Consider the following 71,806-nt stretch of genomic DNA (forward strand, 5'->3'; position numbering starts at 1 on the left):
GGGGCAGGTCAGCCTCCCCGGGGTGACGCGGGAACCGTGCCAGGCTCTGTGTGTAGGGGCTGCGGCTGCTGCGGTAGACGCGGCTGGGGAGGTGGAGAGGGAGGGAGGAAATAGCCCCGCCTCCCCCTTGCTCCACCCTCCCAACCCTTTCAGTCCCTCTCATTGGCTGAACTCAGTCAGCCGCTCCCTGACGTAGTGGGAGCCGGGAAACTGCCTCTAGACCGCAGAGCAGGGGAAAGACGAGGAACTGATTGAGGACAAAGCTGCCCAGGACCTGGATCCTGTCATGGAGATGCGCTTCAAGAAAAATGCTCTAGCGGATGGGACGGCATTCTACTTACATCCTAGAAGATCTGGAATCATCCCTCTCTTCTTTTCCTCTCTGTGGCAGATGGGATAATGGTTCCCCAAAGACGTCCACATTTGGCGAAACATCCTAATCCCTGGAACCTGTCAATAAGGTACCTTATTTGACACAAGGGACTTTCTCGACGTGATTAAATTAAGGGTTTTGAGATGAGGGGGTTTTTCTGGATCATCCGGATGGGCCCAGTGTAATCACAAGGGGCCTTATAAGAGGGAGATGGGAGAGTCAGAGACTAAAACAAGAGATGCGATGTTGGAAGCAGAGGTTGGAGTGATGTGCTTTGAAGATGGAGGCAGAGGCCACCAGCCAAGGAATGCAGGCAGCCTCTAGAGGCTGGAAAAGGCAAGGGACTCCCCTCTGAATCCTCCAGAAAGAAACGGAGCCCTGCCAGCACCTCCTTCAGCCTAGTGAAACAGCTTCTGAACTCCAGAACTGTCAGATATTAAATTTATGTCTTTTTAAGCCACTAGATTATGATCATTTCTTACAGAAGCAAAAAAAAAAATTAATTCTTTAACTTCCTATTTCAAACGGTAAGATGAAACCGTCCAATGTATTCTGTCTTCAGCTGACACAGCAGGTCGAACTGACCCACTGTATTTTTTCACTCATTTCTCAAAGTACCTCTCCACCGTGAAAGCTCAGTGCAAAGTCAAAAGGCCAAGAAAATAATTGCAGTGATTTCATGCAATCCAAAGGAGTACAAGTCATAGTTTTTGTCGTAAATGATGTTACAATTATTTTGTGTCAAAGTTGGCTTTCCATCTATAGGGTGGTATTTAATCCAATACCTGTACTCAACAGGTAATCATGCTGCATTCTGACAAATGCCCTTTAGAATACTTAGAAGCAATCTCTTTGCTTTGGGGGTTGGTTAGCATCACTTGGTGATCTTTATTAGAGAAATAAAATATCGAATGCTATGACTTTAGTGTCTTCATTAAATTAAGCAGGCTTGATTCAGATCAGTTAAGTGGGAAAGGAGATTCTCTAAAATGAGAGCTCATGCATTTACAAGAGTTTTTACAACCTAATTAACGGCAGAGCCTTCTTTCTGCATGCTAGGGACGGGTAGGGGGAAGAGAAAGAAAAAGGGAAAAGATAAGGAGGAAGATTCTTTTCAGACCAAGCGATACACTAATAATAACAGTGGCAACAGCAATACTGATATAATTTAACCATATAGAATCTAGGAGGGAGTGATCAGCTCTCTCAACCTAATGAAAGCAGTACAATTAGCCACATTTCACAGCTGAAGCAGGTGAGTCTCGGTGGATCAAGGTCGTCCAGGTGGTTATGCATCCAAACTGGAACTCCTGAGTCAAAATTTTTAAGTGCTGTATTCAGGTTTTTAATTCCCCACTCCCACCCCCCGGCTTAGCTTTCTGTTATTTGGGAAGGGGAGAAGGCCTCAACTCAACAGTAATTTATACATGACATGCATTTGTTAAATATTTATCACATTCGTGTTCGAATAAATGAATGAAAATTGTCCACCCAGCCACTGCACACCTCCAGGCAAGTTACGTGCTAATTCTGTGCCTGAGCAATGTATTTAAAAAGAGGCAAGCCTGCCTCTGGTTTGGAACAGAATGAATGGCTTGATTTTGTGCATTCATTCATTCATTCTTTCCCCCATTGAACAGAGAGCACTGACGACTTCCCAGGAGCCAGGCTGTGTGTTGGCCGGTGGGATATACAGGTAAAGAAGACAGTTCCTTCTCTTAGGGATGTTCAGTGACCTCTGTATTGGGCCAAGAACCCCTGCCGACTCTGATAACGTGGACAACACCACTGACTCACGAAGCCTAGACCAGAAAGGGTCCTGGGAGGGACCCTTCATGTGGGAGAGGAATCAGCTGGCCAGCTGGACTGTAGCTGAGGATCAGATAGGCCTGGGTTCAAACCCTGGGTCTGTCACGTACCAGCTGTCACTTACCAGCTCGTTAGCTGCACTTGCTCACTTGGGGATACTGGTGCAGTCGTCCCTTGGTATCTTCAGGGGAATTGGTTCCAGGGCTTCATGGGGTTACCGAAATGCCATGATGCTCAAACCCCTCGTATAAAAAGGCACAGTATTTGTATATAACTGATGCACATCCTCCCGTATCCTTCAAATCATCTCTTTCTTACTTATAATACCTAATACAATGTAAATGCTAAACAGTTGCCAGCACACAGCCAATCCAAATTTTACTTTTTGGAACTTTTGGGAATTCAAGAAATACACATGGTTGAATCTGTGGATGCAGAACCCACAGGTACAGAGGGCCAACCGCACATACCCCGGAGGCAGGAGGTGAAGCATATGAAATGCTTAGCTCAGGAGAGGAAGCACTCAATACCTGTTTAAACTCTTATGGCATTGTCTCCACCATGCTTTGGGTCTGACCGCACTCCCTACTGCCATTAAGAAATGTTTAATGTTCATGTGTCATATCCACTGATCTATATTGTAAGTGCCTTCAAGATTGGTTAAACAACAGGTGAATATAAAATGCTGAGACTGAGTACTTTGGTAACTATTTAAAATAGAGATTCCAGACCACAAACCTAGTACTGTGACTTGTCCAAGTCCCCATCACGTCCTATAGGGACCCTTCTACAGCCTGCTCCCCTTCTCACTTGCTATGTGTACTCTCTGCTTTACGGGCCAGATCTGGTCGCTCTCCTGCCTTCCAGGGACTTCCCATGGCACTGAAATGAACCCATCTTCCTACCGTGGGCTGGGAGGCCCCTGCTGACTTGTCTGCTGTCAAGCCAGCCCACTCCGATCTCTCTGTGCTGGCCACCTGACCTTTCTGTTCCTTGAACATACTAAGCCATTTTCTGTGCCAAGCCCTTTGCCTTCTGATCTCTCTGCTTAGAATGACCTTCCCAACCATCCCTCAAATGACCCCGCCTTATTAAACGCCTCTCCTAAAAGGCAGCACTCCCTTCTTGACTCTCTAGCCCTTGCCTGGTTGTATTTCCTTCCTGCTGCTCATCCCCACGCATTTACTTACATATCATCTGTCTCCCACACCAGAGCAGGGAAGCTCCAAGAATGTGCACTGCCTCGTTCACTGCCGAATCCCCCCCGGCCTAGGATGCAGCCTGGCATTTAGCAGATGTTCAGTAAATATCTGTTGGAATGAATGAATAGACCCCTGTCAAGAGTGTTTTTTCCAATTTGGGAAAACAAACTTCTGTAATTCACAAATTATGGTATTTTGTAATTAACAAATTGTCACTACCTAAATCTTGTTGTGCGTGCTTGGCTTGTGGCTGCTGAACAACAACAACAACAAAAGTAAGAGATACTTCTTGTTCCCCCCTCCCACAGCCCTGTGGACTGCACTGGACAGAGTAGCAAGAAGATATGTGTTTATACATAATATTCTCAATATACCAGAGAGGAGAGTGTGTCCTTAAGGCCTGTGATTGCCTGTGAAAAGTCCGGGCGGTTAGACCAAACCAGCAAGACTGCCAGTGCTGAGGAGATTGCACTGCAAGCCAGAGAGGACAGATTTTTTTAACTTTAAAAAGAGGTGTGGTTTGTGTCACATTCAACATGCAAAAGGACGTAGCTCAGTGATCTTCCAGTCTGCTCCCATGTTTCCTGGACCCTTGAAGAACGTGACTTGGGAAACAAGTGATCTGTTCGTCAGGTTCTCAGGACTGATGATTTTCTTTGGAAATAGATGCCACTGAAACTTTGATTCAATGGCTGGTACAGAAAGATGATATAAGATGCTACAGATCACAGATTTGCAGTGTGAAAGCTGGTTCTTGGGTGATAAAATTTGTTTTTTTAATGTATAAAGCACAGATATAAATACACATTACATGATGGGGGCATGATTAGGGGGAAAACTAAGTGTTAAGTATAATTCACCTGACAACCCCTATGGGGTTGGGACTATTGTTTGACCACTTTAGAGGTGAGGACACTGATTCTCTGATAGAGAGAATGGTGAGCTCAGGTTCACCCAGCCATAAATGGGAGAGCAGCTACAGCAAGCCCCAAAGTGCCATGTTGTTCTGGGAAAAAAACAGTTCTCCTAAAAACCCTGGAAGGTGCTTAGGTTGACATAGTGTGCTGGAATACTCAGTTAACAGAGCAGTAAACAAAACTGGGAGCTGGGTGTCCTTCCAACTTCCCGTCATGAAGCTTTCTGACGTCTCCAGGGCTCCAGAGTCCTCCATCGGGGACTGGGTTGTAAACACATTTGAGACTTGTTAGTGTTCACAGGTCTTTCAATGAGAACACAAGGTGGTGAGGCCTGGAGAAGTTAGAATGACAAAACGAAGCACTGAGGGAAGAGAGAAAGGAAAGCAAGAAAGAAATTCAAAAAGAAACACCAATAGGCTTCGCAGATTTCTGAGCTTATGAAGGACAGTGAAGACCAGCTCTGCCCCACTGTGTGCTGTGTGACCTGGGCAAGTTACTTAACCTCCCTGAGCCTCGCTTTCCCCATCCAGGAGAAGGGTGTGAGGACTAGTGAGATCTTCTGTGAGAACAGCCTCTAAGTCTCTGCTAGAGAGGAGGCTACGTCTCCTGGCCTGGCCTGCCACCCTCCAGGATGAACAGTTTCCTTCCCTCAGAGTCCCTCCACTTCACTCCGATGCTCCCAAATGATTTACCGAGCTGGAGGACGAACCCCACTGAACCCCACTGTAAGTTTTCTAATGGATCCATCTCCTGTGGGCTTCACAAAGGGCCACTGGCAACTGCAAAACTGCTAGTCGGGTAAAGAGCAAATCCAGGGAGAAAGCTAAAATCATGTAAAACCTTAAATTGTCTTTTCTACTCTCCAGTACTTTCAGGGCCCTGTGTACATGCACTTGACACAATAATTTCTAATTATTCCTCCCAACTCATGAAAGCACATTAAAAAAATTTGGGGGGTAGTTAATTAGATTTATTTATTTATTTATTTAATTTTTTTTTTTAATGGAGGGAGTGGGGATTGAACCCAGGACCTCATGCATGCTAAGCATGTGCTCTAGCACTGAGCTATACCCTCCCCCAATGAAAACACATTGTTTAAAGAGTCTTTACTTAGCCTCCCCTTTTTAGTTCTCACCTCCGCTTATGTACATGAATGCAATTAATTTCCAATTTCCGATGCACAGGAAATAAGAAGCTCCCTGTTACACTTTGTGCTTTGGCGTTGTCATTCTGCACCTTGATTCACCGTTCTCTTGCCTTTCCTGCTTCGTCTGGTTCTCATGTGTCCTGCGCTTAGGAGGTGATGTGGACTGTGAGAAATGTCACCTGCATTTGGAGTCAGAAAGGAGTGGAGGTGAACCTAGTGTTGCCACTTCCTGGCTGGGCGAACTTGGGAATGTTACTTAAGTTCTTTCAACCTCAGACTCCTGTGGAATGGAAACGGTAATTCCTGACATGAGAATGTAATGAGATCTTGTTTGCTGGATAGTCTGCATTCTTAGTAGCAAGTGACAGAAAACTCAGCTCAAATTGGCAAAAAAAAAAAAAAAGGATTGGCTCATGGAACAAAAAAACCCAAGGGTGTATAATGTCACAAACAGGACTGATAATGGCAGCAAGGGACGCTCCCCACACACAGCAGGACAGAAAGGAGGGGCCGTGACCGATCTGAATTATTAGAACCTTCACCGCTCATTACAGATTCCTTCAGGATCAAAGACCCGCTGGGTGCCTACCCTCTGCAAATATCAAAGGAAAATGAGTCTTCTGGTATTCATTCCAGCTATTAGAAAACTTTAAAGTGTGTTTTGAAAAATCTGGATATGTGAATCTGCTTTTTCAACTGGAAATTTTATGAACTCTAAGTACAGATGAAGTATTTTGAGTGAAAATTCAGTTCTACCCGTATAAACTATACCACTGTATGCTATATTCATCACTAAATGTCAAAGTCTCAATATGAGGAAAAGTAAAAATATCTCAATAAATTTTATGTCGATTACATGACGAAATGGTATTTTAAATATTTTGATGTTATAGGTTGAATTGTGTCCCCCAAGAGGCCCATGTTGAAGTCCTAGTCCTCAGTACCTCAGAATGCGACTTTATATGGAAATAGAGTCATTGCCGATGTAATTAGTTAAGACGAAGTCAAACTGAAGCAGGGGGTGTCCCTAATCCATGACGACTTAAGTCCTTATCAAAAGAACACCACGCAAAGATAAAGAAACACGTAAAGCAGGAAGACAACGTGAAGACTCGAGGGGAATGTCGTCTATAAGCCAAGGAATGCCAGAGATTTCCAGCAAACCGCCAGGAGCTAGGAGACAGGCATGGAACAGACATTTCCCTCATGTTACCCGGAAGGAACCTACCTGGCTGACACCTTGATTTCAGACATCCAGCCTTCAGAAGTATGAGAAAATGTCCCCCAGTTTGTGCTGCTTTGTTATGGCAGCCCTAGGAAACTGGTACACTCGGGTTGAGTAAAATACATTATTAGTGTTAATTTCACCTTGTTTGCTTTTTTACTTTTAAAAAATGTGGTTCTTAGAAAGTTAAACATTACACAGGTAGCTTGCATAGCCTTTCTATTGGACAGAACTTCTCTAGAAGAAAAGCACAGGTGTTATGAGCATATAAGACAGGGAGTCCTGACCTACTGAGGGAGTTCAGGAAAATCTTCCGTGAAGAAGCCATGTTTGGACTGAGAGCTAGTGGGTCATTAGGACTTAATGAAATGAGAGAGTGGGCAAGTGGGAGGTGGAAGGGCAGAGAGCTCCAGGCAGAGGCAATGGGTTTTGCAAACACTCAGGCAAAAAAAAAAAAAAAAAAAAAAAAAAAAAGCACAGCTCTTGCGTGAAACCTCCCCAGTAACAATACGCCAAAAGTCACCCAAAGGAAACATTCCCTTGGCACACAATCATTCAACGCCTATGGGGTAGGCTACTCCCTGCAATCCCACGCCTGGCCGCTGAAGGGAGCTGCACAACAAAACCGTGAACATGGAATAAAGAAGACGAATCAAAAGAAAGTTAGCAGTTTATGGGGGAACAGTGCGTATAAATGAAAGCATAGCATAAATAATTCGTCTAATAAACACGGATGTAAACAATTCAGGCACACTTGGAAGATGAGATGAGCCTGTTACCTGATTTAGTGGTTTCAGGTTACTAAAACATTCCCTAGTCACCATCAAATGAAACGGCACCGTTGTCCCCTTTGACACCCCTTTCATGGCAGGCAATGGGGCAGGTTTTAGTGGGTTATCAGAGATGACAATCCCAACACCTCCACGAGGATTACATTGAGTAGAAGCCGAGCAAGACCCACGAGATTCCAACCTCTGTGCTCAGAAGAGGCACCTGCCCTCCATTCAGACACAGGATATGAACCCAACACCCTGAGCTGAGAACGTGGATGAGCTGAGAACTTGACTCAAGAAAATGACAGAATGAAAGGAAAGGGGGAGAGAAGCAGATTCGGATATGATTTCCAAGCTCAGCCCTGCTGCTTTTAAATATACCTGATTTCTTAACTTGTCGGGAAGTTTGCTCTATACTTTTGAAAAATAGGAATGTTGATGGTGAACTCTCAAAGAACATCTTTGAGATGATCTAATTTGCCATGTGATCTAATTCTCCTCTACCTCCATGCTCCACTGAAAGTTCCCACAGCATAATGTTATCATTCATTCATTCATCCAAGTAACAATTTATGAAGCCCAGAATTGTTAGGCAGTTAAGGTCACAGAGCCAGTTACTGACAGAGTCTGTCATTTGGGGCTGAAGCATCACTCTATGATGAAAATAAAACTTGAGAAGCCAACCTTCACACTCTATGTCAGGAACCTCCTCCTCCCAGACCAAACATCCAAGTGACTCCAGGGGTTTAGAGCATATTTGGTGCCTGACTTCTCCTGGTACAGTTGTTCCTATTCACTGGTACCCATTCCAGGTGCTCCAAATCCCAGTGCCGTTCAGGACACTTCCTCAGTCACACTACAGGGCTGCTGGAATGGACATTGGTCCTTCCTTCCTTCTTTTATTTATTCACCCAACAAATATTTCAAAGTATATGATGTACCAGGGACCGCACTGGGCAATGGGACTGGCACGGAAAACCAAACAAGATGCTCTCTGCCCTAGGGCTCCCCCAGAAACGTCCTGCCTCAATGCCATCCATGCATCCACCCATTCTCCAGTATTTATCCAGAAACTATTCACTGCCAAGAGCTCTTCTAGGCCTCCCAGAGGTAGCAGAGAACAGGACAGGCGAGGTCTCTGCCTTTATGGAGGCCACATTCTGATGAGAAAAACAATATTAAACAAATAAACTAGCCAATGAAGATATACTACGCCAAGCAATGGGAACTGCTTACAAAGAAAAAGCTGTGTGAACTGATGGAGGGTGATGGAGGGTCTATTTTCGATGGGGTGGGGGCAGGGAAGGCCTTGCTGAAGACGACACATCTGAGAAAATATCTGAATGAAGGGACGGGTGAGCCTCTGCTGAGGGAACAGAAGTAATGGGTCACTGGTCTCCCCAAGGGCAGAATTGACAGTGAAGGGAGCCCACGCTGGCTCAGTGTCGGTAGCATCTGAGTGGGGGAGGGGCTTACCAGCGCAGAGGGGGGCCTTCCCTTGGTCTGCCCCTCTGGGCTCATGAATTTGTGTCTGAAGGTGCCCAGTGTCCTCTTTGGCTGGAGACAGTGCGGCCAGGGGACTGTGGGGAGCCCGCTGGGATGGTCAAAGTCAGAGGGACAGAAAGGAGACTCAGCACGAAGTTGCAGCCCTCCTGCCTCCTGGGATGCTTTCATCCGTTTCGGAGGGGAAGCGTCACTCCCCGGAGCTGCTTGATCAGAACCTAATTATCCCTGAAGCCATGAGTTTGAACAGTGGGGGTTTTGTCACCTGGCGCCGGGAAATGGGTCAGCGGCCAGGACAGAATGTGCCTCCCTCGCCAAGTGGGCAGCCTTGCCAAGCACGCACGTCAGGGACAGAGGCATTTACCCAGCTGAGCACACCTATGCTCGGCACTTTTTTAAAAAAAGGAGTCAAAGACACTTAACCTCCTAGACAGGAGAAGGGCGATCTGGCCCTACCACTTACCCTCCCAGAGGCCCGGCCCCTCAGCACACCCATGGGTGACTCTAAGTCCATGGCCTTCTCAGTCTCCGCGCCCGACAGCACTGGAAACTGCCCCCCTGGAACCCCCACCTTTGCATACGGGACACACAGCTCTTCCTGGTGTACCTACCTTCCTGCCCAGCCTCCCCAAGCATCAGCCCTTGAGACGCTCTGGGGGCCATGGGGTCTGGGGCTCCCATATGGGGACAAGAGATCCAGGGGTGCTCAGCTGATTTCTACAACACCCAACAATCGGTTTGGGGCAGCGCCAAGCCCCTCGTCCTGTCTGCTCAACGTTGCTCCCGCCTCCCTCTGTTCTGCCCTTTGCTTCCCCTTCACTGGATTTGATCTCCAATGCAGTTTCTTCAGTGGTGGCTGAAGTTCCCTCCCTACCCTGTTTTCTCTCAGCCATGGTCCCCTTGCTCCGTGGAGAACCTGACAGATTTGACTTGAATCTCCAGCCCGTGAAAGGCCGGAGCTCCACCCATGATTTCTGCAAACTCCTGGCGTTTGGCTTTTCCAGGTGCCGCCTCCTTGGGCCTCTGCTCTAAGCACACAGGCTCTGTTGGACTCAGTGTGGGCCTGACACGAAAGGCTCTCTCTCTCTCTGTCTCTCACACACACACACACCACTCATCCTGAGCATGTGTGCTTTTGGTATTTCTCCCAAAGACTGGGGAGTCATGAGGAGGGGCTCAAAGCTAGCAGAGACTCCTTCATCTCTCTGTGTCTGTCCCTCCTTCTCTCTCCCTGTTTTTCTAGCCCACTCGCACCCCCAGCAAAATATACCCTGCTCCTCTTCTCACAAGGTACTTAGACACATTTTGGAGTCTCCTACTGACACATTTTCCAAGCAGACCCCCTGCTCCCCTAGGTGAATAAACAGGTTTCCACTTCCTAACACAGCAATGACCTCTCCCAATGTCTCTCCCAAACACTTTTCCAACTCTAGTCTCTTGTCTGCATTTCAGGTGCAAATCTCCACCTGGCTCCTGGGCACATCCACCCAGATGTTCCACAGACAACGCAGGGCTGGACCCACTGTTCTTCCCCAGAACCCAGCCTCCTTCTCGTCCTCATTCTGCTAGGAACCCTCCCTGACCAATGGTGTTATCAGTCTCAAATTCACCCACGTTAGGGGACAGCGTGGGGTTGGGAACGGACTTGCTGGTCAGATGACTCAACTTGGACTCGTGCATCAGCTACTGCCTTTGCAGCCTAGGGCAAATTACTTAACCTCTCTGAGCTTCAGACTCTTCTTCTGTATGTTGGGGATATAAACACCTTGGCTGAGATAGTTCTAGTTTTATGTAAGATAAACTTATACAAAGGGCCTAACCCAAACAGGCATTAGAGATGTGTTAGCTACTATTCTTGCTGTCCTTAGTAACTGGGGGCTCTTCTCCTCTTCCCTCCATGCAGTCTCCCTCTCCTTGTATCTGTCTGTTCAGATTCCACCCATCCACCACGGCCCAGCTCCAGTGAGAGCAGGCCTGGCACGCCGTACAAGCCAGAAGAAATCACTTCGTCTTCTGTGCATTCATGGTCCTCTGTGTTATTAACTCCTGTTAAACAGTGAATTTATAAGAAGAAATTGCTGCTAATAGTCTCTTGGGTCGAGAAAGACCTGAAGATCTTCTATGATGCCTTCTACTAATTTCCTCTCAGTTTTTGTCAACTAACCAAGCCCCAAATGCCTTTCTTTTCAATAGCAATTATAGGATTTCTTGCATTTCTTTCAGTTATTTATCTGCTGCTTAAGTGCCAGCTCTTTGGGGGCAGGGCTTAAGCTTCAGGAATCTGAAGCCTCATTGAGGATGCCACCTTCAGGGACCGCAATAGATAAATTTTTAAAGTGCTCAATAGATGTTTATTGGATCAACCCATGAGCTATGAATGAATGGAATTCAATAAGCAGCAGTTATCAGCTCCTGTCAAACAGTAAATTTCTCAGAAGAAATCACTGCTAATATTCTCTTGGGTTCAGGAAGGCCTGGAGACCTTCTCTAACAGCTTTTACCAAGTTTCTCTCAGGCCATGTCAACTGGCAAAGCCCAGATGTCTTTTGCACCTTTACAGCAGACCTGGAGAATCACGGCTCAGATGTCTCTTCGTGAAAGGTGGCTCCCCAGCGGCCAGGAGTGCGCTTAGCTGACAGTCTCCAGCCGCCAGCTCCTTCCAGGTCCTCTCCAAATTGCAGCCGAGGTCACTCTTCTCCCAGGGAAACCCGGCCTGGGTCTGAGCAAGGCAGTGGTATAAGGGCTGGCCACTTCCGAAGGTTTTTGGGCCCCAGGCAACAGGGCTGGCCGACCCTGGTGGGGTCTGCATTGCAACCTGATGGCTCCCCTGCCCGATCTGCTTCTCCCTGTTTTCTTTTACAGGTGTTCCTCTCTAAAAAAGCTTTGTTTCTTTTGGGGGGAGAGGTGGTTGGGAGGGAGGTAATTAAGTTTATTAATTTTTTTAAGTTACTTTTTTTCTACTTGAGGTACTGAGGATTGAACCCAGGACTTCATGCACGCTAGGCATGCACCCTACCATTGACTTACACCCTCTCCCCGCTCCCTAAGAAGGCCTTTTGCAATTTCAACTCCAATTCAGCCTCTGTTTTCCCCAAATCCCAAATAGCTCACCATTGTGGACCAGTGTCCCAACAGAGCCTAGAAAGAGCCAGAAGAAAGACTGACCTCATTTTCCAGGAGTGACACACATTTATGGCAGGTGGGGAAATCCAGAACATTGAGTTGATCAGACAGCACCAATTTTGGCCAGACTCTGGCCACGAGAAGCCTTTTCCAAGGGTCTGTCCATATACCACAAAGGACACCGATGGTCCTTTGGCTTCCATGGGGAAATCCAACTATAATTACATTGCCCAAAATATTGTAGTGAAATTGATCAGAGAGAATGCTGTTCTCATGGCAAATTTTCTGATTTCCCAAATGAGTCTAAAAACAAGACATTATTGATGAATTCTATTATTCCTCTCAGAGGATAAAAGATAAAAATAAATAGCGCTGTCTGCGCTGTATACCCCACAGAACTGCCTCAGCTTGTCCTGGGATGGAGACGGGTGTGGAGCGTGGCTGGGGGCCGTTTTTTCCAGCCGGCTCTTTTTTTGGTCTGGAGGCTCCAGGATTATTTGTGATCTACAAGGGTGACTATGCCTTCTCCTCTTTCTGCCCTTGTCACCCTTCAGCAACTCTCTCCTAGCTCCTGGGGATTCTTGCCTCAAGTCAGGCTTCGTGTGCAGCAAGGGGAAATTTGTAGACGGCCTTCATTCTGCCACTCACTCTTTCACATTCAGCTAGCGCCTCCTGAGATACTTGGACACGTTCATCTTGAAGGTCACGTAAGCCTGAAAATTGTCTCGATCATCCCCTGATAACTTGAGGAATGGTCATACCTAACATTGCTTTTGGACAATAGTCCAACACAGAGATATGACACTTAGGTGGTTTCCAAGTCTTGGCTATTATGAATAATGCTGCAGTGAATATGGGATGGCATGTATCTCTTCAAAGTCCTGATTTATTTCTCCCTTCCTTCCTTCCTTCCCATCCTTCCTTCCCATCCTTCCTTCCCTTCCTTCCTTCCTTCCTTCCTTCCTTCCTTCTTTTCCTTTCTTTCCCTTTCTTTCTCTTTCTTTCTTTCTTTCTTTCTTTCTTTCTTTCTTTCTTTCTTTCTTTCTTTCTTTCTTTCTTTCTTTCTTTCTTTCTTTCTTTCTTCCTTCCTTCCTTCCTTCCTTCCTTCCTTCCTTTCTTCCTTTCTTCCTTTCTTTCTTTCTTCTATATACCCAATAATGGGATCATATGGTAGTTCTATTTTAAGTTTTTGAAGAACCTCCATATCGTTTTCCATAACGGCTGCACCAATTTATATTCCCATCAACAATGCAGAAGGGGGTAAAAACCAATATATTTTCAAATAACTTGGAGCAAGATAAAGGAAGGAATGTCAGGGCTTCTGCTTTCTAGAATCTTGTGAAAAGCATTGACATTTTTGCCCCCCACCTTCCAGTACCCTCCAGCAGGATTATGATGGAATAGGACAGCTCGGCCCACTGCACTCTTGGACACTCTGACATTGGCTGCCTTACCTTGGTCAGGACATGTAACCTATCCACACCTCAGTTTCTTCCTCTGAAAACGCCTTCTGTTCCAAGGTTACTGTGAGGCTGCAATTGAGATAATGGGGGTTAAGGGGCTTTGTAAGCTGCAAAACTGCTGTATGGCTGTCAGATCCTATCATCGCACCCTTAAGAGGTACTCGACTTTTCCTGCTGTGGAAGGTAAGTATCCCTGCACAGGGATGCCTGAGATAGAAACACTTCTGGAACTTTTTTTCAACAAAGGATAAGCCTTTATCTGACACGAGCTAAGACGGCCTGCCGAGGACAAACTCAGGATTTATAACTGCCCTCTTCCTGAAATGACTGCTCCTGTGGGTTAGCATTTGGGCCAGTGGACACACCTCCTTGCCTTTCCTTAAATGATGGCTCAATCACTCTCCTACCAAATTAGCAGTCTTCAGGAGCCACATAAATTCCAAGACCCAATGTCATCCTAATGATTGAGAACGAAGAGTCATGAGCTTTGTTTAAGGAATGAAAATTTATCTCAGTGCAGTGGCGGGTCTAGTCTTGCTGTGGTCTTACCCCAACGTAAGAAGAGTGTGTGTGTGAGTGTGTATGTGTGGGGGGGGGCCTGTGTGCTGAACCCACCACCATCTCGCCCTCTGGCCAGGCTCCTGAGATGCCGCCCAGTTACCTGGTGGCTGCTAACCCAAGCACACAGGATGTCCTCCTGAATTTACTGCATGCACAGGGCCAGCTGAGGGCAGGGAATCCACAGCTGGATCACATCCGCTTGTCCACCACGGTATTCCCAGAGTCTAGCACAGTCTATGGCCTAGAAGAGTTGCTCAATAAATATTTGTTGGTTAATTAAGCTAATCTTCCTGGCTTTCGGATAATGCAGAGATTTTGTCTTTTGGGCTGTGGATAGAAATCGATGGGAAAGAATGAAAACACTTTTAAGTACCAGCAGGCTATTTTGACAAAGAGAAGTCTTATTTCCTTGGGTACATTCTAAGCTCCCCAAAGAGAATATATTTGTATCTTAATCTATATCTATCCATACCTCTATCTTTATTCAATCCATATCCATATCTATTTCTACAGTGATTTGTGGCTCTCAATGAACAGCTAAAGACCAACTAGCTAACCATGTAATTAACTAGCTTGTACTGCTTGTAAAGAATCTTCGTATTCTTCAATGGATTCCATCCTTCAAGCAACCTAGGGTGACGGGCACTGTCCTCTCCCCATCTACTGAAGAGGAGATTAAGGCCCTTTGAAGATGAGACCTGCTAAAGTTTCTCTGGTAATAAATGGTGAATCTGGGATTCCTATCAGGCCCTCTGACAACACCATTCCATGAAGCTCCCAGTGCCCCTGTGTTCCTTGATATCCGTCTCTAAAGAGTTCAGAAAGGGAAGCATGAGGGAAGACTCTGAAGACAAATTCCAGATCCTTGTCTTCAGAGCAACTCTTCCTATAAGATAAGGGGGGGTTGAAGAGGGGAGACCCATAGCCAGGTCTGTAGGTAGAAGTAGCAGTCTTAGTCTGTCTTCTGGTTTCAGGGGGTCTGTCTGAGATTCTTCCCTTGGTGTCAAGTTTACTCCTGAGAGCTATGTTCAAACACAAACAACCCTGGGAAGGGCTAGCCAGTGAATTGACAGCCACTGGGATTAATACAAATGTATTTCAGATACTTTCCTCATAATATATTTTGATGTGGGTTGGGATGGGTTGAACAGAAGGCATAAGATCACAGAATAACTCAGATGTCATAGAATGAAAAAAATTAAAAGCTCCAAAAGTCTTTAATTTAGTCTTGTTTAAAAGTAAGTTGAGACCAGAGGCCACAGGCTTCAATAGCAAGGAACCTGCGATTGGGAGAGGTCTTATGACCTTTGAAAATGCAAAGGACTGAAGAGCCATGGTTTATGGATTAGAGAAGAGCTTAGAGGACATTTAAAGATCCAATAGTATAAATTTAAGTTAAACCTGTACTCATTTGGTAACTTGCTTTCCTAAAGTAGAATTTCTAAGTCTGTTTTTTAAGAAGAGTGAAGAGATTTCCCATAAAATTATTATATTGACTTATAAATTTGAGACCGTGAAAGTCAAGTGCCCTTGTCTTAGAAGACTGACTTCACTCATAGACCCACTGTCTGGGACTCACAGATGTACTTCTAGCCAACTCAACCCAACCAAAAGAGCAGACACATTCTCCAAGACCTAGGAAAATAGCTAAAGGCATTCTGATATCAGTATAAACAAAGTGATGTATTTGTCAGGGTTCCCCAGAAAAACAGAGCCAATGAGATACACATATGAGAAGATTTATTATAGGGATTGGCTGGAGCAGTGATGGAGACCAAGAAGTCCCATGATCTGCTGTTTGTGAACTGGAGACCCAGGAAAACTGATAGCGTACTTCAGTCCAAAGGCCTGAGAACTGGGGTGGGGGTGGGTGGCTAGGGCACCAGGGCAATGGTGTTAAGTCCTGGTTTGAATCCAAAACCCTGAAAAACAGAAGGACCAGTGTCTGACAGCAGGAGAAGACAGATGCCTTAGCTCAAGCAGAGATGGCAAATTCACCCTTGATCTACATTTTTGTTTTGTCAGGCCCTCAACAGATTGGATGATGCCCACCCACATGCACTGGTGAGGCTGGTGAGGGTAATCTTCTTCCCCTGGTCTACCAATTCAAAAGCTAACCTTTTCCTGAAACACCCTCGCAGACACACCCAGAAATCACATTTTACCAGCTCTCTGGGCATCCCGTGGCCCAGTCAGGTTGACACAGAAAATTACCCATCACAGGTGACTCTTAAAGTGTAAATTAACATCCCTCTGATTAACATTTTTTTAAGTGCAAAATTTCAGAATAATTAGTAGAAAATAGATAATAAAGATGAACATACAGTAGTGAAATAAGAAACAAAGATCAAACAGAAAAAAATCAACAAAGGCATAACTTGGTTTCTTGAGAAAATTAATAAAAATAGATAAAATTCTGGCAGTATTAATCAAGAGAAGAAAAATGACCCAAAAAAGTATAGAATTTCAAAATTTCCCTGACAAAGGGGAGGGAAAAGACATCACAAAATTGGGGAAAGAGGGAAACTGGCATTGAGAGGCAAAGTTGGGGACACTAACTGAGTTTTAGCTGATTCTCAGTTTCATCTTGAAGTTGCTGGGTATGACCGCTGATGTCTGAATGGATTAGTTAGGATTCCTTTGGTTACAATAAACCAAAACTCATATTCTGGCTAGTTAGGCAAAAAAGGGAATTTATTGTCTCACAAAACTGAAGAGTTTAATGGGTGACTTTATCTGAGGTCCAAACAATGCCATCAAGATCCTCTCTTGTGGGGGAGGAGTTAAACTTCTCAGGGCCCTAGATGGGTTCTCAGGCTCACATCACCACAACTCCTTGGCCAGTGGAAAAGTGAGACTGCTTCCCCAAATTTAAAGCGTAAGTCCTGTCAAGCAGTTCTGTTAGCCCTGATTGTTCCACTTGGATGATATATTCATCATGAAACCAGTCACTGTGGCTGGGAGAATGGGATGTTCTGAGATGCTCTAGTCTAGATGCCACATGCACTAAGAAATGGAAGGGGCCCCACATAGATTTAACACTAAGAACAAATCATTCCCTCCAAAGCAAAATTATGTCTCAATGTCATCAGAAGGGGTGGCTGATGCTGAGTAACAAATATCCCACAGCTGTCCATTACACTGGTGGTGGGGAGGAGGTGGCAAAGATCACCAGATACCATGGCCAGCGTCTTGAGGGCCTTTAAGCTGATTTAGGAAACCACATGAAATATCCACAGGCAGCTCTTCAAGAACACAAATCAAATTCAAGAGGCCAATATTGGGCAGATTCAGAATGAATTCCAGACTTGTGACACCCACTGAGTTTATGCAGAAAGGAAATGATGAGAAGCCATAATGGCATCTACATTTGACCAGCAGCCAACCACAAGAGTGGCATATTAGGGTGATGTGGTCAAAGAGGATAAGAAAACTCGATTAGGAAGAAAAAAAAAAAAGACTGTTTTGGTTTCACTCCCCACCCTGCAGAGAATCCAATTTGTAGCCATTCAAACCAAGTGCCTTTGAGGTTTGGATGAATAATTTTTCTTTGGTTGTTACAGTAAGCATCAGAGCCAGGGTCAGATGTTAGTCAAGGCTTTCCAAAGCTTATAGTTCTGGCGAGAACACTGCTGGCAAGATGTGGGTAGGGGCAGTGTCATGGTGGAGGTTAGCTGGAAAACGGGGGAGGGGGTTAGAAGCATGATGAGGTCCTTGAGAGTCTTACAAGATTTACAGTTTGCTTTAGAACTTGACGATTATGTTTGGTTTAAAAATAGAACACCAAACTGCAGTATTCTTAGATCCACACTCTTCTCTAAGATTTCTGTTTTCCTGTTTTCTGATTGCACCTGATAGCTATTTTCTCTTTAATGTCTGTATGTACAAAATATCATTCATTCATTCCCTCATTCATTCAATCAACCAACATTATATTGAAGGCTTACTCAGGGAGAATCAAGGTTTCATGTAGGGTCTGAAGTTTTCCCATCCAACGTCCCACAGTTCCTCCTTCCCATCCCCACTGGTCATCTAGCTGCCAACCTGGCATCAGCACATGGGTGGCTCATGGACATTTCAGAGTCAACATCTCCAATATCAAACCCTTGATATCTCTCTCCCAGCCAAACCCTCTCCTCTTCTAGGCTTTCTCATCTCAAGACACGGTGCCTCCATCTACCCACTGGCTCCAGCTAAAACCTGGGAGGAAGCATCTTGACATTTCCTCCACTTGATGCTGACATCTGTCCAACTTAGCACCTAGTAGGCTCTCAATCAATATTGACTGAATCACAGGTGATTGAATGAGAGGTGAATGAATGAGCAATGCTTTGAGTTGCCTCCACACGCCACTCCAGCCTGTGCCATTTCATCCCCATAGGAATGTGTGCCCTGACACGGGGATGCAGCTTGAGTAAGTGGACAGCTGAACAAGGATTTTTACATTTCAAAAAACTCTTGCTATTTCCTGGAAACAGATTGTGTCTCTCCGATTGTCTATGAAGTTTTTTTTTAAACTACTGAAGATCTTGGAATCAAACCAAAGTCATCTGCATTTCCATTTTTATATCTTTATTTATAAACTGCACCTTATAATTTACAAGCATTCACTTAGTGTCTCTAACAGAGCCGAAACAAATACCAACCCTGCCAGCTATGCTACCCAAGTCTTCTCTCTGCACCCTTCCTATCAGGAACTTTCTAGTTTTTCAGGTTGGAGGGAATGGGCTGGAGTTAGACCTAGCTTGGGGAGGGTAAGGATAGGAATAATGACTATATGTCTCCTTTATTTAGGGGAGAAAGAGGAAGGTCTCATTGTGCCCATTTTCTAGATGAGAAAATAGAGGCTGGAGATGAGAGTGACATGATCAAGAAGGTTTGCTTATGAGCGGTGAAGCCAGGCCTCGAATCTGCATCTCTGGAATTCCTCACACCAAGGGTCTTTCTAGGGTACTGGATGGGGATCTCTCCACCTCAGCACCAGTGGTATTTTGGGCTGGATCATGCTTTGTTGTGCATTGTAGGATGTTTAACAGCATCCCTGGCCTCTACCCATTACATGCCAGTAACACCCACCCCACTGTGATAAGCCAAACTACATTGCCAAGTGTCACCCCTGATTGAGAACCATCGTGCTAGACTGCCCTTGTCCCTGAATAAAAGGTAGGAACAAAGGTTAGGAAGATTCTTCTCCTTTCAGAGCCTCTCATCCCCAACCCCCTCCCTATTTCCTCCTATCCCAGGGTTTACCTGAGAATTGCCCCGCCCACAATATCACACAAACCTCTGAACAAATACCTAGTACCTCCTGGGTGGCATTGGGGACTTTACAGACTTAACAACATTCAATCCCGAAGGTGCACACAACTATCTCCCATTTTACAGGGGAGGAAACTGAGGCATTGAGAGGTCATAACTTGCCCACAATTACAGTTAGTAAGTGGCTGGCTGGGCTGCAAACCCACACCTGTCTAGCTCTGAGGACAGAGGGTTTACCTTCCTCCTCGCTCCACTACCACACAGCTGAGAACGAGAAGGCACTCAATCAGAGGAGCCTCACCCTCTCCTCTCTATAAAGCAGTAGCCAATCTCTCTGAAGGCAGACATCTCTCAGGCGCGCAGGACACATACTCATGATTGTGGGTCCACGTGCCTGTCGCCCTCTCCAGACCATGGTCTTTGCCCTCTTCCCCAGCATGGGGCCTTGCTGAGTAAGGCATTTGGGGAATGTGTGTTAGCACAGCAGTGAGGGCTATGCATAGAATCCTATTCCTCTTGAGTAGGATTCTCCTGGCTGTGTCCTGTGTGACCTTGGGTAAGAGAAAAACATCTCTGAGCCCAATTTTCCCATGTACAAAATTGGAAGACCTATTTCTCAGGGCAGATGGGAATTAAGTGATGATAAATGTAGACTGTTTCCCAATGATGCTAAGTGCTGGCTGAATGGTGACCTGTAATGAAAGACAGCTCCCTCCATGAAGTTACTTGCAACAAACTGACTTTCAATTCCTGAGCCCCTTTTGGTCCACCTGTGACCCCCACATAGCCATGTGGAGTTACTTCTTCAGTGCTATCTGCCCAGCTAGATTTCAAGCTCCCTGAGGATACAGCCTGTCCCTTTGTCCACCTCCCACAGTGGCTAGCCAGGTGTGCACAAAATAATTGCTGAAGAAGCCGCAGTATTGGTAATTCCTATAGTAAAAACCTTTTGCGGTGGGTACTGCTTTTCTGGGTCTATCTTAATATGGAAATGGTCTTCCTTGGTTAGTAGCCTGATGATGGTGTCTTTGAGTCCCCAGTCTGAGCGGTCCTGGCTTTTAGCCATTTTGATTCTGTTCTGGCCGTTTTCTTTGATTTCTCCAGTTCACATTACCTTGTGGTAAGATTCAAGCTGTGTCTCAAATGTGGGGAGAGAAGAGGGGCTCAGTAGCGCCTGGTTACCAATCCCCACCCCAAGCTCCAGTCCCCATCTCTGCTCAGCCATCTACTCCTTGACCACCAGCCAGTCACTGATTCTTTCTGTGCCTCCGGAGGACCTGCCTCGAAGGGCTAGAAGATTAAACATACAGAGCCTAGAATACATCACACCCTCAATCTCTATTAACAATTGTCCCCTGTCCTTTAGTCCTTTAATTGGTGTGGGTGGGGTGCAAGTGAACTGCTGGGTGACAGAGAAATTTCATAGGCTTTTTAGCTCTGTAGCAAGCAGCAGGCAGGCCCCAGAGCAGCAGGGGTGCGCACTGCTGTAGCAGCTTTTCCTGCCTACCTGCCTTCAGGAGGGAAAGGTGGCTGGCTTCAGGAAGCCCAGGGTGCGCGGGGAAGAGGAGCCCGACCCCACAGCCTCACCGCAGAAGACAGGCAAAGCCATCCCTCAACGGCACTCACTTCTTTTCAAAAATTAATAAAAGCTCCTCAAAATTCTGTACTCTCCAAATACCCAGGACAAAGTCTCCCTTCCTGGTATCAAGCCAGTTCCCCCAAATTATTTCGAGCCGGTGGAGAGACTGCAGGCATCCGATCCCGTACCGCTTGGCCAGGTCCCTAGGGAGTCCCCGTCCAGGCCAGCCCCTCCCCCAAGGTCACCCAACTTTTTCCTGTGTCCGCAGCTCCTGGAGAGGGTCCCGGAGGGTCCTAGGGGGCGGCGGCCGGGCGGGTCCCGAGGCCCCGGGGGCCGGCGGGGCGCGGTGGGGGCGGCGCGAGGCCCCCTCCCCCGCGGGGCGCGCATTATTCATTGGCCAGAGCGGGCTGCGGGCGCGGGTGCTGATGTCAGGCGGGCGCGGGTGCGGCGGGCGCAGCGGCGGCGGCCGCCCAGCAGCCCGGGCGCGGGTGGGGGGGCGCCGAGTGGGGGCGGCGGCCAGCATGCTGCTCGGCTGCGGCTCGGCCTCCCACACCCGCGGCGCCCCAGTCCTCGCCAGCAGCGGCGGCGGTGGCGGAGCAGCGAGAGGCGCCCGCGTCTGCAGCGGCGCAGGGTTCGAGCGCGCGGCGCGGCGGCGGCGGTGGGGGTCGCGGCCGGGGCGGGGACCGGGGACCCGGCATGGCGCTGCGGAGGGGCGGCGGCAGCGGCGGCGGTGCTCCGGGGCTGCTGCTGCTGCTGGGCGCCGCGTGCCTGATCCCGCCGAGCGCGCAGGTGAGGCGGCTGGCGCGCTGCCCTGCCACTTGCAGCTGTACGAAGGAGTCTATCATCTGCGTGGGCTCTTCCTGGGTGCCCAGGATCGTGCCGGGCGACATCAGCTCCTTGTGAGTGAGTGGGACCCCGGCAGCTCCCGCCGCGTGCTGCCCCACCCTGCGCTCGCCGCCGTCTGGGAGTTGCCTCTGGAGCTGGGACGGCGCGACCCTGACCCCTACTTCCCGGGCCCCGTTTCTCTGCGTTTGGGTTGGGGAGTGCTTTGGGACGTGGGTGGAGTCTCGGGCCCTGGGGAGGATGAGGGGAGCCCGAGACCCGGAGTCTGGGAAGCCAGAACAGTCCCTGTGGCACTGTTTCTCAAAGTCTGGCCCACGGGCCACCTACATCCAATCCACCTGGAGGAGCTTGTGCCAATGCAGGTTCCGGGGCCCGTGCTGAATGATGCAGGGTCTCTGGACTGGAGCCTTGGAGCCCGCATGTGGCATCCCCAGATGATTCTGGGGTGCATTAAAGTTTGAAAGGATGTGTACAGAGGGGGAGGTGGTTGTGTAGGGGCATATATGTGCAGCTGAGCGTGACTGGAGTAATTGCAGACAGGGGAGGAATAAGGCCTCGCTGTCCCACCTGAGGTCTGGGGCTGTGGTTTATACCACGGCCTCCTCTAGACCTGTCCACACTGCAGATTGGGGAGAACCTGGGAAAAGGCATGTAGCCTCTGGAAGTGGAGATGCCGCCCCATGTGGCCTGGAAGAGGGAAGCAGGAGGACTTGGCTGAGCGTTGGGGCATGTGGGGCGTCCAGCCCAAGTGGCCAAGTGCTGGAAATCTGCCTGACTTCTTGCCCTGAGTTCATATGGGCTTCTCACCCCACTCCCCACCACATGTTATGTTGGCTGTTTACTCAGCGCTGGAGGAATGCACAGGAAAGGGCTTCACATTATTTATGCACCTGCTAAGGGATGCTTTCAACCTGGCCTCACACAGCCACTCAAGCCACATGACCAGCTCTCATAATGGCTGTGGAAGGGGCTAGTGCGCTATATCATTACTGCGGGGAAATGCTTCCTGCTGAAACAATCCCTTGTTCCAGGCCAAGGTGCTGGGGTGATGCCCCTCAGTCATAGAGGCAGGGAATCCCCGGGGAGGAGGGGGAGTTGCTCAAACTCAGGGCACTTTCTCTTGTGCTGTCTTCCACCCCAGGCAGGGCTCTGGGGCCTAGACCCAGGAGTGAAGGGGATCTTGTTTGCATTTACAGGAATTCAGGGGAGTCTGGCTGGGCAAGAACAGAGGGACTGTTTGATTCCAAATATTGCTAAGTCGGGTGACATGGAGGATTCCAGAAATGAGAATTCCCCTGGTTAAATCCTTTAGACCAGCAGCTGTTTAACTGATCTGCATATTAACTGAAATAATGTATTGAGGTCCTACTGTGGCCAGAGAGGATCAGGGACCTGGTGGCTAAAACAATCAAGCTCCTTGTTCTGATTGAGCATTAAACCTGGCAGCTGGCATTGCCTCCTACCACACATTCAAGTTCAGGTGTTTTTGAGTTTTCTCCCCAAGGCTTTCATGGTGCATTTAATCAGAAGTGCTCTGAGTGACTTTCAGAGATGTGCTCCCAAGGGAAATGCTTAATCCTACCCTGGAGTTGCGTTGGCCAACATTAATGCTGTGTCTACACAAACAGAATCATGGGCAGAGGTGAAGTAATTATCCATCTTCAGCTAGGGCCTCCCGTAGTTAAAGGAAAGGAAGGGAGGGGATTGATTTAAACTGGCTGAGATCTCATCTATGGAGAGAGCTAGACTGATGGTAAAGGTTTCTGTTATTTAGACCAGTTTTCATACTGATCCAGTTCACTGAATAATTGCTGGACTCGTCTCATTCTTACCCCTGAGAAGCCCCTGGCAGACTGTTTGAAACCTCATTCCCGAGTGGAGGAGTTTGAAGTACAGGTGAAGGATAGGGCCACTTGCCCATCCTGCCCGGCACTTCCAGAAAGCGACCTATTCCTCATTTTGTTCCTCTCTTGCCTCTAGGAGCCTGGTAAATGGCACGTTCTCAGAAATCAAAGACCGAATGTTTTCCCACCTGCCTTCCCTGCAGCTGCTGTGAGTATGAGAAGTTCTCTCTGGAAATGGGGTTCCTGGAGGTACGGTTTTGGGAAGAGCCATCTCTGCCTCTTTGGTATCAGTCCTTCCTAAGATAGCCAAGCTCCACGAGGGAACTGTGGGTGGCTTTTCCTGTTAACTTGCCCCATCCTGTCCCCACCAAGCCTGAGTTCCAAGGCTCTTTGCTCAGTATCCTTTCCTTCTTTCAGCACATGTTTCCCTCATGGAGTTTATTGTAGATGCCACTGCCCATATCCAGCAACTGGAGACTCGACATGGTTACATCAAATCATGACCTGAATTTCACCCAAATAAGCCATTTCCCAAACACTTCACTTTAAAAGAGAACCTGTATTTTAAACTCTTAATGTTATCATGGAAATAGGAGTATTTCTACGTGACTGAGTATGTAAACTGTTGGGCAGCATACTATGCATTTATGTGCAAAATTTTATTTAATCATATCTTCCCTACGAGTAGGGTATTTTTCTTATAGATGAGAAAACAGGCTCAGGGAAGTTAAGTAACTTGCTCAAAATCACAGCCAGAACTCTAACCCAGGGCTCAAAGCCCACACTCATAACTGCTCCGCATCCCAGCTACTCTCGCCAAGTGTCCGTGTCATGCCTTGTAGCCCAGGTCAGTTACTGTTTCTTGATAAAAAACAAAGTCCTTAAAATGTAGTTTTCAAAAGCAAATCAGTGACAGGCAAAGTCATGAGTACTTAGCTCATTCTCTTTATTTGTATCAGTTTCTTAAATTTAAATGAGATCAAAGTGAAAACAAGCCACGTACTTGGAACATACAGAGAGACACGGAGACGTGGGCTATGTTTGACCACTATTCATCCTACACCAACTTAATGTTGATATTTTTGTCCTTGAAATGTTACTCATAATGTTATCCTTAGCATTTTAAAATCTGTAATTTCTTAGAAATTATGGTTCTATTAAAATATATTTTTCATATGCTAGGAATGGAATTTTAGGTATTTTACCAAATACCATACCTGGTGACTATATAGGTTGTATAAACTTTTACCAAATGGACTTAAATGATCTCTTTAAAAAACTGTGTGGTGATAAAGAGTCTTCTCAAGGTTCTTGTTATTATTTCCCATGGGGGTGTGTAATGGAAAGGGGTTTTGTTTTCTTTGTTTTGGGGTTTTTTAATTTGTCTCAGCTTTGTGACTTTGATCAAGTCACTTAACTTCTCTGAACTCAAATTTCTCTAAAACTAGAGTTGGATTAGATCCTTTAGATCCCTCATCTCACGATTGCTTGTGCATCGTAGAGCACTCACTGGCTGTCGAGTTTTGCTGAGCATCAGGATGTTTTGAAATAACAACTCTGAGGTCATATTTGCTAAGACCCACAGGGAAGAAAGAATGGAGTAATGCAGGTGAACAGAAAATCTGGCCAAAGGGAATCGACTTGCCATTGTCCATCAGTGTCCATGAGTCAGGTTGTGCACCGGATGGGACAGTTTAAGGCTGAGAAGAACCCAAGTTGGCAACAGAAGAAGACAAAAGAAACAGTAGCTTCACTATGTGACTCAAATTTTATACTTCTGTACTGAATTCTGTCCTTTATTTTCAGATTGCTGAATTCTAACTCATTCACAGTCATCCGGGATGATGCTTTTGCTGGACTTTTCCACCTTGAATACCTGTAAGTTTGGTGCTTTGCCTATTTGCTGAGCATCTGGTATGTCAATGGAATGGCTATATCACTCTGCAAGTTGGAACAGCATCTCTTAGAGAGCTCAGGGGTGGAGAAAATGCAGAAAACCCCATTCTCTTTTCAGTGCTGACCTTTCATGGTTTACTTGTGTATAAACATGCTGGGACAGGAGGAGGTTGGAGACAAAGGGGGAAAAGGAAACAAAGAAGGAAAGATAGTCATTCATTCTCTGCTGACATTTAATTTGTAATGACGTAGCACAATTGGAAATTGTATTGGATATTTTTACCTCTCAAAACTAGGCATGGATTTGCTGATCAACCAGAAATAAGGCTGAAGGATTCTGAGGGTTATTTATTTTTAAGAAAGTCTCCTTATTTAGGGACACAACTTTGTGGTTTTAATTCGGCTGTCCTATATCTCATTTGCAGTATCTCCTATGAGCTGCTGCTGAAGGTCTAATTTTTTTTCTCCTTTAAAAATAAAGGTTATTTTTCCCTTCTCAGATGTGCAGCTTCCACCGCCCCCAGCAATTAGCTTTGTCCTGGCTCTGATTTCTGCCTCTTCCCACTTTCTTATAGTCTTCCCCCACCGCGAAGTTCTTCCATCCTTGTCTTTTGTAACTTTGTAATAATATTAATCCTGCTATCAGATGGGATTCCCTTACTTAGCATTCAGAGGGATTTTTAAAGCCTGCCTCCGCTTTCTTATCTGAGATTAACAGGTAGATGTTTGAATTCTAAACACGTCCTGGGTCTAAGAAAGCTCTCTGCTGACTTTATGTCCTCAGGAAAGATGTATCTGAAGGAATTCTTTCTCCAGAGGACACATAATACTTGTACTGTCATAACACTGGATAGTATAGGCACCCTGGGTAGGGTGGTAGGGCTGAAGGGCTGAGTCTAACTAGGTTCCACCAAAGCGCGTAAACAGCCGACGGACGTGGTGAATGCAGAGCTGCCCATTCCCTCTTTCGAGCAGTTCACCTTCCTGTCAAAGTTATTGAGGAGAAAGTTCACTTATCAGTTTATACTGAAGTCTGTCGCTGAATAGACCCCCAATTAAAAAAATAAAACAGGGAGCAGATAATTCTCAGTGTAAGAATCAAGGACTGTTTAACCAGCCTATTACATCCTGTTACAAAGCATCTCCATTCGACTGTCTCATCCGAGACCCTCTTACATTTGATGAAATGTGATGCCGTAAACTAAAATTCAGTTCTCTGAGGCCCTACAGAAGAGTCATAGTGCACTCACTTCACATATTTCCCATGCCACATATTTAAAGCACGGCCAGAGTTATTATTGCCAGGTCCTGTGTGCAAGCCCTAAGACACAGAGGAAGAAGTCTGGCCCATGCTCAATTCCTTATACTTTCTATTTCTTAGTGGCCCGGACATCTTGAGAGCATCTCTGTCTGGTTATCCATTTGTTCAGAGATGACACTGTGTAGAACATGATGAACTCCAGCTTGCTAGGAACCAAGCTTAATGGAATTCTCCCTGGGCAGAGACTTTAATATGGAGATGTAAAACTATGGGCTCCCCTCGAGGGACTGTGATATGAACAGAAGTATTAATAGCCAGGCAGTGGGGAACGTAAGAAGCTTGGAGCGGGGAAGATGTCTGGAAGCCTTCCAGTCTTGCGGAATTTGAGAATTTCTCGCTGTGGTGTAGTGCTTTCTTACTTTTATTTTTCTCTCAAGATGTTTTTACCTGTGCTGCCAACTCTGACTGTGAAGACTTCCATGCTGCTTCTGGAAGGGGTGTGGAGCGTACACTGTGCACGTGCATCCTCGCACACACACCACTTCCACTTGGAATCGGGTGTAGCGGGACCTAGCCTTCAGAGATGAACTTCTGAAATTCATGCATGCTTTTAGATTTTATTCTGAAAGCACCTCGGTATCAGTTTTTTCAGAGATATTAAGCAGAGAAAATTCACGTGTTTCTGTTTTCCCTAGGTTCATTGAAGGGAACAAAATAGAAACCATTTCCAGAAATGCCTTTCGTGGCCTTCGTGACCTGACTCACCTGTAAGTCCTATGAAAAGTGTTGTAAGTCCTTTAATGTGTAGAGCAGGGGTCACTTCCTGGTGCCTCTCTCGTTCTTGACTGTTTTGTCCATTTGTAACATTCTCTGGGGGAAACTCATTTACAGGTTGCCTAGAAGATTTCTATATTGTTGATCAGACACCAGCCCATAGTGATTACTCACACACTCGGCTGTATTATCTTTTCCATCCTCCCAAATCACCACATGGCCCTCATGACTGCACATGAAGTAAGCTGAGAGGGGCCTCTGTCCAGTGATGGACGAGGTGAGAAGGAAACAAACACAGATCACACACCTACTGTATGCCCGGCCCCGAGCTGAGTGCTTAGTGAGTCTTCTTTATCTTTCATGCTAATCTGTGAGTCCCCATTTTACAGATATGGGAACTGAGGCTTCATGACTTATTGAAGAATGTTGAATCAGGATCAAAATTAGGATGAAGTAGAATAGAGACATTTTTGTGGTTCCTCTAATTTGAATGCAAATAGCTTTTTCTTTTATGTTGGATTAATCTTCGGCTTAAGCTAAGCTCTCTGGGTTCTTTAATAGCTTTCTGGAGAAAAAAATTAAACAAATGGATTTGAATTGACATATCGAATGAAGTAAGCACACACACACACTTAGCAAATTTAGAAAACTGGAAAAAGTAGTAGCTGTGTTTATGAAAATGTGACCATAGTCATTGTCTCGGTAGGAGCAATTTATTAGCCAGGAACCAAGTTCCATTTGCGTGACGGATATTTTGTGTTTGAGTAGGATAACGTATCTCATCTCCATAGTCAGCTTGTCTGTGGTAAAAGGAAAATTGGGGAAATTGGAGAGCTTTGGATGGGAGTATTGGGCGGGGCGGGGGGGTAGAATCTCCAGTGTGTGTAACGTTGACTTATACAGCATCTAAAGAGATAATCATAATCATTCACACCAGTCCCTGAGAGAGGCAAAGGTGTCTGTCCACAGGCTCAGCGAGCACTTGATTCTGGAATCCTACCAATGGGAAGTCCTGCCTGAGTTACAGCTTGTAGAGTAAGGAGATGAGGGAACGGAAGTGGGGGTACAAACCTCTGCATCAGCATGGGGGTCCTGGAGAGCGGCTCACTCTTGTCGGCACTATTCCTCCAGGTTTTCTTTCCCTCCAGTAAAAGCCTTGATTGCTTTTTACAGATTCAACCTAGATGCCAAATCCCCATCTTCTTGTAAAAGGCTTTGAGTCGCACAGACTTCGGTTCAAATCTCAAAGCCTCTATTGGTTAATATTATTTAGCCTTTTTTGAGCCTCCCTTTTCTCATCCTTAAAAATGGAGATGGTTATACTGACCTCATGAAATTGCTGCACGTAGTGGGTTAATGCTTGTTTGCAACGCATCCAGCCCGCTATCCAGGGTAGATGATCAAGGTCTAGTTGGCATTGTTGTCATTGCAGTTGTTCACAACAGCAGCGTCACTCCCTCCCTCCCTCCTGCAGACGTCTCAGTTTTCTCTAAGGGCTGCCGCATAGCCTTGGCAGTTTGGGTGGCTAGACAGGGTGTGCTAGGAAGACAGCTGCGGGTGTCTGGAGAGGAGCAGCTGTGGCCAGACAAATCCGGCTCCCAGAAGTCAGGAATGAGGGGCTTTGTTTTTGAGCAAAGGCTCTGGGCAGATTATGAACCTAAAGCAAAGCTCCTGTGACTGGCTGAGTTTACCCAGATATCTGCTTTCATTTGACCGCTCGGCTGTGGGTCCCTGGTCTGAGAACAGGTGTGAACATGCAGGTGCTGTGCATGTCTGTTTGCATATCTTTGTACACGTGGGCCCTTGGGTGCATGGACTTCTCTACATGTGTGTGCGTAATGCTTTGTGTGTGCATGTTTGTGTATTTGCACATACAACCACATGCTGTGTATTACCCATATGTGTGCTTAAGTGTAAGAGGTACCTCCTTGTCTGTGTGACACTCAGGGGGCACAGAGGGAACAACGGAGTCCTCTGCTTGGGCCCAGAGCACATCTGACACGTTAGAGGCAATCTAGGTCTGTCCAGCTTGCATTACCATCCCATAGTCAAGCCTACGGGGCCCTCTCTCTCCAGCTCTCCAGCCTCATTTCCCTGCATGTCCTCACAACACTGGGCTCGCAGTGGGCCCCGAGCTCACCCACTTCATCCTGTTTCCGGTCCTTTCCCTTGCCCGGGATACGGTTTCGTCTCCCCACAATCTCCTGGAATCTGCCTTTTCCTTCATAGTCCAGATTAAATTCTATCTTCTCCCTGGAGACACTCCTGATCTCCCCTCCGTCCGTCTAGCAGCCTTCCCAGTTGACTCCACACAACCTTTGCTGCAGACCCTGGCCATATTGGCTGGGGTTTCACGGATGTTAGTTTTATCTCCCCAGCTGTGTTGAAAGCCCCCGAGGGCAGGGCCCATGTGGATCTTCCATTAGGTCTGCCCTTACCCCATCATCTCGCTCAGGGCTAAGCCGGCACGACATTCTTTCTGATTCATTGGCTGTCTGGTGGGGTTCATAAACTGGATTTCCCACATATACTCTTCTTCAGGGCAAGTCTTGAGACTTTTAAAGTTGACTCCTCTAGGACGGAGATGTACGGAGTAATGAAAGCATTTAATACACTGTTTAAAGAGTGAATTGATCCTCCCACCCCACCCCATCCCCCCTTCTGTAAATTTCTAAGCAAAGAGAACACATCACCTCTCAAAGTTCATGCCTTTGCTCAAAGGAGTCGCTGTCTGGAATTTGCTTGTTTAAGTATCTGATTTTTGTCTCTTTATGAACTTTTCCAACACCTACAGACTTGCATTCATATGTAAAGAAACATAGATCAGGTTTCAGAGCTCTGAAGGAGCAGTGCCAATCTGTAACTAAAATCTAGGGCATTTGTTTTCCAGCAGTCTCGTGAAGCCCAAGGGACAGGTTGCTGTTAAGTAGTTTTCGAAGTAAGTGCCGTGAATTTGTAGACAAAAATGAAGTGGAAAGTGAGATGTTATGCATTGAGTGTGAGGGCGGTGGATAGTCCATCTAAATAATTCAGCTTTCTGAAATCCAAATGGAACACTTGGAACAGTTGCTACATATTCTGCTTTTTTTGGCCTTGACCATTCCGTGTATGCTTATCATTTCAATAGAATAGATTAAAATTCACTAAAAAGTATTAGCTAAACTGTTAACCTTTAATTAGCTAAAAATTATACTTTACTTTCCAGAACGAGTAACCATCAACCAGAAAAAAAAATCAAAACAAACATCTCCTTTTTAAATTTCAAAAAGCTACTTCTAGAGAATGTTCAATTGGATTACAATCTGTAATCTATACTCTCAGTCTGTAGTTATGATTTCAATCTATAGTCTGTTCAGCCTGTTTTCCAACATCTTTAAAAATGGACCAATTTAGGAAAGAAAGATAAAAATAATACATAAAATTATATTTTAATCCATTTGTGGTTACCTGGATGAGAAGGGATTTAATTCAGAAACTATAGTTCCTCCTCATATTCTGTTGGTATCATGCAGCAAGAATGTTTGGATTAAAAATGGGCACAAAGCTTTCTCCCCTAGCTGACTCTACGGAGGAACTCCCCTTCATTCCTGCTTCTGGGATGGGTAATTATAATGCTACAAAAGAGTAATTTCAAATGTATTTTTAAAGAGGTTGGTGGTGAATTGTCTACATGCTGATTATCATTTATAGGTTTTGTTGTTTGTACTCAAATGTGTAAAAAACAAAAGTCAGCATCAGGTTTTTGGCCGACTCACCTCAGGGCATGGCACGCAGGGGAAATCAGATTTGATGTACGGGGTTTCAATGCCTACCCTCTTTCTGCGTCAACAGCCCAGCACGGTGGAAATCCATCTTCAGCAGGATGATGACAGGGCACTGCATGATCCTGAATCATCAGAGAAAGACTTGATGATGTCTGTTCAAGTCTACTTCCTGGAGATGGGGAGTAGATTAGGATATTTTAGACAAATCTTTAACACCAAGAGCAAAAATGCAAAATGGTTTCTGGTCAACCTTCATTAATGAGAAAATGAAATTGGTCACAATCAATCATTCCCTAAACATGGTTGTTCACTGAGATTATATATTATCATTAGGGTTAGAGCTGAGATTCTTTATGAAAGAGTATTCACTGAGTCCTTTTTTATACTCCTAAGTAATAAAATTCACTTAGATGGACCATTAGGGAACTTCTTCGGACGAGACTATACATCCGCCTTTTATCATCCTCATTTTAGTGCTTAAATCATTCATTCAGAAAGACTGACTGAGTACCCACTATGTGCCAAGCACTGCTCTAGACGCAAGGCATACAGATGTGGACAGACAAAAATCTCTGTCCTCATGTTGCTTACAAATCGGGAGAATACACAGCCAGTAAACAAATAGGTCGTGAGTGTATACTGTATGCTTAGTGACAGTGGTACAATGAGGAGCAACAGAGTAAGGAAGGGAGTTGTGTAGAGGTGAGGGAAGGTGGTGACAGTTGAGGGCAGGTCTAAAGGAGGTGATGGATGAACCACGGGGATATCTAGAATGCAAGAGCGTTTAGGCAGATGAACACCAAGTTCAGAGACCTTGAGCTGGGAGTGTGCCTAGCCTTTCAGTGGAACAGCAGAGGAACCCATGGGGCACTCTGAGCAGTCAGAGATTCCGTCCCACAGTGGCGATGGAGGTAACTAAACAATGGAGGTCTTGGGTGCCATCAAAGGGATTTTGACTTTTATTCCGAGAAAGGTGAGATGCCATCTGAGGTTTAATAAATGTATATCAAGCACTTAATAAATGCTTATTTTAAAAAACAGAACAAAAACATACATTGTGCACTCCAGCATCTATCATGTTATTTTTGTATAACTCAGTTCATTTATCTCAGCATCGATGACCAAAACCATAAATTGAAATTCCTTGTGCTGAAGAAGTTGAGAGTTCTGTTTTAAATCACTTAATTTATTTAAGGGACTTCAGAGTGACAGGGCATGAAGATAATAACCGCATTAAAATGTGACTTCTTGTTCTAGTTCTTTGGCCAATAACCACATAAAAGCACTCCCGAGGGATGTCTTCAGTGATTTAGACTCTCTGATTGAACTGTAAGTAATGAAAATTAAGTTTATGTGTCCTTGTCTTTACATCCCTTCTCCTCCTATACTGTGTTTTTCTTTAACATTGCAGCTAAAAATCTATGACAACATAGAAAATACTGGGAAACAGCATATAGTTTGTACTATGTTCGATTTTGCCGTTTTGGAACATACTTAGTAGCATCAGGCCAGTGGTAATTCGGCACGCTTGAGGGGGAGGTCTCCTTTCTCCCAGAGACCCACAGCGTATCCAGTTGTTTTACCTTTCAGCGTTTGTCATTTCTTCCTGGGCAAAGTTTAACAAGATCTTAACATTTCAGTTGTGTTCTTTGTCAAAGCTCTCTTCCTGTAATGTCCTGTTTTTACTTGTGAGAACCTGTGCTGGGGGGGAGGGGTGCCACCTTCTGCCGCCCCTCCCCCATTTCCAGCACAGCATGCTGACAATTTCAAGAGGATCTGGAGAAATGCTGCTATGTCAACACCAAGCACTCTCTGTGTGCTATACGGTTAAAATTGTGGTCACTGAAAAGCGTTAGGTAAAGTCAGTGATAAGTGCAAGACGTCAAATGCATTAAATACAATTTTTAAAAAATTCCATTTTTGGGCATTATTAAATATGTCAGGATGTTAAGAATTCTGGAGTTTCATGTTACTGTCAAAATGTTTCTGACATGTCTTTTTTTCTGTGTATGTGTTTGTTTTGTTTTATTTTCTTAGAGATTTAAGGGGCAATAAGTTCGAATGTGACTGCAAAGCCAAGTGGTTGTATCTGTGGTTGAAGATGACAAATTCCACCGTGTCTGATGTCCTGTGTATCGGTCCACCGGAATATCAGGAAAAGAAGCTGAATGACGTGACCAGCTTCGACTATGAATGCACAACTACAGGTATTCAGAACCTCTAGCATTGAAGTCTGATATTTAGAATAATCCCAGGGGCTTGGGGTATAGCTCAGTGGTAAAGCATATGTTTAGCATGCTTGAGGTCCTGGGTTCAATCCCCAGTACCTCCATAAAAAAAAAAATCCTTTGTCTTTTTTTAGATTGTCAACGACATGAGGGTAAAAGTTGTGTATAAAAATTATTTTAGGGGAAATTTAATTGACGTGGCGAGGAAAATTTCTCAGTGGTTTGGGAAGATTTTTGTTAACTGCACTGGCTTTAACTTTGATTCTTTTTGATTCTTTACAAAATTCAAATTTCTCTAAAGATTTTTTTTTAAAGGCCAAAAGTATAAACTAGTGAGTTTGGCATGAGAACATTTTCATGTCATCCTGGGCTTCATGGAAAGACAGTGAGGAGAAACCTAAATCATTGTTCTCTTGAATGAATAATATGAAAGTTATTGAACATTTAACTGATAACTTGTTGAACATTTAACTAATAATTTAAAATCTATAAATTGCTTTTGTAGTTCCATGTAACATGAGAAAGCTAGGTAAGTCATAACAAATGACAAAGTAGAAATACATGTTAACAACTAGTTGTCAAAAGGGAAAACTTACATTGGGGAAAAAAATGTAAAGAAAGTTTGATTTTGTTTTCCACAGCCTGCCTCAGGCTTCAGTTTATACATTTTTCAGGTTACAAGATAAAATTATAATGCTAACTGCCTCTGATGTCAGATCTTGTAGAGAGCAGGTGAGTGTCTCCATGTGAAAGGCTTAGGTGGAGTTCCTACAGCTTCTCAGGCCAGATTTTAAAGGAGAGTGGATCAATCCACCGTACGAAACCTGCTTACCAGACTTAGAAAAATAAACATTCAGGCTGAGAGCTGGTATCTACAAAGCCTCAGGGCACGTCAGTGGAAGCCACAGGAATGAGAACTCAGAAAATAGTTACAGAAACTCAAAAGACAAAAAAACTCCAAGAACAAAGTATCACATTTAGGCTAGTCCCACTGCTACCCCCAGAACAAATAAACATCCACAAAGTAAAGATTATTTCTGGGGATCTCTGGTAAATGAGGGGCCCTACAAGTTCTGCTCTTTTTTTGGGAGGAAACCTGCGGTCTTACGGACATGCCCTTGTCTTTCATCCCTGGACAGGGACTTACTCAGCTGTGTAATTGGCAGGTGCCCTTTAACCAGCTGAGGCCACTGAGGGGTTATGTACTGTACTGTAGAGCAGTGCAATAAATCAGAGGTCACGGTCAATGACGTTTGCACCAAAAGATGGCATTCAAAGCCGCGCTGTATGAAATGCGAAACCACAGCTCGCTGGGGCTCCTCTCTGCCTCTTCTCGTTTTTTTGGAGAGTTCCCCAAAGCCCAGACTGAAGTGAGCAGCTTTTCCTTTGTTCTATTCAGACCTGGCCTTAGTGTGTGAAAACTTTGCCAATCTCAGAGAAAGATGGCTTGGGTCTAAGGGCCCTTGGGAGCTAGGAACCTGTCCTAAGCCCAGAACCTCTGAGGCAGCGTGAGCCCCTCAGCACATTTTGGGCATTCTCTTCTACGTAACTAACCTTTGCTAACAAGCTTCCTGCTAAAATTTACAAAGTCAGCACCTCTCCCTGGTAACAGCGAGATGATGATTCTGGCTTTACTATTGTTTTATCCCTGTAAGACTCATGGACAAATGAGCTCTTACAGTTTCTTCCATCATGAAAAAATGGTGCCACCAAGTTGTGACCCACCCCCAAATATTGTCCCTGCCTTGTAAGAGCTAGGTCAATAAATTGTGAGTTTGGGGTGTTCCTGCCTTCTGCTCAGATCAAGCCTCATCCTCTGGTGCTTTATTTAAGGCCGGGAGGGAAATGTGTGAGGATGGATGGAAGTTGGAAAGCCAAGTCTGAGAGTCATTGTACCATGACCGAGTTCTCACGCGAGATTTGGGAAGGAGCACATTTTCTTAGCTCAGGGTTTTAGGAAAAGAGTACATTCTTCAGGTAGAATGTACTACCTTCTCACCTTGTTCTTCCCAGGGCGAAGGAGGTACTATTACCATCCTGCTCCTCAGCGCAGGGGTATAATTAACACCACAAAGCCACCCTGGACGGTTTCAGCACTCCAGATTAATCACAGCCCTTCCATAACCCACTGATTCAAGTCTATTTTTAACCACCTCAGAAATCCCTGTTACCTACTCATGATTCCCCATGTTAGGTGGATAATTCACTAAATTCCTCAGAGGGAGTGAATTTTGCATCCTAATTGTCCCGTTAGCTTCCCTGTTTCAGGGCTGATGAAAACGCAAAGAGAAATAACGCATTAATATGCAGTTTCTCTCCCAATAGGATCAGCATCATGTATAATTTATTTTCTGCAAGTGCTATAAATAGCTGTGTAAAAATCTGTTGATTCCAGCGGGAGCAAGGCCTAAATTGTAAGAGTCCCACTGACATCATGAACTTAATCCAATGTGAATGGAGGTGGCAGGGCTTTTCTGCAGAGAAGGCCATTAATACTTTAACACTAGTAAATTGATGTCATATCAATATGTGCATTGTCTGAGATCTTTCCACAGTGAATGTGCTTTGGCCGTTTGTGAAAGATAACTTACAACGGGGTTGGGGGAAGATGTTTAATTTCCTTGAGTCCCTGCCCCCACTCACACAAACACACATTCATCAATCATATTGTTTCTTCTTTCCCTTCTTTTCTTCCTCCCTACTCTTCCTTCTCCCTTTTTTGGGGGCGAGAGGGGGTAGGCAAGGGAGGTGAAAGGTCTCCTATTAAGAATTAGTTTTATCATTTAAATGATTTAACAGTCTGTGCTGTACCAGATAGTCAGTATATAGAGAATATTATGAAGACAACGTTTAGGGGAAATAAATGAAAATAGCACCATTAAAGGCAAGATCTGTAAAATGCTCTCTGTCTGGGCAGCTCTCTTTCATTCTGGGATTTTTAAATACAAAACAAACTTTTTGGCCTGCACTCTAAACGACCTACGTTTTTAAGCTAAGGAATGTTTGTGTTCGTGAGAATTCAAAGTGCAGCCGGAGACTAGTGAGAACCAGCAGATGGGGTCGCAGACATCCCAGGAGTGTTTGGAGCCTTGGGAGACTTGGATGAGACAAGGCCGCTGGAGATGTGAGAGGGGTTTATAGCCTTCTTGGCTGTAACTAGACGAACACAGCTGTATTCTCTGGTCCTCGCCCGTTGCAGAAAAGGAAGGAGACAGTGCCTGCTCGCATTTCCCTTTTTCCATTTCCCTACACGTGAACATGGAAACCTCTCGTCCCCCGAGTGCATTCTGAGTTCCACACTAGGGCTGCCAGTGCCTGCAGGAGAGAACTAAGGGGGGGGTTTCAGTTTTCAGTCTTTGATCCAGCCACGCTGGATTGGGGGGGGGGTACTTGATGGAGGAGGGGGAGCGGGGAGCCATTCTGACTCTCCCCTAAGTCTTCAGGCAGGCAGCCTCATACTGTCACTGTTAGGGAGTAGGTCAGGCTCCAGAGGGATGAGCCTAGATGAGGCTGTGCAGCAACACTTACTCTTACTTAGTCTCGACAGCAACCTTCTGAGATAGACGTTACCCGTATCCTTTTACTCCTGGGGACCCCGAGGCTCAAGTGTCTTGCCTGCGGTCCTGGAGCTGCAGGTGCCGGCAGGGTAGCCGCCAGTCTTTTTCACCCGCCCCCGCTCTTCAGGCGGCACCGCGCCCCGCAGTGGGGGGAGGGGACCTCCTCCACTCTTGCCGCCTGTCCCTGCTGTCCTTGGCCACTTCTTGCTGTCGGGTGCAGAGGCAGCCTCCTCTTTGCTTCTCCCTCTTCTCCCTGCACCTGCCAGCCTCATTCATTCAGCCCCCGTCCTCCCCCCACCCACAGTCTTTAGAGTGCGCAGAGGGCGCGGCCAGCCCTGCCCCTGCCGCGCACATCAAGCCAGCAAGGATTTATGAAGCAGCTCCTGTCCACTCAGCCTGAGAGGGCACCTCCAAAAGGAGCATGTATTGAGCATGCACCTTGTGCTGGGCACCGTTCCACATGAGTATGAGTCATGATATATGACAAGGAAACTGAGGCAGAGAGAGAGTTTGGGTAACCTTTCCAAGGTCACTCAGCAGAAAGGCAGACTCAAAGCTTCAGCATTTTATCTCAGATGCCATTAAAATGGACACTCCCTCAAGAGACAGCCCGGTGATGGCGAGGACAGTGGAGGGGACTGTCCTTTCTTGGACCTTAATAACATGTTTATCAAGTGCCTGCTGTGTGCTGAACCCTGAGGTTGGCATGTCCACCAGCGTGACCCAATCTGTCCCCGCCGTCGAGCTTGGGTGGTAGGTATCGTTGCCCCAAGTTGTGGATAAGTGAATGGAGGCCCTGTCAGAGCAAGTGCACAGCACCCAGGGTCACCAGCACAGGAAGTGGTCTCAGGTGGTCTGACTCTAGGCGCAGCGTTCTTTCCAGTGCCTCACCCGCCCTCCCTCCTCAGCCCTGCCCCCTCTCCTGCCCCCTGACCGTCACCTGCTCTTCCCACGCCGGCACCTTGCCTCCCACCTCAACACCTGCTCCGTTGCTCTGCCCCCTTTCTTGCCTCTAGTCCTTTTGCACTGGTCCTCCTTGCTCACTACTGGGTGGCCTCACTACCCTTTAATGGCTTTCTCATTTAACATCTTTTATGAGTCTTCTGAGTCCGTTATTTCTTGAGTGGTTGCTGTGGGCTTGTGTCATGGGGTCTCTGAGAAGTGTAGGACCCAGGCCCTTCCTTAGGAAGCCCTGGGTTCAGGAGACATACCACACTGGCTGTGTGGCTATGGTCGGGCATGCACCCTCTCTGAGATCCAGCTTCTGGCTCTGTAAAATGACTCTGGGCTCTAAGATCTCCCCCATTTCTCCAGATCTGACTCTGATGCAGCTGTGTTGGAGATTCAGTCATTGTGAATAATCAGATGTAAACAACAGAGCCTGGTTATGGGTCCAGTGAGTTAGGAGGAGCACCGTGATTGGACCAGCCAGGGAAGTTCTGCAGAGGAGTTGGGGCTCGAGAGGGCATGGATAAGGATTGGGTGGTGAAGAGGTGGGCAAAGCCAGGATTTTCTCATAGGAACAAATTTCCTAAGCTAGATGTCAGCCATCATTTTACCCTGGGCGCCTTTAGCCTGCCAAGAAGCAGTGCATACTGAAAGATCTCTGGCCAAAGAAATAACTTACCTTAAACTTTATTAGTGTTATGTTTCTTTTTTTTTTAAACTTCTTTCTTTATTGGTTCTCCAGCTATCCCACACACTAACTAGTCTTGCATCCAAGGGCATGCTAACCCTGTTCCTTGATAAAATTGTATGTTCCCTCCGAAGACGTCATACAGTGAGTCATTGTAGCTCAGGGGAGCAATACGGATGGCAGGTATCGACTTACCACTAAATGTAAGAGCAGGATGCATGCTCAAGTAGGACGGCTTCTAGGTTGCTTGAAAATCTAATAGATCTCTTGTAACTGTTTGTTTAGCTGCAGAACTCTGTCCCGATCCCAGGCACAGCCAGTACTTAACGGTGCTATGAGTCCAGGAACCAGTAAACATACTTAGGTTAACTGTCCTGCACTGTGGGCTTTATAAACCTCTGAGACCTTATCAGAGAGTTTTGATGTGGTTTGCAAAAGTGCAGCATGCCCTTTGGGAAGTTTATTTTTAGTTTTCTTTACTCCTGGGGCTATTCTGAGAGAGCTAAAAATACAGCGTTTCTCCAACGAATTTGACCATCGCAGCCCTATTTCACAGAGTAATTTTCATGCTAGTTTCAGGAATGTCGCTCTGCAGCATCTTTTCTGTCCTGTCTTTTTGAAAGCCAGGTCTCACCAAATTTGTTCAAAACTTTGAGATCCTCTAGCCAAACTTGTGAACTATTTATCTCAAAGAAGCTATATTGGCAGCTGTGCATTCAGTCTGCAAATGCCATGCAAGCCAAAACCCTCTGGAATCTCCCAGAGTGAGATGTGCTGTGATGTGTGTTGCTTCTCTCCTGTCCTCCCCCCGCCCCAGTCCTCTTTGGAACTGATGAGAGGGGAGGTAGAAGGGGAATGGTGGGCCGTAATTCCCACAAGAGATCTCACTGAGACTTGTTTTTTTTAAACACCCATTCCCAGATTTTGTTGTTCATCAGACTTTGCCCTACCAGTCGGTTTCGGTGGATACGTTCAACTCCAAGAATGATGTGTACGTGGCCATCGCTCAACCCAGCATGGAGAACTGCATGGTGCTGGAGTGGGACCACATCGAGATGAATTTCCGGAGCTATGACAATATTACAGGTGTGTTGTGGCTTTGATTGGTTGTACTGACCTCACGTCAGCGTGGCCTAAAGCCTGGGAGTGAAAAACGTTCTCTGTCACACTGGGAGGGAGCTTGGCTCTCTGGCTTGGTCCGATTTGGGAACACATTCCAACCCACCCTCATCTCTTCGACTTTTTCTGGACATGGTCAGTTATTGGTGAGAACGGAAGCCTCGGGTGGTGATTCTGTTTGTCGTAGGTGGTCCTTTTGTAAAGAGGGTGATGGATGGCCTGTGGTGGGAAGTGTTTTCCCACTAATTGTTAAGAAGTCGCCCCCAGAATCCCTGGATCTTGAGCAGTTATGGTAGTCTAAGACTGCACCAGCTTTTCAGCAGCTAAATGATTCCTTTGACTTTTGCTAAGCTGTTAACTAATATGCTAATATGCACATGGGCTCATGTACACACATGCACACACACATGGATACAAACGCGCACACGGATACACACGCACACACACACACATTCTGTAGCTGTTTCTACTGCCCCCTTGCCAGGTCCTATGATCGCTGCTTCCTCTTAGTAAGTACACACAAAATAACACTTCTTTCAGTGCTATCAGGGGATCCCAGTGTCTTATCTCTTCTAAAAAGGGACTGTCTACTTGCTTCTTAAATAAGTGGATAAAGTCAGAATAATCTTTCAAAGACTCCCCATTTATCGAAGTGCCATCTGATTATAATACTGACTTTGCAGACAGTGTCACATGGCCTGTTACCCCATGAGAGGGTTTCCTTTAGTATTTGCTGGTCCTGTTCGAGCAGCATCTTGCTGCCGCAGCAAGAAGTGTATCTGGGTAGAATTCCCAAATCTGGAGGCTCCTAGGAACCTCTCAAGCACAAAGCAGAGCTGAGAATGAGCCTGGCCTTGCAGCATGGAGAGGTCTCTGAGATGTACGTGAGAGAGGGACTCGCTGTCCACGTGTATTTTTGCTGCCCTCTTGTCTCCGACTTTGAAGATGGATGAGGGTGGGGTGAGCCGGCCCCTGAGCCTCCTTTCCTCCCCTCCATGGGAGGAGGTAAGGCACTGGTTGGTCTCACTGGAACTCACAACAGCTGTTCGAGGTGTTACTCCGGGCTCCCTGCCCATAGGTAGAGGACAGATGCCCTCTGTTCAAGAGAGAGGTGGTGTCTAGACTATAAAGAGCTCAGGTTGTGAAAACCTGTGAAAGTGGATTCTACTCCTGACTTCGCCATCTGCTAGGAAAGTAGCTGCGGCCTTTGAGGCTCGGTTTTTCTGTCTGTAAAATGGGTAGGAGATGTACCTCCCATGGATGTTGCGAGGACTCTAGGAGGGCCAGGCACAGAGCAGGCAGTTCTTAATGTTGCTTCCTTCTCATCTTTACAAGTGAAGAGATGGAGGCGCGAGCGTGTTGAATCACACCACTGTGACTTCCAAGGTGGAGCCCAGGGTCCGTCACGGCTGCATCCCACCCCCTCCCTCTCCTAGGTTGGCCTTGGTAGGAGAGAACAGTACTGCCCTCCGCCTGCCCTTGCCACACGCTGCAGCTGGTCACACCCCCAGATTCATCAAGTAATTCATTCATTCATTCATTCACTGAGATTCATGAGCACTCACCCTGAGCCAGACACAGTCTAGGCCCTGAGGTCAGCAGTGAACAAGCCTGATAAAAACCTCCATTTTCAAGGAGTTTATATTATGATGGGAGAGAGAGAAAGACAATCAAAAGACAGATAATTGTAATACACACAGCACATTAGAAAGTAGTGTGTTTAGAAGAGAAAAGAAGATGGGGAAGGAAGATTGGAAGTGCTGGGCAGGGGAGGATTGAAATTTTAGGCAGAGTGTCTGGTGAAGGCTGCATCAAGAAGGTATTGTTTGAATAAAACCTGTAGGGCATGAGGGCTTGATGCACATGGAGAGCGGGCAGGAAGAGCGTTCCAGACAGAGGGAAGAGTGAGTGCAGAGGTCCAGAGGCAGGAGGGTATTGTTCCTGTTTGATAAATATCCAGGTGGCTGGTTGGCTTGGACAGAATGATCCAGGGGGAGCTGCAGGAGACAAAGTCAGAGAGGCAAGAGGGCTGATCATGGGGGCCTGGCGGGTCCCACCAAGGGCTTGGGCTCTTACCCAGGTCACAGAAGGTTTGGGGGAGAGGTCAGCCAGGCTGCCCGAAAGATGCAGGTTGTGTCCAGCTGCCGGGTTGGGAGTGGGCTGTGTGTAAGGAGAGGACAAATGTGCAATCAGAGCAAGTAGCTGAATGGCTATTGCAAGAATTCAGGCGAGGGCTGGCGGCCTGGACCTGGCGGAGGCTGCAGAGCTGGTGGGTAGGAAGTGGTCAGTGAGGCCAGAGTGGGAGTGGCTGGAGCCAGAGCCAGGCTGGACCTTGTTGGTTTCCATGGATTCCTCAGCTTCTCAGTCCTGAAGTCCAAATCTTCTGAGAAGTGGGCAGCCTACTGGGCTCCTCTTCACAGCCAAGCCCCAGAAATGAGCTACAGAAGTGTGATAGTTAAGCTTATGAATGCCAGCATCACACTGGTTTTTCGTAAAACTGGCTCTAGATCTTTCTAGCTGGTGACCTTGGACAGGTTTTGTTTTTGTTTTTGTTTTTTTAATGGAGGTACTGGGGATTGAACCCGGGACCTCGTGCATGCTAGGCACATGCTCTGCCACTGAGCTATACCCCTTCCCCACAACCTTGAACAAGTTTCAATTTTCATGAGCCCCTGTCATTGGTAAAATGGGAATTTCATGAATATTGGGCCCATGGAACTTTAACTGAGCAGAGTATGTAACACTTATCATGGTGCCTGGCATATAGTAAATACTCAGCAAGTGTTGGGATATCAGTTTGGGATAAAAACAGATATTTGATTATCATTCCTTGCTACCACCATTAAGGAAAGCCCTCAACTTCAGATCCTTTACTCTTCTTAATTCATGAAAACACACAGCACCCTGTCTCAGGGTCCCAGCACACCTTGCCAAATATATATTGTCAATTTCCTGTCACTTACTGATTTTTTTTTTATCACATCTTACAATTCAACCAGCTCACTTTCTTTTATTTCTCCCTTCACCTGAGTCTCCAGGCTCCAATGCGGTCTCCTCCAGGAAGCATTCCTTGATGACCTGATTGGAATGAAATATCTGTCTGCTGCCTAAATACATGAATTTCTGTTAAATACAAATCACATTTGCTGCCACAAAAGTTTTCACATAGAGGAAGACAACTCACATTTATGTACTCAGTAATTTATAAGCCACTTCTTATGTCAATCTCACGACAACCTCATAACATGTGTACTATTGTCTCTATTTTATGTTGAAAGAAATAGGAGCATCTCCTCTTCCCCCATAGACCATAACCCTTTGACTTCAATGAAAACTTCTGCACAACCTTCATAAGCGTAGGAATGCCAGGAGCAGCAGGGACTGGCCTGTGGGAGGCAGGGGAAGAAGTTGGGAGAATGGCTGGAAGGAGTGGGACCAGCTGGAATTCAGCCTGGTGTGAAGGAATGCCCCCGCAGCTCAGGTGCTAGGCAGATGACAGATGGATAAGCAAGGGCCCAGCCTTGAACCAGACCAAGATAGATGTGGACCGCTCCCCACTCATAGGGCCATGCTTGCCTCGTTTATCATCTTGTTTGATCACAGGGCGATCCCAGAGTCAGCAAGGGCTGGGCAGGATTTGCTCCATCCTTGCCGAGCACGTCGGGGGCTCCAAGGAATGAGAGAGGCACCTGTTTCCTCTTTGGTGGCCCTGCTGAGGATCGTACAAAAGGGTCATCCATCTTCTAGTGGGAGAGGGGTACCCAGGGTCATAATCACCCCAAAGATTTGCTCCTCACATCTTCTCCTTTTTTCTCTCTCTGTCTCCTCTCAGCTTCCCTATTTTTGGTTAATTATGTTTGCCTTTTGATTTCTGCTCACTAAGTATGTTACAGCATCTCTCTTTCTAGATTAAAGCACACTCAGACACAGACAGGCACACACACAAGAAGATTCCTGCTGCTACTGCCAACTCTGTTGATTAAAGGTGTTTACCTGGACAGAGGTGTTCCAGAGCATCTCCAGGAAAGAAATTCCTTCTGTCTCACACGTTCCCTCGGCTGAGATAAGCAGAGCTGGAGGACACTTCTGAGTAGCAGGGACCTCCACGGCCAGGGACTCGGGAAGGGGATGAGGATCATGCACCTCAGTGAGTGTTGGCAGGTGGAAGTCAGTGCAGTTTCTGGAGAGCAGTTAGATAGTTTAAACCCAGAAGAAGCCTTAAAAAAGTGTACAACATCTGCCCTGCAATCTCTATGTTTAAGAACACTGCCAGATGGTTTTCAAAAAAAGATTTCTCTACAGGGAAGCATATTACTTACAATAATGAAAAACTGGAAATAACTGCAATGTCCAACAGTAGGGGATTAGTTAAATAAAATATGGTGCATCCATGCAATGGAACCACGTAGTGTTAAAAAATCAAGTTGTAGAATATACAGTAGTATGGGGAAATGTTCACAACATAGTGTCAAGGGAAAAGAGTGGGTTATCAAAATCCCATGTATACTATAAACCCAAATCTATTTTTAAAATGCATTTAAGTATGTGCAGAAATTGGCAATTTAAAAAATCAGAACATTAAGTGTTATTTCAGCATTTGAAGTTCAAGTGGTTTTTATTTTCTTCTCTGTACTTTTTTGTACGTTTGTGGTGGAGTGTAGACTGGATCTAGATTACCTGGACTTGGATCCCAGGTTCCACCACATTGTAGCTGTGTGACCCTGTATAAGTTACTTAACTTCTCTGTGCCTCAGCTTTACCCTTTACAAAATGGGGATCATGATGATGTTAATAATAGTACCAGCCCCATAAGGTTGTTGTAAGGATTCAGTGACTAAATGCATGTAAAATGCTTAATATAGGGACTTTATAAGTGTTACTTATTATTATTTTAAAATTTTGCTTTGATTAACATTGAAAACTTTTATACTCAGAAGAAAAATCGCAATAATTAGTTTTAAACAAAGGAGAGGAAACAGGTTCTTGCAAGAAAGCCAAAGTAGTGAAAAAGAAAAGTAAATCCCACCCTAAAAACCACCCGCCGTCCGTCTGTTCCACGCCCTCCACCACCCACGCCCAGTTCACACCAAGGACAGAAATTGGGTAATTACCCTTGTAATTTACAGACCAAATTCACTTTGGTCCAAATTGCCTAGAAAATTAGGTGAAAGAAAGAACTTTTAATCGAATAACCTAGATGGAGGGTCAATGTGCTGAGAGGTGGGTGGCCCTATTGCTTGCTGGCTGGAATGAGGGGGTTAGCGGAGGGTCTGGAGGTCTGGGTGCAGACGGAGAGGATGGTGGGAGGTGGCCCAAACAGGAGAGTCATACCTGGAAACGTTCCCCCTTTCCCTGCAAAGTTCTGGTTTTGTGCTGCCGGAGCTAGATCATTCAGGTCATTGCTCATCTACAGGTACTCCCGCAGAGGCTGCTATGGGCCATCGCTAAAGGGCTGGGGCTTTTGATTATCAAGACAGTTGCTTCAATTATCCAATGACGATAGCTACTAATTATTGACCAGTTCCTGTGTGTGCAAGCTCTGTACTAAAAGCACTGACCGTGGAATTTCTCCCTTAGTCTGTACAGTGGTTCTGTAAGGCCAGTGCTGGCAGCATCTTCAGTCTCATTTGATAGTGCAGGAGCCTGAGCACAGAGAGCTGAGATCACTGGCACAGGGTCAGAAAACTTGTAAGTCCATGGGGTCTAGAGTCACAGGGTTTAACACTCATCTATTCGGCCTCCACTCAGCTTTTGGCTCCAGAAATCAGAAAAGATCTTATGTCATCAAGGGCCCTCATTACATTTTTTTTGTTCCTGCCTCTGAGCCCCAACTCCTAGCTTTTTACCCCACAAGAGAAGAAACCCATTTAAGTGCCTCATTCTGCCCTCTGGACTTGGGAATAGCGTGCAGACATTCACTTGATGTGTTGGTGAATTTCCTGAATTCTGAGTCTCCCGCTAAAGACACCAGAGGCCCATGTGACCAACACTTACCTATTTTGATGGAAGTACATTTTTTTTTAATTTAATTTAATTTGTAAATTATTTTTTAATATTTTTATTGAAGTATGTTCAGTTTACACTGTTGTGTCAATGTCTGGTGTACAGCACAATGCTTCAGTCACATAGGAACAGACATACATTTGTTTTCATATTCTTTTTCACCATAAGTTACCAAAAAATATTGAATATAGTTCCCTGTGCTATTAAAACTGTTTTTTTAATTGTGGGGAAACATACATAACATAAATTTACCATCTTCAGTGCATTTAAGTGTACAGCTCAGTACATGCGCATTGCTGTACAACCAATCTCTAGAACTCTTCATCTTGAAAAGCCAAAATTCTGTACCCATTAAACTCTAATTCCCATTCTCCCCTCCTCTCCAGCCCTGGCAACGACCCCTCTACTGTCTATCTCTAGAATCTGACTCCTCCAGCTACCTCTTATAAGTGGCATCATACACTATTTGTCTTTTGTGACTGGCTTATTTCACTTAGCATAATGTCTTCAACATTCACCCAGGATGCAGCATGTGTCAGAATGTCCTTCCTTTTTAAGGCTGAACAGTATTCCACTGTGTGTATCTACCCCATTTGTGTATCCATTCATTCGTCAATGGACACAGCTTGTTTCTACCTTTTGGCTTTTATGAATAATGCTGCTATCAACGCGGTGTACAAATACCCCCCCAAGAGCCTACTCTCAGTGCTTTGGGTATAGACCCAGAAGCGGAATTGCTGGATGGTGCAATCATCCCATGGTTCACTTTCTGGAGGACTGGCACAGTGTTCTTCCAGTTTCACGCTGGGCAAGCGTTTTTCCCGGTGGCAGCCCTAACCCCCTCTCCTTTCTTTTGGAGCACAGGTCAGTCCATCGTGGGCTGTAAGGCCATCCTCATCGACGACCAGGTCTTCGTGGTGGTGGCCCAGCTCTTTGGTGGCTCTCACATTTACAGATACGATGAGAGCTGGACCAAGTTTGTCAAATTCCAAGACATAGAAGTCTCCCGCATCTCCAAGCCCAACGACATCGAGCTGTTTCAGATCGAGGACGAGACATTCTTTGTCATCGCCGACAGCTCCAAAGCCGGCCTGTCCACCGTTTATAAGTGGAACAGCAAAGGCTTCTACTCATACCAGTCGCTGCACGAGTGGTTCCGGGACACAGATGCGGAGTTTGTGGACATAGATGGAAAGTCACACCTGATCCTGTCCAGCCGCTCCCAGGTCCCCATCATCCTCCAGTGGAATAAGAGCTCTAAGAAGTTTGTCCCCCATAGTGACATCCCCAACATGGAGGACGTGCTGGCCGTGAAGAGCTTTAGGATGCAGAACACCCTCTACCTTTCCCTCACCCGCTTCATCGGGGACTCCAGGGTCATGAGGTGGAACAGTAAACAGTTTGTGGAGATCCAGGCTCTTCCGTCCCGGGGGGCCATGACCCTGCAGCCCTTTTCCTTTAAAGATAATCACTACCTGGCCCTGGGGAGTGACTATACGTTCTCCCAGATCTACCAGTGGGATAAAGAGAAACAGCTCTTCAAAAAATTTAAGGAGATTTATGTGCAGGCGCCTCGTTCCTTCACAGCCGTCTCCACTGACAGGAGAGATTTCTTTTTCGCATCCAGTTTCAAAGGGAAAACAAAGATTTTTGAACACATAGTGGTTGACTTAAGTTTGTGAAGGTGTGCTTGGTGAATTTAAAAGACACGCAGCTTTACCTTTTAAAAGAGAGGACCGAGGTGGGGTGGGGCGGGGTAGGGGGAGAAAAAAGAAGCCAGGTTCACAGTGCTGACGTTAAAAATGCACTGGGGAAGTAGTTAGAGGTTTTCAAACTTTTAGAACTCATGTTTTAATCAGGGATTGCATTTGTTGGCTAACTGCATGACACATCCATTCTGCCACATAAAAAGTCATCTTAAAACCTGTAATTGCTAAGAGCACAGCATTGACTCTTACCATCTAGGGAAGTAACGTGCTTTTATTTTTTTTTTCTTTTAATGAGGAAGAAGAAAATCGGATAAGATAGGATAGCTCTTATGATGAAATGATAATAATAAAAAAAGACCAAACATACTATGGGCCCTTCTCATTCCGTTTTAGTAGTCTTTTTAATAAGAACTCTTAAAGCCAAAGTCAGCTGAAAAGATTTGCTGCTGATTACTTTAAAAATCTGCTAATACTCAGCAATGCTATTTTGAGCCATCCCAGATTCCCGAATCCCCCCTAAGAGCCCAGCCTCGGCTATTTCACCGGCTCATATGGATGTCCATCCCGGGTGTGTTAACAAAATAACTTCTGACATTGCTTCCTTCGCTACAAAGAAAATGTTCTGCTGACACATGTCTAGGCCCGGGGCTGGGCTGTGGGCCAGGAGTGTGACACAGTCATCCTCTCCTCTTGTGGTTGAAAGCTGACCCCCACGGTGGCCGGAGCAACAGTGCTTGTTTGATGCTCTGTGCGACTCATCGGCTTCACTGGACCTGTCCTTTGAGCCTGTGGGTAACCAGCAGACAGGCCAAAGACAGAGCGGTGCTTTTTATTCTGTCCTTTAGAGCAGCAGAACAGGTATTTCCATCTGATGAGCATTCGGTAGTTTTTGAAGTAGGATTTTGTGGAGTCAAAGAGGACTTTACACAAGTCCTGATGTTCTTTGAAACCTAGAGACAGCTCGTTGATTGATGCATGTCGTTGCCCTCTGGGCAACTTAATATTTCAAGTAATTGAATACCAGCCTGCCCACCTAGCCACCTGCCCACCTGCCTACCTCCCTCCTCGTGTCACAGTCCTGCTTTGTTGACTGGCTGACGTTGCTGCTGCCAGTGCAGTCCTTCCAAAGGTGCTGCAGCCCCGAATTGCAGAACCCAGGGTCCTCATGACGGCAGTGCGCCTCCTCCTCCCGGCACGCTAGCAGAGGAAACCCACACCCTCTCAAGGGGCCATGTGCGCAGGGCGCTCGTCCTGTACGGGCTGCGGCAGGGGGTGTGGGCGGGAGGCTCCAGCTCTTCTGGAGGGACCAGATTTGGAGCCAGACAGGCGGAGTCCCCCGGACCACATCTGCACTCAGGAGACCAGATGGCCTCTCTGGTGTAGCCCACTGGGAAGCTCACAGGGTCTGGTTTTGTGGGAGGTTCCAGGTGGATATTCTGCCTGGTTAGCTGGTTCACTTCAGAGACTGTGAAATGAGTGGCTCTCAATCAAGGAGCAATCCAGCGCTTCTCTCCTGGCCGTGACAGTGGCACAGGCATCCTGTATTGTATTGCTGTTTTTTAATGATTGCTTGCCAAGTCGTGAGTAGGTAGATGTTTTGTCACAAATATGAATGTGTTTGTTGTTTCCAGACTTTAAGCAATGCAGATTGAGGCAATAAATAGCACTTAGAGAACCATGCGTCGATGTCACAACAGCACTCTTGGGTGCATTCTGGGACTGCAGGCGCAGGGCTTCCAGCCTAGGGCCCCAGGGACGGTAATGAACTAACTCACCCACACGTGGTAGCGTTGCCGTTTGAAACTTTCCTACTAAGCGTGGAGCAAACAGGAAAAAGGAGGTTTGTTTTCATTTTTTAAGCACAAATCACTCTTTTCTCCATGTTCTTTTGCCTTCCTGGTTTATTTGAATTGACTGCAAATGCCCCACATCGGAGGCTAAAAGTGGGACAGCTCTGCTGGTCCTCTAGCTGTCAGGACCAGCAAGCTCTTCTTTCTGGTGCCTGGAACCCCTCAGATAAGGCTGGGTTGACAACAGGCACTTGGCCAGGAGTGAAGGGGACATTTAGACGGTCCTAGGTCAAAATGATGTTCTGGATTCCAGCTGCTGGTGGAGGAGGCAATGGGTGCATCTTTTCACAGTGCTGCCTCCATGGAGCAGGGACCACCTTCCCAGCCTCAGCTCTGAGGGTGGGGTTAGGGGCCACCAGCTGCACTCACCACACAGGTAACCATTGCCCAGAATCTGGAAAACTGGGAGCACAGGGTGCTGGGCTGGGGCTGGGGGCATGTGCTGAGTCCAGGTGAGACTCTGGGCGGGGGTGAAAGAAAGATCTAAAGCAATTGGGGAGGGGAAGAGAGCATAGCTCTGTGGTAGACTGCATGCTTAGCATGCATGAGGTCCTGGGTTCCATCCCCAGTATCTCTGTTAAAAATAAATAAATAAATGCCACCACTACCACCCCCCAAAAAACTTAACTAAAATAAAGCAATTGGGGATGGGGAGGGTGTTGGGGATGAGAGTGAGAGGGTGGGTAATCCACTCAGCTGCAGTCAGGCTTTTTCTTTGAAAAGAATCATAGACACGATCAGAGTCTGCCATCTACAGAGTCCCTGTGCTGAGGGAGGAGATATTTGTTCTGGCCGACTTACCGAAGCAGCGTAGATGTTCTTGGCACGAGGCTGTGGAAGCTTTGCTTCATTAATCTTACTGCTCCAGCCCGAGAATCCCAAGAAACAATTTCTGCCAGAAGCTTTCTTCCAGTAATAATGGAAGACCGAAAAAACCCAAACAAGAACAACAACGAAAACCCAAAGCAAGGAGACACGTGGGACCGTCCCCCGTGGACCTCACCCCGGGGGAGGCTGCTCTTGCTTCTCGATTCCTTCCCATCACCCGTCGGTTGATCACCTTCTCCCGCTGTTTCTTCTTTGTAATCTCGGTGTCTAAGCTCCCAGACGAGTCCCTCCACATGGGACTTGTCCCCAAACTCCATGGGGCCAGGAACAGATCTCTTAGGAAGACTCCAGAAGCAAGTCTTAGGTGTGAATAGCACTGTGTTCTTGGGCACCGGATAAATAAGACTGCCTGCCGTTTGGCAAAACTTTACATTTTTCCAGTGCACCTTGGTGTTCATCTCATTTGTTCATAAATAGTTCTTCAAAACCCTTAAGTCGATCGTCTGCTCGAGACTGTCCAGGGATGAGTGGCAAAACTAGAGCCTCCCCTCTGAACAGCAGGCTTTGTATTTTCTTTCTGTGACCCTGCTGTTCCCTCCGAGTGAAGACTTTCTATCATGGTTTTGAATATAGCAGCACCGTGAGATAAAATTAAAAATGCAGCAAAATGGGCAGAAGGAAAATCGTGCTGAACAGACACCGTTCAATCAACCAGTCCGTTTAACGATGAAACACTGCAGAACTGCTATTTACATGCAAGACCTTCTTAAAAGTCTGCCAGAAGTTACAGATAATTTTCTGCTCTAAGGAGGGTGTTTAGCGAGCACGGTGGTTTCTCCCCCAACATGTTAGCTACAGGAGGGATGTTAAAGTTGAGACACATCTGGTTCTTGTCAAAATGTCCACAAGATAAACAAGAAGAGCTCTGGGAGGGAAAAACTGAAACCCCTAATGCACAAGTGATGATGAATTGCTCCTGGGCTGGAGTCAGCCTTTGGGGAACACGCTGGAAATGGCAGTGTTGCATTTTTCTTCCCCATGGAGTGAGAGGCTGTGTATTTTTAGGAAAGAAATCAGTGTGGGATGCTGGAGGTTTGGCTGCTGGAACACTCACGATGGAAATTTCTCCGACCTGGGGTATAATGAAAAAGAGATGAAGGTCTACAGGAGGGGAGTCTATTTGCATGCCCTCTGAAGAAAATCTCTTTAGCCAGCTTCCTGATTCTTCTGCAGAGGTATGAGCCCCTCGCTCACAGTTTTGAAAGTTCTTTAATTGGGCAGTGGTCAAAGATTCTGTGAAATAGCATTCTGGAATGGAATGCTGTATAATCTGGATGTTGACACAGTGAGCATGGTGGCCCAGACTTTGGGGACAATGTAAAGGAAATGGGCAGAAAGGCAAGGCAGGTGGCTGTGGAGAGAACTCTTTTGGGAGAGTAGAATCAATTGGAAGAAAAGAAAAAGTAATAATGATTTCCTTTGCCTCAGCCAGGCAAGTAGATGATGGAAGCCCCAGGCAGATTTAACAGCATCCCAATTATTAGTGGAGAGAGCCAATTGTAATGCTGATTAAAATAAGAATTACATTGCAAAGCTACTGAGATCTAAACTGGGCCACTCCTATCCTTGTGTTATTCCATTGCTTGCATCAAAAATTCAGGGTTTTTTTTTTTTTTTTTTTTTTTTTTGTGGTAGGAAACTATCCATTCCCCGTCAATCCCTTTGACTATCAGGAATGTATGACCTGTGATAAAATCAGCCAATATACCATTTGGTACCATTTTTATGTATATTAAATGCATAACTTAGGGAAAAGAAGAATACTTTCTATGTAAATGAAAGCAAATTTTGCAATCTTCAATGCAAGCTACAATGGATGAAATTTAAGGCTGAATATATATGTAGCTCTTTTTGTTAAATAGACTTAACAAATGATATGTCTCTTAATTCAATGTATTCTGTAAACCTATGAATAAAAAGTAGCCCGTGCCTAACATGGCTTTGATTTCTGGTCTGCTTGAATATGGGTATGTCCACGTGAGTCACAGAGTGAAAGGGCCGGCCACGATGGGCTACTGAGGAAGGGTAGAGAGTGCCCACATGTCTTGGTGGCTCCCTTTCCCATTTAAATGGAAGGTGGGCTCAGCGGGGACCTCTTGCTGCTTCTATTTGCAAGCTAAACAGTCACAGCAGAACTTTTACAGGTACACCTTGGCCTGATCTGCGGACTCACAATCTTGATTAGTTGACAAAGCACTCTAGGGATCTCTGAGTGTTTGATTCCACTGGTAAGAAGATGAGATGACAAGATCCTATTGGTGGGTTGAACCATGATCGACTTGAGAGCCAGACTTTTGATTTGCTCTCTGCGTGTCCGAGAGCCAACCTGGTACCTAGTAGGTGTGCAGTAAAAGTTCACCACATGTCTCTATGTGTTTAATCTAAGACCCATTTGGTTTAGTTGAACAAATGAAGGATCAAAAGCTCAAATCACATATGACTGTGTACCTACTGTGTGTCAGGAGGTACTTTGATATGCTTTGGGTTTTTTGGGTTTTTTTTTTGGCCACATGGGTTTGTTTTTTTTTTTAAAGTTCTAGAACACAGTTCTTGCCCTCATGGGACTTACAGTCTAGCTGAGAGGAAAAGTCATAACCGCATGAAGCTGTGGTTACAGCACAAGTTCTAGGGAATATTCTGCATCACAAAGTGATGTGTGACTAATTGTGCAATGAACGAGACACGTAGGGGTGACAACCAAATATTTAACTATTGGTGTGTGTGGCCTGAATTAGTTTAACAAATGACCACACATATAGTGTCTTAAAACAAAACACGTTCATTGGCTTATAGTTCCTGTGGGTCAGGAGTCCTGGCATGGGTCCCAGGGTCCTCTGCTCAGGGTGTCACAAGGCTGTAATCAAGGTGTTGGCCAGACCACATTCTCATTTGGTGACTCAAATGGGGAAAAATCTGACCTCAAGCTCATTTAGGTTGTTGGTAGATTTCATTTCCTTGTGATTATGGGACTGAGGGCTGTTTTTTTGCTGGCTGTGGTTGGGGGCAGTTTCAGCCCCTTGGGGCCGCCCACAGCTCCATGCTGCTGGCCTTCTCCACAGTCTCCTCACAGCACAAACTGTTGGTTTCTTCATGGGCATTAGGAGTCATAGGCCTGGCATCCTATCACCTTTGTTCTATTCTGTTGTTTGGAGCAGGTCCCAAGGCCTGCCCTCCCTCGTCAGGAGGGGATTATAAAGAACCCGACTCCTGGGGAGGGATCACCCTGGAGTGTGTCCACAACAGGCACCAACCAACAGAATGGATGCGCCACTGATCAGAATGGACAGTGGTCATAAGCAGCCTGGGCCCAGGGCATCTGGTGGCATATGAGCTGTGAAGACAGATAATAAATTCATAGGAGAAAAGGTCACTTTGGGCCAGGACAACTCTTTTGACCAGGATCAAGGGGAGAGGGGCCTGGTTCCTTTTCATTACTGTCTGGCATTTGTGGAGAAGGGAGGAAAGAACCAAATTTCTCCAAACCTGCAAGTCAGAAGCTCATTCACCCCAATCTCTCAGTGCGTTTCATCTCAAAACTCAAACACTCTGTGCAGATTTCCTGGTCCCGGCTATGCACCCATTAGCCAGGCAGGAACACTGATTCCGTCTGTTTCTCAGAGAGCTGACTGAGGGAGGCTAACTGTCGAAGAAGAATTGGAGGCATGAGTCATGTGTCACTTTCACTGATCACCTGCTCTTGCAACTAGTTTCTCTCCCTGCCTCCCAGACAGGATAACCCTTTACTAACCAGCACCTAATGGGCACAAATGACTTTTCCCAACACATTGGTAGCAGAGCTGAGACTGAAGGCTTTGGATGAACCCCACCTCTTGGCCTCTGCTCCAGGCTGCCTCTTCATAAACCTGAACTTCTCCTGCCTTCAGCCAGACAGCAAACCAAGACAACGCAGGCGGAGAGGCCCACAGTATGGAGGCACTGCCCCAGAATCCCCAGCACCTTCTGAAATTGTATGGGATCCCTGGAGAACATTTTCCTGCGTACATCTCCAGGTTCTGCTCCAGGAAGTCTACTAGAAACCAAGAGAAAAGGCACAGTTACACTCCATCATCTTGCAGGAAACAATCGTTAGGGCAGAGAGAAACCTGCTCAGCCCTCCAAGTCCCCCCCTCACCCCAACCATCATCCCCCGAAATGACCCAGGGCCCTGATCAGCATGTCCAGCAGCAGGGCTGCAAGATTCTGGGTTGGGTCAGCAGCGCAGTTAGCTCTGTCATCTCTCTGTTTGCTCTCCAGGGCAGTAGGGGCTGGAAAGCATAAGAAAGTAAGATTGAGGCCTCAGGAAAAAATAGCAGTCTTGGCACTTGTCCTGGCCCCAGGCTCAACTCTGCTCACCCCTGCGGTGATTCACTTCTAATCTCTTGCCTCTGCTTCTCCTGACCCATCTAAGAATTCTGGATACATCGCAACTCCAGAGTATTTTTATTTCAAGTTTATGTTGTTCCTCTGTCCTTTTGGATTACAGCATTTTAGTTCATAAATAATGTGAAAATTCAAATGGACTTTTTCACTTGATTCTTTTCAACTAATACTGAGTATCCATGACTTGAACAGTGCTGTGCTAGGTACTGAGGATACAAAAGTCTTTAGAGAGAGGCAAATGCATTTAAGAAACTTTAAAAATAGTGTTTCCTTGCCATTTTACATTTATGGTGGAAATTCTCAGGGAATGTGAATGTAACCCGAGCAAATAATGAGACCCATGTGATCCAGTTTCACCGCAGTGTAGCATTTAATAAAACAGCCCCGAACCAAAGAGCTCATACAAGCGATTCTGATCTCTCCTTGTGTCCCTGTGAGAAGAGGGAAGTCTGTTCATAACCTTCCACACACCACTTCTTAAATCCAGCCTCCCCCCCCCAAGCCTCCCGCTCTCCAACATCTCCCATCAGCAGCAGCCCCAGTCCTGTTTCAAAACCCTCTGTTTCAAAAACCTCCCCTACATCACCACGTCATCCACTCCCCGGCCCCTTTCCCGTTTCTTCACCTCAGTTTTCCTGCGATGGCAGTAGGGGGAAAGAAGCTCTAATGCTCAAATGGTAATGTGTTTCATTCTTGCTGTAGTAAGTTCAGAACATTTTCAGATTCTTGTGCATTTGCTTTTCTTTTTCTGCACCGTGTTATTTGTGGTGGTTTTAAAATAAGTGCACAAGTTCTTTGATTGCCACCCCAACCCACCCCGGGGGTGGAGCCCGATCTCCCTTTCTGTGAGGGCAGGTTGTAGTTTGTGACTGGCTTCTAAGGAACAGAATGTGGCAGGAGTTCAGCGTGTAACTTCTGAGAATAGGTCTTGAAAGGTATGTGGCTTCCTTCTTGCTGGCTCTCGGATTGCTGCCGCTGAGAAGCGGGTCACCGTGCTGTGAGGACACTCAAGCAGCCTGCAAGAGGCCCACACGGGAGGAACTGAGGCCTCCTGCCAACACCAGCACCAGGTGAGTGAACCACCCTGCAGGAGGATCTGTCACCCCCAGTCAAGCCTTCAGATGACTGCACACCTGGCCAACATCTTGACTCCAGCCTCTAGAGAAATCCTGTGTCACTAAGCCACTCCTGGATTTCTGACCCCTGAAACTGAGATAATAAGTGTTTATCATTTTAAGCTGCTGAGTAGTGGAGTTTTTGTTACACAGTAATGAATAAATAATATACTATTTTGATTGGCTTATAGGAATGAGATTGTTGCCAGATGAATCCAGTAAAAGTTTAGGAGCCAATATATACACGTGCCACACCACACACAGACACACAGACACACACACACACACAATTACACAAACCACACCACACACGCAGCACACTGCACCACACACACACATCGTGTCACATCAGACACACACACACAAACACATGCCACACATACTACCCTCCCCACCCCCAACAGCACATACACACGTACATTGTTAAAGGGACAGTGCCATTTCCACAAATGTCTCGTGCTTAGGTTGGTATATGCCTCCTAAGTAAACAGCTATATTAAAATTAAAAGGAAATAATGTTCAATTTAGCTAAAAAAATCAGGGGAGGTTACTTGAAGCATTTAAACAGACTCCTGACTGGGGATTGAATTTGGAAGAGGAATGCAATTGCCTTAACCTCCTTAACCACTTCCAAGAATTCTCAGTGACAGAGAGGCTTGTGGGTTGTGGCTGAGCTAGAGAAAGACAGTGGTGCTCTGAACACCATCCAGGACACCTCAGGGACATCTTTGTCAACTCTTGGGCTTTGAGGTAACTCTGTCACTAACTGCTATGGACTGAATGTTTGTTTCCCCCTAAAGTTTGTATGCTGAAGCCTAACCCCCAATGTGGTGGTAATTGGAGGTGGGGCCTTTAAGAGGTGATTAGGTCATGAGAGTGAAGCCCTCATGAAAGGCACTAGTGCCCTTAAAAAAAAAAGGAGGAGACACAGGATGGCTCCCTCTGTCACTTGAAGATGTAAAATAGGAGGCAGCCATCTGCAAGCTGGGAAGCCGGTCCTCACCAGACACGGAATCTGCCAGCACCTTGATCGTAGGCTTCCAGCCTCCAGAACCGTGAGAAGTAAGTGTGGTTTAGCCTCCCAGTCTCTGGTTTACTGCTGTAGCAGCCTGAACAGACTAAGGCACAAACCCCCGTTCTCTGCCTTAAAACTGTACCCATTGACAAATAGGAAAATGCCAGAATAGCACCTCCATTACTGGTGCCTTGAGACTGTGACTTATTTTCTGCAGGCAGGTGTGTTCCCTAACACTGGTCGCTGAAGCAGACTGGCGTAGCCGGTCACAGACCTACACTGTGGAGGAACAAGAGGCACGCTTGCCCCGGGCAGGCAGAGCAGGAGGGAGGGGGTGAGAGTGGGTTTAGCGGTCCAATTCCTCGTCCTGAGTCACCAACCACATTAAGGCATCCCCTCTCATCCAGGGTGGAGAGAGTGAAGCCAGCAGGTTGGTGCCTCGAGTATTGCTGCTCCTGGGCTCCCTCCATGAGGAGAGAAACCTCAGGAGATGGAAAGGAGCCTCTTCTCCAGTAACATCAACAGCTCAGGACAAGGCAATGCGTCGTGGTCCCTGAGCGGATCTGGGGAGCTTGCGCTTCCTGTTCCCTAACTGTTTGCAAGTCATCCACAGAGGCCAGGGGAATATATTTTTAACCACTTGAAAAAGATTTTTTGGTGTAAAATACACTGGAAGAAAAGGGAAATTTGCCAGCATTAGGGGAGGAGCCTTTCTGCAGGTGATGGGAGAGGATACAGCTCAGTAATCTGCTATTCTCCCCACAATCTCTTTCTAATTTTTTATTCTCTATTTTATCATCTTTCCCCACTGCATAGCACCCAATATAGTGAAATACAATGTCATTCCGGGGTCCTGAAAGAAGCAGGTCAAATTTAAATGTCTTTCAGTAACATAGAAAGTCAGGAGAATTTTCTGGCATTTCATATTTTCAGCAAAGTGGAGTATCTGCTCTACTTACTAAAAATGACACTCTCCCCACCGTTTCCATCTGCATTCACGTCCTGCACGCACTGCTGAGGTCGCTTTTTCCCCTTATGTTTACTGCCAATCCATTTGCATTTTCTGTCACAATAAATAACCTCCAATGAGTAGGTTCCAGCCCTGGCTCTTTCTAAGCATGGAATCACAGGCAATGATTTATAGTCATCATGGCCCAGAGGAAGGGATAAGTGGACATTTCTAAAGGAAAAATAAGTGAATTCAAACAAAAGCTCAATGGCTGTTAGGAAGTTAAAGACGTGAAACTTCCATAACCATTAAAGTTGTGGGTGGAGAAGGAGCCATGGCTGGAGGAGGCTCTCATTGGTGTCTGCATGGGTCACCACCATTTTCCCAGCACCCAGTATGCTGCCTCGTCAAGAAGGAGTCTCCATGCATATTTGCTGAAAGAATGCTGACTGAATAAGTGGTTGACGGCTGCTGAATGCTGGATACTAGGCAGAGCGCATTACACGCCTTACTTCATTGCTTCTCACATCACCACAGTTCTATGAAGCAGGCACTCTCATATCCCCACTTCACAGACGAGAAAATGGAGGCAAAAAGGGGCTTCCCTGGGTCACACTGCTAAAGAGCGGCAAAGGTAGGTAACTCGCTCCAGTTTGTGCCGCGATGAAGACCTGGGAAAGGATAGGGTTCACCACCAGGATAGGGTTAAAAACACATGATGCCCAGTTAAATTTGAATTTCAGATAACAGTAGATTTTTTTAGTGTAAGGATATCCCAAATATTACATGGGATACACTTATGCTAAAAAATTAGTCCTTGTTTTTCTGAAATTCAAACTGAATGGATACAGCAAAATTTTAGCAAATTTTGTTTCCTAATCTGGCAGCCCTAATCCAGAATCCACACTTTTAACCCCCGCACTGCACTGTCTTCAAGACACTCAAAGTGCAGCTGGAGAGAAGCACCCCCACTCTCACTTTAGTTTGTATGTCTGGATAGTTTACATCACGTATACAGTTTTGCATCTCATCCTCATAACCAGTGGGCTGGGTCAATACTATGAAGAAGCTGAGACCCAAACAGCTCATGTCATTTGCCCCAAATCACGCAGAAAATGCTCACTACACCTAACCCTTAAGGCCCTTGCTCGGTGCCAGGTGATATTCAGAAAACCTTATGGCTATTTTCTCTCTTAAATTGTGTAAAACCAGTCCAGTCATTATCCCCATTTCATAGATGGAGCAACAGAGACACAGAGACGTTAAAGAACTTGTCTGAAGTCATACAGCCAGCAGGTGGAAAAGCGTGGCTTTAAACCCAGGAAAATATGACATCAAAGAATGCACTCTCCACTGTGCTACTTGCCCGCTTTAATTCACAAATATGAAAGAGCTGTGGCTTTGTAGGTCCCAACTGCTGATCGACAGTGTTTGACTCCAAAGTCCGTGTTTCTTCTGTAACTCCATTCTGAGTAAAGCCTGCATGTGTAGTTTTGGAGTCGGGGCACACAAAGAGTGCTGTGTGGGTGATGCGACAGTTTGGAGAAGTCATCCTGGTCCCCAGTCCTCCCCGCAGCAAGGACTCCCCAGGATCAGCTTTTCCTGCTGTTCACCGTGGGATCTCTTGCATCTCACTTACCCATCAAAGCCGCAGATGTGAGCCCCTGTCCTGTGCTGCCTGCTAGTCAGCCTTCTGGTCTGCATCCACAGACATGGTTCACGTGGGCTGAAATCCTTTGGGGGCCTCTTAATCCAACAGCCTTGTGTTTTAGACCGGAAGTGCGGTCCAGAGAAATAGAATAGATAGCTCGATAGATAGATTTATTATAAGAAATTGGCTCAGTTGATTATGAAGGCTGGAAACGCCCAAGAACTGAAGCCCTAAGAACCAGGAGAGTTGTTGCTGTAAATTCTGGTCCAAGTCTGAAGGCTGGAGAAGACCCAAGACCATCAGGCAGAGACAGTGAGTTCTCTCTGGCTCAGTCTTTTTCCCTAGTCAGGCCTTCAATGGGCAGGACGGGCCCCCACCCCCAAAGACCTGCTTTACTCAGTCTAGTTCATCACATGTTAATCTCAATCAGCAACACCTCCAAATAATATCTAACCATCTATCTGGGTATCCTCTGGCCCAGGCACATTGATACAACATAAAATTAACCATTACAGCTTGTCCTGCCCAAAGGCTGTAGACCCAGTGCTTTCCTGCTACGCTTTGTCTTTGGGGTAGAAGATTATGAACATGGCAGCCCCGTGGAATTTGCAGCTTTAACCAGGTAATTAGGATGATAAAGTCCATGGGCTTGCGATTTACTGAAGCACAACCAGGAGGCCAGGGAGGCTGTGGAACCTCGGGCTGGGGGTCGCTGGTGGTGCCGGTGCCTCCATCTCTCCCTGATGCTCTTGTTCTCAGCCTCACATAGTAGGAGCTCGAAAGCAAAAGCTGGCATCCGCCTGGACGGTAGCACACAGGCTTGGCTTGTTGGCAGACTCCGTGTTATTTCTTACACAATGTACATTTTTGCAATTTGTTGGGGAAGTTCATTCATCCATTCAGCAAGTGTTTGTTAAGGACCTGCTGTGGGTCGGACTCAGTGTTAAGCACTGGATGATTCATAGTCTAACAAAATACAGTGCCCGCTAGTGTGGAGCTCTTTGCTATAATGATGCTCAGAAATAAAGTGGTTCCTAGAGGCCTGTGGTCATATCCCAAATGTGACAGGACTACACATGTGCTTTGTAATCTTTTGGGGAGTCAACTTTGGATAAGCTGTATGAAGTCATGAATCTTCTCAGCAGGAAAAAATAAAAGCACATTCCCATTTCAAAATCTGCCCAGTGTCTGACCACATCTGCCCTGCTTCACGCCACTGCTGTCCCTTGCCTTGATGATTGCAACAGCCACCTCCCTGGTCCCCGCTGCTGCTTCACTGACTCCCCCTAGTCTGTTCTCCACATAGTGGCTGGAGGGATCCTGTTAAAATGTAAGTCAGATCAGGTGGCTCCGAGAAAAGTCAGGGCTTGCTATCATTCACAGAGCAAAATCCACGTCCCCACAATGGCCTGCAAGACCCTAAACCGCTCTCCCCACCCTGTCTCCCTCTGTCTCTCTCCCTCACACACACAACCTCCCTGACCTCCTCTCCTACCTTATGCTGCTTGCTCTCTTGGCTCCAGCCACTCCTAGAATATTCCTTAGGGATGAGGATCAAAGGCTGGAGAGAACCAGGATCCTGAATGGTACCATCAGCCTCCAGACTGTTAACAGGGGAAATGGGTTCTGTCTTACCCAAGATTTCGTCTTGGGGTCTCTCTGCTATTGGGGAGCCTATACGCTTACCCAGGGGCCAGCAAGCTAAGACTCTTGGGCCAAATCTGGCTCTCTGTCTGATTTCACAAATGAAGTTTTATTAGAGCTCAGCCACGCTCACCATTTACCTGTCACCCGTGGCTGCTCTGGTGCTTCAGCCCCAGAGTTGAATAGTTGCAACACAGAATCCATGACCTGAAAAGCCTAAAAGAGTTACTCTCTGGCCTTTTATAGAAAATGTTTGCTGGCCTCTGGTCTGAACAATATACACTTGTGATCATCACTTTACGTGTGAAGAAACTGAAGCTCTGGAGGGTTAAGGAAGTTGTGCAAAGTCAAATAGCTAATGAGTAGCTCAACTGGAGATCAAACCTGGAGCTGTCTGGCTCTCAAGTTCAGACCAAATAGCACCTTTGATAGGCCAGGCTAAGAACTGAAGTTAAGTCGTAAGTTGACTTGCATGCCATTCAAATAAGCAAAAAGTTAAGCTAATGTATTTTCCCTCTAATTGATCTAATATTTTTTTTAATGGATCCCATCCCACTGGGTAAGGAGTAGACCAAATGTAGGCCAATCTGGTAAACTCAGTCTAATCCAGCAGTTTAACTAGTCTCACATTTAAAGTGACCTTGGGCAAGTTCCCTCATCTACAGAATGGGATCCTAATAAAAGATCCGTGGCCTCTTTGTCTTCCTGGCAGGCCCCTCTGCCAGCCTGCTCAGCTTCTGCAGCTCTGCTCACGAGGGTGTGTAAACGTTGAGATCCCACGGGTTTAGAAGCTGCCCCTGCAGGGTTTCTGTCCCTCCCCTCACACCGCCCACCGTGTTGGGAGAAGGGGAGAAGCCGCTGGCGGGGGGTGGGGGATGGGGGGGGCTTCTCTCAGGCCTGCAGCTTCCACGGGGACATGTGGGGAAGTGTGTCACTGGCTTTGCTGCGTTCTTGGCCCTGACCTTGATCTCTGCCACACACCTCCCTCATCCAGGACCTTGGCTGGTCCTTCTGCTTCCCTTGCCTCCCTCCTCTCCCTCCCACAGCCTCCTGAGGTAGAAGAAATGCATTTCCCATTTTCTCGGCCTCATACCATGGCTTCCTTCTCCTTTGTCTCCCTGTACAACTCTCTGTTCTAGTCAGCCAAGCTCCACTATATAATAAAACTAGAGGAATTTAGCAAATCCTTTTCTTTTGACAGTGCCTGGCTGTGGAGACAATCAGCTTGCTAAAGAGGTCAAGGAAGAAGGCAGCTCAGAGACTCAAGCTGATGAAGGGCCTCTTTCTCCCGGATAGCTCCTGTTCTCCCCTTCCCCGGGGCAACTGGGAGCTGTTATTGTCCCCGCCAGAGAAGCACTCCGGCAGGCCCACTAGGTGGAGATGTTGTCGAAGGGAAATGAGCCTGGATGGATGTCCGTTTGGCCTGTGTGTCCTCCAGGGTCCTTCCTAGAGGGGGGGCACCCGGGACGGGGTTTTGTTATGCCCTCAGGTACAGTGCAAGCCCAGACTGGGGGCTTCCCACAGCCGCTCTGCCCTCCTGAGAACCTACATCAGGCACCGCTTTACAAGGTGTTGAGACACACACTCCCTGTCTGCTCACCACACTCATGCTTCCCCAGACTTTACCCATGGAACCAGCCACCAGGACCAGCAAAGGTGGGATGAAGGAAAATCTATGAAAATAAATCAATGTCTCTATCCACTAAGGCACCATGAGAAAATGTCTAATTGAAGAGTCATAAAATGTGGGCAGCGTATTTGGAAAAGCATGTCTTACAATCTATGTGGGTATTATGTATGTTGCAGGGAGGGGGTCCTCAAAGGAACAGACAGATGTCCTCCAGAGGGGCTCAAACAGTCCTCCATAGAAGCCTGGGTGAAGACCAGTTGGAGAAAACTGCAGTGTAAATTAAAATGACGTAGATGCAGAAACCAGCTACAGTTTCAATGATGAGCCACAAATTAAAATTCAATTATACAGGAGACGTAGGCTATATTTTCCAGATTTGGCCCCAGGAATAACTTCCATTCCAGTGTCTGAATCTGGGTGGGCTTCTGGCTCACTTGTACCCAATAAAATGCAGCAGAAGTGGTGCTGGGACTTCCAAGGCTGGATCATAAAAGATGGGTTGAGTTTCTATGTTACATAATAAATTGCCACAAATGTAGTGGCTTATCACAACATTCATTATTGTCTCACACTCTCTGTGGATCAAAAGTCCAGACACAGCTTAGCTAGATTCTCTGCTCAGAGTCTCCCAAGAATGGAATCAAGGCATTGGCTGGGCTGTGTTCTTGTCTGGAAGCTCAGTTAGGGAAGGAGCTACTTCCAAGCTCCTTTGGGATTTTGGCAGAATTTGTTTGCTTGTGACCGTGCAATTCATGGCAGTTGACTTCATTAAGGCAAGTGTATTAGTTTGCTAAGGTTGTCATAACAAAGCACCACTGATCAGTGGGTTAAACAACACAAATGTATTTCTTCATAGTTCTGGAGGCTGGAAGTCCAAGATCAAGGGGTTGGCCAGTTTGGTTTCTTCTGAGGTTTGGGTCCTCTCTTTGGCTAGGGGATGGCTGCCTTCTTGCTGTGTTATCACATGGTCCTTTCCCTGTGTGTGTGCATTCTGGGTGTCTCTTTGTGGGTCCTAATTTCCTCTTCCTATAAGGTCATTGATTAGATTGGATTAGGGACCATTCTCATGGTCTCATTTTAACTTAATCCCTTATTTAAAGGCCCTATCTTCAAATAGTCACATTCTGAGATGTGGAGAGTGGGGTGGGGGTGGGGGTTTAGGGCTTCAACATATGAATTTAGAGAGAACTCAGTTCAGCCCATAACAGCAAGAAATGGGCAGAGAGAGTCTCTGCTTTGGGGAGTCTCTCACTTTCAGAATGGTCTAGACCTTCTTTTAGAGGGTTCGTGTGATTAAGTCAGGAGCATTCAGGAGCATCTCCTTTTCTATTAGCTCAAAGTCAACTGATTAGGGGCCTTAATTGCATTCGAAGAATCCTTACATTTTTGCATATAATGTAACCTAATCATTGGGGTGACAGTCCGTTGCATTGGCCACATTCTATAGGTTAGAATCAGGTCACAGTTCCCACTACCTAAAGGAGAGAGGATTACACAGAGTACAGACAATAGGGCACAATGATCACGGAGGCCCCCCAGGGGAAGTCTACCCTAAAAGGTGTTACAATGTCTATCTGGTTTGCTGGGACCCCCAGTGCCATCATACAAGGGGTCTGATTGCACTGAGGCCTCCATGCTGTGAGGAAGCTCAAACTGTCTCACACAGAGAGACCCTCTGGAGAAACTCTGAGCCTCCGAAGACAGACAGATGTCCACACAGCTCTCAGCTGCTCCAGCATCCATCTGACTGCACTGCAGGAGAGACTCCAAGGCCAGATCACCTGGCTGTGCACTTCCCAAATTCCTAGACAACAGAAACAATGCAAGATGATGAAATAATTATTGTTTTAAGCCACTACATTTTGGGCCCTTTCTTTATGCAGCATTAGTGACTGGAGCAGCAGGCATTCCAAATGTGAGCCGTTTCCAGGAGACCTGGTCCTCACAGATGACTCTGGGATGAGTGTCATGAGGAGTTTATTTATTGGCAACCCTCCCTTGCCTCCTAACCCCCACGTTCTCTAACCCTACAGCTGCTTTATGTTTCTCCGTTACTCTTACTATCAGGCACGCTCCGTGTTTAGTTGTTTGCTTGCTGCCTATTTCCCACCCCCATCCCCATCTCCCCCCAAAATGTAAATTTCACAACGGCAGAATCTGTCTCCTCTGTCAGTGCCTGGCAGGTCTGGATCCTCAGTACTGACTTTATTATTTCAACTCTCAGTGGCTGATCTAACAGAGGGAGGAAGATCAGATTAGAGGAAGGCCTCTAACAGAGGCCAGGCAAGAAAACAAGTGTTCAGAAAAGGTCGGGAGATCAGAAGACCATATAGAAATAGAGCAGAAGTGGTCCTTAACGAGCACACAGTTCAACGCCACATTTTACCCTTGAGGAAACGGAGGCCCTGAGGACTCGAATGACACAGGAGGTTAATGGCAGAGCTGACTCCCAGAACCAGGCCCCCGACTCCCCTTCTCAGTTTTTCCCACCAGGTCACGTTCATGGTGAATCCACGCGAAGGGGCCGGATCCACCCTGCTGCCTTGGTCTTCTAGTAGAGTTTTGCCTGAACACGTACAAATTGAAAGCCATTTTATTTTATTTTTGATTATTTCCTTTTATTTCTCCATTAAAATACAGTTAGAGCATCATATATATATAGTTTTTAAAATACGTGTGGAGGTAAGTTATTATGAAAAGATTTCATTTCAGGAGAGTCACAGGGATTGTCTTAGCCTGGGTCCCCAGAGAGCAGAGCCTGAGACAAAAGATTTGTTGCAGGGAGATTGTGACCCTGGCAGCAGGAGGAGAAGACAAGTTGCCTGATTCTATGGAGGCTGCTACTGGGTCCCACTAGGAACATCTAAGTGGCCGTGTGAACTGTATTTCAGAGATGCCTGCCAAGGGGATGGAAGGGAAGCATTTATCCATCAGCTGCCATCCCCCATTGGCTAAGGGTAGCCTTGTAGGCATTCCCTGTTGCCCACTTCTGGGTTAGGCAGCCTCTGGGGGTGCCCCAGATGATGGCATCGGAATGTATGTCCTCCCAAGGCTGATCCCACACAATGCGTCCTGTTGCCCCTGGGCAAAGCTGGTCAGGGTCTGCTTGGAACTGGTCACTACAGAAGCAGCTGGAACAAGAGGCGAGATCCAGAGAGCTTTAAGGAGCATTCAGGAGGGATCTGGTCCCCGAACCTCAGTTCTTTCTTGCACAGATGGGTGCCAGCCATCCAGAAGAGGAAGGCAGCTCAGAGCGTCTGCTATGAGCCAGTGGTGTTTCTGGCTAATCACATGGCTTAGACTTCTCATCGTGGAGTTCTCTAGGAAATTCCATCTGCAGCATCAAAGTCATAGAATTTCAATGTGCCCTTACATTTGGAAAGAACTGAAACAAAATCCTACCTCTGGGAATTTTTGTTTACCTAAGGTTTCCCACTTCCTTGATGCTGCAGTGGCTGTCAGATTTGTCTCCACGTGGGCCCTGACTCTATGGAGGTGAGCCAGGGAGTGGCTTAGCCTGCCAGGGAAGATGCTGCAAGACAATTAACCTGCACCGACACGGAATAGTTTTCATTTGCTGAGAACATGCTATTTCCAGGCACTCAGCTAAGCACATAAGAGCTGTTTTCTCATTTAATTCTCACAGCAAACCTTTGAGGTTAATACTATTCCCATTTTATAAAGTAGCAGGACTAACTACATCATTTGCAAAGTCCAGTGCAAAATAAAAATACTGAGCCCTTTGTTCAAAAATTGGGAATTTCAAGATGGTGACAGCCAAGTATGGAACAAAGTGGGGGCCCTTCTAAGCAGAGGGGGTCCTGTGTGACCACAGGTTGTGCGCTCAAGAGACTGGTTCTGTAGAAGAGGAAACCAAAGCTCAGAGAGGTTAAGTGACCTGCCTAAGGTCACACAGCAGGGTAAGTGATTGGTAAAATGATTTGAATCCACATTGTCAAACTCTATATATATTTTCTTAGGCTGAAGGCAGAGGGCTGAGCTGGAAAGCACACTTCATTTGGATCAGAAGACTGAAGTTTGAGCAACTCCTCACTTGTCATGTTTCCCTACACAGGCTTGGTTTTTGCCTTAGTTTCCTCATCATTAACTTCAACTCAAAAAGCCCAGCATCGTGGTGGCCTCTGGCAATGAGATGGGTGGAGATGCTAAGTTGTCTTGCATTTTGTCCATGTCACAGAGGTCCAAAGGAAGCATCTGATCTCAGAGCAGCCACTCCTGCTGAGGAGTCCAGGGCTCATGTGTCTTTTCTTGGGGAACTGGAGTTTAATACGAGACTCTGGAGAAGCAGCACCATCACCAAGTCACAGCTACTGGGGCACAACACATAGATCCCCCCTCTCCAGTTTCTCTGAATTGAAGTCTCCCTTACATCAGTCTGACTGCAAGAGCCTCATGCTGGGAGGGGCCTGAGCATTTGTGTGTTGAATTCTGCCATGGGGAAGCCCATCTCTTAACTTCAGAATTTCCTCAAACATAACAAGGATGCTCCAACATTAGGAACAGACTGAAAATGTGATAACTATCTACTGTATTGACTCCAAAATGTGATAATGATAATCAGTTAGGCTCATGTTCAGCTCATGTAGGAGAAACCCAGCTGCACGGGCCTGTCCAAAAGAAGTGTCTGTTTTGCTCACATCACAAAAAGTCCAGCGGTGGGCAGTGCTGGGCTGGTGATGCTGCTCAAGGAACCATTCTCTTTCCTGCTCCCACCATTCTTAGAGTGTGATTGTCAACCTCATGGGTCCAAGAAAGCTGCTCTACCTCCAGACATTGTGTCTGCATTCCAGGCAGAAAAAGAGGGGGAAGAGCATTGGAGAGTAGGCACATATCAGCTAAGTCCTCTTTTTCTCTGGCTAACAATAGCTTTCCCAGATGTCCCATCCAGTAGAGTCCCATTTGTACCTTTTACACAAGAACTGGGTTACATGGGAAGCTAAGGAAAAGAGCATTTTAACACAAGGCCATTTTAAGCACAATCAGGATATTGTTGGTACAGAGAAAATAGAACACAGATACCAGCTGGGCTGGCCTAGCAGTGTCTGCCCCAGCAGCTCTGACACCAGGATGGCTCAAAATCCCACCACAACATCCCAATCCAAACCAGCACAGCCCAAAACAAATATAACACAAACCACAAATACGTTACTTCAACATTTTCTAGCAGCCACATTTAAAAAAAAAAACCAGCTGAAATGAATTTAAATATTTTATTTCACCCAATATATCCAAGATATTATCATTTCATAATATAATCAATATTTTAAAAATTCATGAGATCTTCAGGAATTTTTCCCAGGCCAAGTCTTCAAAATCCAGTGTGTATGATTTTGCACTCACAGCACATCTCAATTTGAATGAGCTTCATTTCAGGCACCGCATAGTCACATGTGGCTGGGAGCTTCCGACCTGGGCAGTACATGCCTACGCTTCAGCAAACAGGTTCTCAACTGGATATTTTAAGAAGTGCAGGAGGTTGGACTGTCATAGGACTGAAGACGCACTAGCCATATATGGTGGGCAGGGAGACTGAGGGTCCTGCAAGAATCTTGACAATCACACAATGTCCAGGACGGTCCCAAAGAGGAGGAAGAACTGTCCTGCCCAAGTACCGAGAATTCTCCTCCTAAGAACCCCTGCTGTAAAGCATGGAAAGTGCTCGGAGCATTGCCTGACTCATAGTAAGCACTCGATGCGAGTTTGTCATCATCATTATTATTATTAGGCAATCAAGTCCAGACTTCATCTCCTGGCATATAAAACCCTCTATAATCTGATCCCAATTACTAAGAAACTACACACACATACACACGTGCACACACAATACCCACAATAATCTATGTGGGTAGTTGTCATATCTACTGTGCCGATTACATGTGTGTATCTACCTTAATCTCTATCTGTGTCTGTCTACATCTAGCTATCTCCAGGCTCTGCACATTTCTTTCCATTGTGCCTCAAATCTGCCTTGGGAATAGGAGAGTAAGTATTATTATCCCATTGTACAGATGAGAAAGCCAAGGCCAGAGAAGTTAAGCTGCTTGCTTCAGTTCACACAGCTGATGAGGGCAGAGTCACAACTCTAACCCTCGTCGTAAGCGATTATCCATACATCTGGAAGCCAGACCTTCAAGACCAAGGCTCCAGGCATCACGGCTGAAGCCAGTCCATCTTTCACTTCCAACGATCTTCCCAGCCCTTCCCTGGGCGACACACCGGAAGAACTCTCCACCCCGGTCTCAGGCTCCCCACACGGTTTCTCTCCTGTCCTAGAAACCAGCTTGGAGCAGGCGACTAAGGGAAGCTTCCCAGCGCAATTGCAGCCCCAACAATGACAACTGATGAGGCACAATAGCAGGATCTGGCCTGTAATCAGCCTCCAGCGATACTCAGCTATTTAGGCGTGGGGAGAGGCACGTGCCCCCCAACTGCAGCTCCGTGCTCATCGTCGCGCGCACCATTGCGGAGAAAGGGCCCTTTTGTGATGGCTCCGCAAATTACAGCCCCAGCAATCTGGAGTCTCAGCTAGAGCTGATTCTCCTCTTCCCTAAAAGAAAAATCTGTCTTAAGCTTAATTATAGTCTATCATTGCCCGCAATCTTACAATGATCCAAAGTCCCTAGCAAAATGATAATAATAATAAAGAGAGAGGGAGAGAGAGAGAAACAATTCAAATATGAGTTGAAAAGATCCAGACAAGTGTGGGGAAGGGAGGTGATGGTGGCGTTCTTCATAAACAATTGTGAAGTGGGGATCAGAGCTTTAGAACAGTAAATAGTTATTCTGGCACAGTTGTTAGTTTCCCAGGCCAAGGGCTCGGTGTTAACCTTACCCTTTCTGAATCTTTAATCTCGTTGCTCCAAAATTCACCCTGTAAAATGTAAGGGCACTTCCCAAGATAAACTGATGTCCAAAATCAAATGACCTAGATTTAACAGGACAATGCTTCTCCGATCCCAGGAGGATGAGCTGAACGGATTGACAGTTTTCAGCGATTATTCTTGGCATGTTAGCAAGAAGATGCTGAGCTTTATCAGAAGACACCTTAATCAAGTTTTCTTTGTCAGTTTCCGTGGACTGGACTGCAATTTCCTTTCAGGTACAGAGGATCTTTGGGTGCTCCCCCTTGTGGCCTTATCAGGAATGGAACTGTATCTTTTCTCAACGGCCCACTCACCCTTAAAGGCAAAACCGAGAGGAGGAACTGACTGACCCAAGCTGGTGGGTCCAGGATTGGATACTAGAGATAGGATATTAGTAGATACTGGATACAGGTTTTTGGGGAGCCTCAAGTATTATGCTAAATCTTCCTGGAGCCCAGATGTCCTCCCACATCTGTGAATCTTTGTGAAATGATGTGAATTTCAAGAGAAATTTCTTTCTTTTCCTAACTTCTTCCTTAGTTATTTTTCATAAATTATTTGTGGAAATAAATATTTTATGCTGTATATAAATAACTCCTTAGTTATTTTCCATTTATTGTTCTGTAAGAATTCCTGAAGCACCAAAGAAACCTTTTAAGCCTTTGTGCTTAAAAGCAAGATTCTTGATGTGAATTCAGTTTTCTGGAACAAACATCAATGCACTGGATGTGGGATTCAGTTTGGAATATGAGCTGACTGTGTTGAGAGAGAGTTCATGAGTTCCCCAGTGTGGTCTTCATCACTGGAATGGCTGCTGGGTCACAAGAGAACATGGACACCACCTCAGGCAGCTCCTCATTCACTTACAATTGTACTCTGATCTCAGGAAGGAAATGATGGCATAACTTACCCATCAGCCCTGGTTTTGAAATCATAGGGAGCCTTCTCTGTTGCAGGAACAAAGTTAGGAAAGAAATGAGTGAAGAATCAATATGTTGCAAATAACATAAAGCTCAACTCAAAGCAGCTTAAACAGTATGTGGAATTTACTGGTGTAGGTAAATGAGAAGCCTAGATGTCAGCTTCAGGTAAGGCTTGATCCAGCAAATCAGAACCATCATCAAGGATTTTACTTGTATTCATTTCTCTTCCTTGTCTTCTAAAGTGTAACAGGCACTGTACTCTGCCCATTTCCCCTTAGCCTTTCTGCCTGAGGCATTTACTATTCCCCTGAGAGTGTACTCAACAAACTAGAAATATCAGAGTTAATATTGCACAATTGACCCTCAAAATCAAGGAATAAAAGTTAGTGAGTAAGTATCCCAGCTTATCCCCAGTTGGACCACTATGAGATGTGATCCGCACCATTTCTCAGTGTCCCCCACAGAAATGAGCCCCATTGCCTATTGTGGTCTTATCAATCCACCCTTTATTAGCTTCCGTCTTTCCCCTGTCTCGCATCCCTACTCTCTCACAGTACTTTTTTGGGATTTCCTCCCCCCAAACTCACTTGCACCCAGATCCTTGCCTTGGGATCTCTTGTTGGAGGGTAACCCAGACTAAGAACAGAGCACACAGCTTCCAGAAGAGGGGCATGGACACTGGACAGCAGACCCCAGATGTCACCCTTTCAAGAAACCCTGAAGACACGCCCAAGTCAGAGAAGGCAGAGGTGCTCCCTTCTGGATGAGGAGTGTTTCGGGGAAGGAAACCAGGGTGAAGGAGTAGATCAGAATCTGCAGCAAGACTGCCAGTGTTTCCACTGTGATCAGCGTGTGAGGATGCTGAATCCATTTCATTCTGTGGAGGGTGATGAGTGAGCAATGGCTGGAGACAAGACAAGACGAGAAAAGGAAAGACAGTTTATTTTATTCACAGGGAAATTAAAGACAACAATCAAAGGAGACTGCTTCCAATGCCATCCTACCCCCACCCCATCGCCTGATCTGAGGTTTGTCTGATTTTCCTGACTGCTCCAGATATCTCTGACCTCCCCACACTAACACACCATTGCTCACAATTTAGACCAGTGTTGTCTAATAGAAAGAAAATTCAAGCCCCAGCTCCTAAGCTGGGTCCAGCTGTCTGTCAGGGACCCTGTCAGACCTGCCCCCGCTGCCGAGCCCCTGTCCAGCCCCACCCTGCCTGCTCTGTCCCCACCCCTGGCCCGGGGAGCCAGGGCCTTCCAGCGGGCTGCCCCTGCCAGGCAACTGCACTTTCCATGGGGAGTGA

The 71,806-nt window shown here is 46.3% G+C and overlaps 1 protein-coding gene across 1 annotated transcript; it reads left to right on the forward strand.

Moving 5' to 3' along the window:
* Positions 1 to 21,574: 21,574 nt before the first annotated feature.
* Positions 21,575 to 47,925, forward strand: LGI2 (leucine rich repeat LGI family member 2). The gene is made up of 8 exons (XM_010991054.3): positions 21,575 to 21,833; positions 23,758 to 23,829; positions 25,428 to 25,499; positions 27,474 to 27,545; positions 32,574 to 32,645; positions 33,354 to 33,523; positions 39,659 to 39,823; positions 46,724 to 47,925. The coding sequence occupies exons 1-8, from the start codon at positions 21,631 to 21,633 to the stop codon at positions 47,539 to 47,541; spliced, it is 1,644 nt and encodes a 547-aa protein (XP_010989356.3). The 5' UTR covers positions 21,575 to 21,630; the 3' UTR covers positions 47,542 to 47,925.
* The last annotated feature ends 23,881 nt before the right edge of the window (positions 47,926 to 71,806 follow it).

Source organism: Camelus dromedarius, chromosome 1 (assembly GCF_036321535.1).
Source record: "Camelus dromedarius isolate mCamDro1 chromosome 1, mCamDro1.pat, whole genome shotgun sequence".
NCBI classification, from domain to species: Eukaryota; Metazoa; Chordata; class Mammalia; order Artiodactyla; family Camelidae; genus Camelus; species Camelus dromedarius.

Bases quoted from the DNA above. Each gene is read 5' to 3' on its own strand.
- LGI2 (XM_010991054.3), top strand. From the start codon at position 21,631: ATGGCGCTGCGGAGGGGCGGCGGCAGCGGCGGCGGTGCTCCGGGGCTG. The intron at 21,834-23,757 runs GTGAGTGAGTGG...TCTTGCCTCTAG, and splicing joins CCGGGCGACATCAGCTCCTT to GAGCCTGGTAAATGGCACGT. The intron at 32,646-33,353 runs GTAAGTAATGAA...TTATTTTCTTAG, and splicing joins TTAGACTCTCTGATTGAACT to AGATTTAAGGGGCAATAAGT.